Consider the following 72,089-nt stretch of genomic DNA (forward strand, 5'->3'; position numbering starts at 1 on the left):
ATACTGGTAGCCACACAAAATATTGACACTTTTGGCCCAATTTGGAAATTTCCACTTAGGGGTGCACTCACTTTTGTTGCCAAGACATTAATGGCTGTGTGTTGAGTTATTTTGAAGGGACAGCAAATTTACACTGTTATACAGGCTGTACACTCACTACTTTACATTGTAGCAAAGTGCAATTTCTTCAGTGTTGTCACATGAAAAGATATAATACAATATTTACAAAAATGTAAGGAGTGTATTCACTTTTGTGAGATATTATATATATATATATATATATATATATATATATATATATATATATATATAAGCCAGCATAAAGGAAGTCACTCACAGGGTCTTGCAAAAAGATAAAGCATTTATTTGACGTTTCGGGTGTTACCCCTTTCTCAAAAAACAGGACAGTGTAAAACAGTATACTCACCCTCCTTAAATAACCCTGCACAGCAAACAATTAGTGTGAAATGCACCCTGGTAACCCAGAAGTAAACCCACGTCACATGACACAAGGTCACGCCCCGTTGGCATGGCAACCAGACACTCAGCAGTGCAAACTGAGTGACAGTTAAAAACAACAGCAAAACAGATTGATAGGAGCGATGTTAAAACAGGAGCAATATTAAAATACAGGCATGGGTAAATACAAGCATGGGTACATACAAACAAGCAGTAGTATAATATAATGTAGGTACCGTTAATCACCGAAATCACTCAGCGCATATACATGCAAACATTCAAAGGGTATACCTAGCCAAAACGATATAATAAATTAGGTACGGATAATGTACATCTGTGGAGCCCAGGGATTCAACTACCCAAATAACAAAAAAGTATTCTTAGCGCAGTCTAACATGACTCCCCATGTGTAGTACACAATAAGCTATGCATGCAGGTGGTATACACATATAGTAAACGGCATATAACAAGGCATAGAAACTAAGTCACCCCACATCACAGGTCAAACCTGCAGAGTTATTAATTATCACACACTCCATGCCACAGTATATATTCCTTACAGATACTTTAAAGGAAAAAAAAAATCTACAAAAATAATCACATAGTTGCAGGCAGTCCCTTACATGGTGTACTAATGATAAGTATGAACCGAAAACAGGAACAGCATCAAATAGAATAAAGGTTCATCAAGGAGTATTAGCTCCTAAAGACAACAGTGCCAGGGTTACCAGGGTGCCAGGGTGCATTCCACACTAATTGTTTGCTGTGCAGGGGTATTTAAGGGGGGTGAGTATACTGTTTTACACTGTGATGTTTTTTGAGAAAGGGATAACACCCGAAACGTCAAAATATATGCTTTATCTTTTTGCAAGACCCTGTGAGTGACTTCCTTTATGCTGGCTTGTTTAAACTCTTGAAGTTCACCCGGGGTAAGGAGAGCTTAATGAAGTGCTGCTACACTTTCTACATATATATATATATATATATATATATATATATATATATATATATATATATATATATATATATATATATATATATATATATATATGTGTGTGTATACAAAACACAGGAATGGGCTGCACTCACAGACTCAACTGGGTACACATCCTAAGCCACTGTTAACTCCACAGCCCTGAACACTAACAGACAGCTGCACAGTTCCCAGCAACCCAGGAAGTTAACCCCTGAACTGCCTGGGTGACAGGCCCGCAGGGAAGCATTACAAACATTATAAACACAACACACAGAAAACATGGCACTCACCAGCAGATACTCAGTAATGTTTAAAAGCAAAACTTTGGGAAGTCAGTTACATTTGGCGCCAAAGGACCACGTCAAGTTCTCCCCCTTCCTGGGACCCTAAACCAGCACCCACACAATGCATACTTTCAAACAAACCAGCTGGGAACCTCCCAGGGTGACACAGGCTTTTGTAATCTCCCCTATGTAAATACAAAACACAGGAATGGACCGCACTAACAGACTGGACTGGGTACACATCCTAAGCCACTCTTAACTCCACAGCCCTGAACACTAACAGACAGCTGCACAGTTCCCAGCAACCCAGGCAGTTAACTCTTGAACAGCCTGAGTGACAGGCCCACAGGGAAGCATTGCAAACATTATAAAAACAACACACATAAAACCTGGCATTCACTAGCAGATACTCAGTAATGTTTAAAAGCAAAACTGGGGGAATTATTTACATAGGGGAGATTAAAAAAGCCTGTGTCACCCTGGGAGGTTTCCAGTTGGTTTGTTTAAAAATATGCATTTTGTTGGTGCTTGTTTTGGGTCCCAGGAAGGGGGAGACCATGACATGGTCCTGGGCTTGATCTTTTGGTGCCAAATGTAACTGACTTCCCCCAGTTTTGCTTTTAAATATTACTGAGTATCTGCTGATGAGTGCCAGATTTTATGTATGTTGTGTTTATAATGTTTGTAAAGCTTCTCTGCGGGCCTGTCACCCAGGTTGTTCAGGGGTTAACTGCCTGGGTTGCTGGGAACTGTGCAGCTGTCTGTTAGTGTTCAGGGCTGTGGAGTTAACAGTGGCTTAGGATGTGTACCCAGTTGAGTCTGTGTGTGTGGTCCATTCCTGTGTTTTGTATTTACATAGGGGAGATTACAAAAGCCTGTGTTACCATGGGAGGTTCCTAGTTGGTTTGTTTGAAAGTATGAATTGTGTGGGTGCTGGTTTAGGGTCCCAGGAAGGGGGAGACCTTGACGTGGTCCTGGGCTTGATCCTTTGGCGCCAAATGTAACTGACTTCCCCCAGTTTTGCTTTTAAACATTACTGAGCATCTCCTGGTGAGTGCCAGGTTTTCTGTGTGTTGTGTTTATAATGTTTGTAATGCTTCCATACGGGCTTGTCACCCAGGCTGTTCAGGGTTTAACTGCCTGATTTGCTGGGAACTGTGCAGCTGTCTGTTAGTGTTCAGTGCTGTGGAGTTAAGAGTGGCTAAAGATGTGAACCCAGTCCAGTCTGTGAGTGCGGTCCATTCCTGTGTTTTGTATTTACATAGGGGAGATTACAAAAGCCTGTGTCACCCTGGGAGGTTCACAGTTGGTTTGTTTTAAAGTATGCATTTTGTGGGCGCTGGTTTAGGGTCCCAGGAAGGGGGAGACCTTGGCGTGGTCCTGGGCTTGATCCTTTGGTGCCAAATGTAACTGACTTCCCCCAGTTTTGCTTTTAAACATTACTGAGTATCTGCTGGTGAGTGCCAGATTTTCTGTGTGTTGTGTTTATAATGCTTGTAAAGCTTTCCTGCAGGCCTGTCACCCAGGCTGTTCAGGGGTTAACTCTCTGGGTTGCTGGAAACTGTGCAGCTGTCTGTTAGTGTTCAGGGCTGTGGAGTTAACAGTGGCTTAGGATGTGTACCCAGTCGAGTCTGTGAGTGCGGTCCATTCCTGTGTTTTGTATTTTCATAGGGGAGATTACAAAAGCCTGTCACCCTGGGAGGTTCCTAGTTGGTTTATTTGAAAGTATGCATTTTGGGGGTGCTGGTTTAGGGTCCCAGGAAGGGGGAGACCTTGATGTGGTCCTGGGCTTGATCCTTTGGCACTAAATCTAACTGACTTCCCCCAGTTTTGTTTTTAAACATTACTGAGTATATGCTGGTGAGTGCCAGGTTTTCTGTGTGTTGTGCAGGTTTTCTATAGCCCAGCTGTCTTTACTACCTATGCTTGTTTGCAGCGGTGGTTACTACTGCTGAATGTACTGCTTGTGCATTTATATTTTTATTTATATTATGCATTTTATTGTGGAATTTCAATAAATTTATATTTTTATGCTACACAGAGAGCCAGAACATCTTTTGTCTCTATTTTGTACATTTTCAGCGCGTTTAACTGTAGCGTTGTCTTCTGGGTATCTGTGTTCGTAATTGGGACGTGTGACGTCACCGCACGCTCCATTGTGCCGTAGGAACAGGAAGTGGGTAAAGCAGAGCGCATCGCTTGAATTTGTTCAATATATATATAGGTATAGATATATACTGTATTGTACCAAAATACCATTTTATATATATATATAATCATCAACCAAGGTAGCGCACTCCCACTCGCCAATAGTGCCTCCAAACCAGGGTGCATAAGCAAATAATAATAACAATCCAATAATATGCACTCCCTGGATTTAAGCACAGCACACTTTATTCAGCAGTGACGTTTTGGGGCATTCACCCCTTCCTCAGACAAGCCAAAATGTGATACAAACAGTGTATAAAAATATAACAAGCCCCTCCCCCATCCTCATTCAGCCAATCAAACAGGAGGAAGATCACATTATATCCTGTGCAAATGGTCACTGAATCAAATGTGTAAAAACAAATCAATCAATCTAATTATCTACATTATTTATGTGATACATTTCATGTGACCTATATAATAAGTGATCAATAAAACAAGTGTTATTTAAACATAGTGTTGTTTACAAATAGTGACATTAATCGAGTGGACATGGATCTATAGCCTAAATATAGATGAGCCTACATATAAAGAATCATCATATATATAAAATTCAGTCTATAGCTATAACTAGATGTATCAGCACCGTACTAAATAGCCATGTACAGTAGGTTAATATCATAAGGAGTAGTCAGAGCATGTGAATAATTATACCATCAGGGCATCGGTTGTTTGCTTCCGTTTGCATTCGCCATTATGCATCACGCTGAAACCAGCGTGGGATGATGGGCGTGGTCATTATTAGTATCGGTCTCGCCCCCTTCAAGTGTCACCTCAGTCTAGCCAATCAGGAAGTTGCATCAGGCAATACCATGGCAACTGATCTCACCGGAACAAAGCCAATTACAGCAGAACATCCTGTTACGTTTAGCACCGAATTTCTGTATAGCAACGTTTATCGCTACATTGGCGATTCCATAACCTGTCAATTACACAAATTCCCTCAACAGAACACAGAGTGCCCTACAAAGAATGCTTGAACTGTCTAGTCCCACAGCAAACAGAGCCTGACTCGTCAAAGATCGTTACGCTATCACACGCTATCATACACTCATATTGGGCTTAATTGAAGTAGCCCAGGTTACACATTATATAGCAACCTCATACCCTCATACCATTAATATATACAAATAAAAAGATAAATCCTAGCCACAGATGGCATCAGGCGTATTCATAACAACCAAATAGTACAAAACTGAGAGAGTGAGCGCTAAAAAGTTAAAAAGGCTGATTAAAAGGTATATAATTTAATAAACAATATAACATTTAAAAAACATTTAAAAAACAGTTTATATCGAACAGTATTAAAAGAATATTAAAAGAAGCATGGATCCATGTTAAGTCTAAACAGCTGAGAACTTACAATTATAAATGGTGTATACACTAATATAAAAAAACAGTAAAACCTAAGTAAGGTCTGACACTCAAAAATACAGTAAACCTTTTGTATGGTGTAACAATGGAAACAGATATATAAGACAAATAATGTGGTGGTATAAACAAATAGTCAAAAAATAGTCCAAAATAACAATCCAAATGTGAAACTAGTGGAGCTGGTGTGTGGTCTGTCTTACTTCAAAGTACCTTGATGGTGTGTTGTTTAGTAGTGAACAGTGCTCCAACAATGTGGTCAAAAATACAAAATACAAAAATAGAAAAATACAAAAATATGAAAGTAACTGTGGCCAAGTGTGTTTCCAAAAAGCAAAACATGTTGTGGTAGTGTGGACCAAAAAGAAAAGCAGATCAGTGCTTAAAAAATATATAAAAATAAAAATCACAATGCAAAAATATCCTAAAAAACTGTAATAAAACACAAACAAACAATAGTGCAAAACCGTTTGTACATAGTTAAGAATGATTGAAAATAAGCTCACCAGTATGTCAACACGTTTCGGCCTTTAACAGGCCTTTTTCAAGAATATACTGTAATGTACTGACTGGGAGCTTTTATAGGGATAATATATTTTTAGGCCTATAAAAGTACTATTTGCTCCCCATATTTCTATAGTGCTTAGGGACTATGTAACCAAAGCTTACTACAGTTGCTTCTCTCAGCTATGATATGTGTGTTGCAGTTCATCTCTAATATCTTGCAGCTTATTTTGCTAGTTTTACTAAGACTATTTTTTTACGAATCTAAGGCAGGTGTCCTTCACATATTTGTACCTTACAGCTGCACTTTGTCACAGATATACTGCATATACTGACAGCATATCTATATACTCTAGACTCTCAGCTGTGTTTTACCTATTAGGTAGTCATTCTTTGGCACCCATAAGTCGGTTTATTAGCGGCAGCTGTTAGTATGTTATGTTAACTATAAGGCCCATAAGTGGCCTATCAGGTTTTATATTACTTTGGGTAATTGAAGAAATCCTCTAAGCTCCCTAGTATTACTCATTACTTCTAGGACATGCCTTTTTATTAGATATACGAAACCTGATGTATGTATATGGGCGTGTTGCCATTACATTGTGAGATTTTGTTTATGTATGCCATTGCTATCTCAATAAAAAAGACTTTAAAAAAAAAAAATTAAAATCCAGTTCCAACCATTGTTAAATAGTTTAAAGAGCTTCAAGGGGTTTCAGATTCAAAGCCTATCAAATCCATTAGAAAAATGTTACAGAATCTGGTTATTGACTGGTTTTCCAGTGACTTTGCTCCACGTAAATTCCAAGGGGGATATTTATCAAGCTGTCAACCACAAATACGCCTGAATTCCGCAGTGTAATTGTTGTAAACTTGATCCGACCGCCATAAACTAAATTAAGCTATTAACCCCTAAACCTAACAACCCGCTAACTTTAAAATAAAATTACAACATACCTATCTTCAAATAAATTTAAATGTACCTGTAAAATAAAAAAAATAAACTATTTTTAAACTATTAATTAACCTACCCTAACTATTATCCTACAATTAAATTAAACTTGCAATTAAATTAACTAAATTACATATTACAAACCCCTAACCCTACTCAAACTATTTAAATTTACTATTAAACCTTATTAAAAATTACTAAATTACAAAAAAAAAAAAAAACGCTAAGTTACAAAAAATAAAAAACTCTAAATTACGGGGAAAAAACACATTATCAAAAATAAAAAAGAATTACACCTAATCTAATAGCCCTATCAAAATAAAAAAGCCCTATTGGCTGATTGGAACCGCCAATAGGATTTTAGCAGCTCTAATCCTATTGCCTTATTGGAACCTTTCAGCCAATAGGAAGGCAAGGGACGCCATATTGGATTACATCGCTTGCATCCAAGTTCCAGTTTACGGTGGAGACCGTATGTAGAGGAGCTCCGCGCCGAATGTCTTCAGGATGGACCCGCTCCGCGCCAGATGGATGAAGATAGAAGATGCCGTCTGGATGAAGACTTCTTGCCGCCTGGATGAGGACTTCGCCAGCTGGATGGAGATGGAAGAGGCCGCCCGGATGAAGACTTCTTGCCGGCTGGATGGATCCTTCAAGCGGGACTTCAATAACTGTAAGTGGATCGTCGGGGGTTAGTGTTAGGTTTATTTAAGGTTTTTTTGGGTGGGTTTTATTTTTAGATTAGGGTCTGGGCATGTAAAAGAGCTAAATGCCCTTTTAAGGGCAATGCCCATACAAATGCCCTTTTTAGGGCAATGGGGAGCTTAGGTTATTTTAGATAGGTTTTTTATTTGGGGGGTTGGTTGGGTGGTCGGTTTCACTGTTGGGGGTGTTTGTATTTTTTTTTTACAGGTAAAAGAGCTGAATTCTTTGGGGCAATGCCCCACAAAAGGCCCTTTTAAGGACCATTGGCAGTTTATTCTAGGCTAGGTTTTTTTTATTTTGGGGGGGCTTTTTATTTTGATAGGGCTATTAGATTAGGTGTAATTATTTTTTATTTTTGATAATGTGGTTTATTTGTTTTTGCAATTTAGTGTTTTTTAATTTTTGTAACAGCGTTTATTTTTTTGTAATTTAGTAATTTTTAATAAGGTTATTAAATAGTATATTTAAATAATTTGAGTAGGGTTAGGGTTTTTTAATATGTAATTTAGTTAATTTAATTGCTAGTTTAATTTAATTGCAGGATAATAGTTAGTGTAGGTTAATTAATAGTTTAAATTATTTTATTTTAATTCTACAGGTAAGTTTAAATTTATTTGATGATAGGGATGTTGTAATTTTAATTTAAAGTTAGCGGGTTGTTAGGTTTAGGGGTTAATAGCTTAATTTAGTTTATGGTGATGTGGGGGTCAGCGGAGCAGCGGGATAGGGGTTAATAACTTTATTTAGGTTATGGCGGGGTACAGGAGCAGCTGGATAGGGGTTAATAACTTTATTTTGGTTGTGGCGGGGTAAAAAGCGGAATAGACACAAGATCAATGACTGCTAGTTAACAACAGTCCGATGCTCATCGCCCCATACTTGGTGTGCGTCTTTTTTCCGGCTTTTTTTTATAAATATGGAGATTGTATTCAGGTCTGCGGCTGTGATGTTATACAAGCGTATTGGTGCCGGTGAATGCAGCACAGTTGACTGCTTGATAAATATCCCTCCAACACTTCACAGAGGACATTTTCACAAAAGTATTCCAATCAGTAAACACATTTATATTTTTTTGCATAATTATTGTTCTTTTCTATGTTATCATCTTTGATTGGACTTGAAAACCCATACACAGCTTTTTTTTTCCAATGTTAAACTTGAACTATCTTTTCCATCTTTGCGAAAAGTTCTCTCCAGTTTGCTTGTAGAACATTGGAAAACCACATCTTCACTGCAAAGGTGGTTTGTGGAATAAATATTGATTAGGTATGGCAAAGACAAACACTGTGAGAGACTTCAAGAATGCCTGGGTTAAGTGTAAAGCTGTAACAACCTGGCAGCTAGGTTTTCCCTATTCCTGGCTACTATGGGGTGTCAGGTTGTGCTGTGAGAGTCAGGCAAGCTAGGATTGGTAACAGGTGGGCAGAAAAGGTACAGAATACACAATGAAGAATAGAAGTCAGGTTAGGCAGTGAAGAACCAAAAGACAAAGGACCAGATTACAAGTGGTGCGGTATATAACGCTCCCACGCTAAATCCGCTAGAAGTATGCTTTTTTTGCACAAATCCGATCACATATTCTCAAGTGCGCTAACCCAACATGAAAAAATTTATATTTCACATCCTAAAGTTCTTCACATAGCAGAATATATTCTATTTATTCATAAATACATATTTCTACATATATCTGATGATATTTTAATACAATATATATATATATATATATACAGGTGGCCCTCGGTTTACGCCGGTTCAATTTGCGCTGTTTCAGAATAACAACCTTTTTTTCAGTCATGTGACTGCTATTGAAAGCTTTGAAAAGCAGAGCACTAATTAAAATAGCCAGTAGGTGGAGCTGTCTGATTGTGTTGCAGCAAAGTTATGCAATCTTAGCAGTCTTAAATTAATCTGTGTACACAGAACAGACCTTAGCTATCGAGCAACAAGATCTAGCAGCCACTTCCCTATTATCTTCCTGCCCAGCTGCTTGAGGTGAGGGCGCCTAACTGCCTATTAATCACTCCAGATTGAAATGCATACAATAGGTGTAGACCCAATATTATCTAACATGCTAACAATGCAGAGAACTGTTTGCAGAAAAATGCAAGTAAAAAAATGTTTTTGTTCATTAAACTTAGTTTGATGATACAGTCTGTTGTGTGATTATTTAATTAGGTTTATAATGCTGTTTAGCATTTAAAGTCTTCATTTCAAAGCTTTAAAAATAATGTATTAGGTGTTACTTATGTCCATTTTGAGAGGGGCCTGGAACCCAACTCCCTCACTTCCCTTTGACTTACATTATAAACTGGGTTTCAATTTACAACTTTTTTGATTTACAACTATTCCTTCTGGAACCTAACCCCAGAGTAAACTGAGGGCTTAAATAAAAAGAGAGAACCTGAGAACGAACAATAGCATAATAGCTTATTCTATGGCTAGTTACCACCCAAGAAGCAGCCTCTTTTTGCTCAACATGTGCCTTTCACAGAGAAGAACTTTCCTGAAGCATATCAGTCTGATCCTGACTTCACAGTACAGTCCAGCCCCGAAATGCCAGGCAATCCCTCTCTGAATGAGAGAAACAGCAAAACCCCAGACGTACGTTTCGGCCTATTGTGGGCCTCGTCAGTGAGGTTCAGCCATATCCCTCTAGGCAAACTGAGGGCTACCTGTATATATATATATATATATATATATATAGTTATATAGTTATATATGATTTATTTACAATAAAGGGTATGGGGGGGGATAGAGTGTTTGTAAACAGGAGACCAATATATTATTACATATAAGGTCAATCTTATTATATTGAAATTGGATTACCTGCCACAGGTATAGAGCATAGAACAGAACACAACTAACAAACCGCTAGATTTAGAGTTTTGTCAGTAAAAACCTGCGGCTCTAACGCTCCTTTTTTTTTCAGCGTACCCTTAAGACAACACTGGTATTACGAGTTTTCTGAATTGCTGCGTTAGCCTTAGAAAAGTGAGCGTTGAGCCAAATTTAGCGCCACTTCAACCCTCAATACCAGCGTTGCTTACGGTAGCGGTAAGCTGGAAAAACGTGCTTGTGCACGATATCCCCATAGGAAACAATGGGGCTGAGCTGGCTGAAAAAAAACCTAACACCTGCAAAAAATCAGCTTTTAGCTCCTAACGCAGCTCCATTGTTTCCTATGGGGAAACACTTTCTAAGTCTACACCTAACACCCTAACATGAACCCTGAGTCTAAACACCCCTAACCTTACACTTATTAACCCCTAATCTGCCGCCCCCGCTATTGCTGACACCTACATTTTATTATTAACCCCTAATCTGCAGCTCCGGACACCGCCGCCACCTACATTATCCCTATGAACCCCTAATCTGCTGTCCCTAACATCGCCGACACCTACATTATATTTATTAACCCCTAATCTGCCCCCCCCAATGTCGCCGCCACCTACCTACACTTATTAACCCCTAATCTGCCGACCGGACATCGCCGCCACTATAATAAATGTATTAACCCCTAAACCTAAGTCTAACCCTAACACCCCCCCTAAGTTAAATATAATTTAAATAAATCTAAATAAATTTACTATAATTAAATAAATTATTCCTATTTAAAACTAAATCCTTACCTATAAAATAAAGCCTAATATAGCTACAATATAACTAAAAGTTACATTGTAGCTATTTTAGGATTTATATTGATTTTACAGGCAACTTTGTATTTATTTTAACTAGGTACAATAGCTATTAAATAGTTAATAACTATTTAAGAGCTACCTAGTTAAAATAATTATAAAATTACCTGTAAAATAAATCCTAACCTAAGTTACAAATACACCTAACACTACACTATCAATAAATAATTTAAATAAATTACCTACAATTATCTAAACTAAAATACAATTAAATAAATTAACTATAGTACAAAAAAACCCACTAAATTACAAAAAATAAAAAAATATTACAAGAATTTTAATCTAATGACACCTAATCTCAGCCCCCTAATAAAATAAAAAAGCCCCCCAAAATAATAAAATTCCCTACCCTATACTAAATTACAAAGTAATCAGCTCTTTTACCAGCCCTTAAAACGGCTTTTTGTGGGGCATTGCCCCAAAGTAATCAGCTCTTTTACCTGTAAAATAAAATACAAGACCCCCCCATATTACAACCCACCACACACCCCTACTCTAAAACCCACCCGATCCCCCCTTAAATAAACCTCACACTACCCCATTGAAGATACACCTACCTTGAGCCGTCTTCACCCAACCGGGCCGAACTCTTCATCCGATGCGGGCACAAGTGGTCCTCCAGCCGGGCAGAAGTCTTCATCCGGATCGGAAGACATCTTCATCCGAGCGGCTCCATCTTGAAGACCTCCGGCGTGGAACATCCAGCTCTACCGACAACTACCCGACAAATGACTGGTCCTTTAAATTACTTCATCCAAGATGGCATCCCTCGACTTCCGATTGGCTTATAGGATTCTATCATTCAATCGGAATTAAGGTAGGAAAATTCTGATTGGTTGATTTAATCAGCCAATCGGATTGAAGTTCAATCTGATTGGCTGATTGGATCAGCCAATAGAATGTGAGGTCAATTCTATTGGCTGATCCAATCAGCCAATCGGATTGAACTTCAATCCGATTGGCTGATTAAATCAGCCAATCAGATTTTTCCTACCTTAATTCCAATTTTTAAATTTAAATTGTAACAGCCAGCAGCAACAAAATGATTATAAATAAAGCCCTTTCAATCCGAGGGCTATAATTAAGTTATCCTTATTTTTTACTGATATACTGCTTGGCTTGTTTCTAAAGTGAGTTTACAAATAAATTGTTATTTACAACATGGGTTAGTGAATTAAAACAAAGGAGAGACAAAGCTTCTCCATTAAGACCCCTGACGTGCGTTTCACAAAAAAAGTTTCCTCAGAGGAACCCCACCCCCAGTATATCAGTAAAAATAAGGATAACTTAATTATAGCCCTTGGATTGAAAGGGCTTTATTTATAATCATTTTGTTGCTGCTGGCTGTTACAATTTAAAAAATTCTACCCTGAGCTATCTCTAGGGCAGAGCTTTAAATTGATACACAGATAAGAGCATACTATATACAATTGTATACCCTATGACAATTACTTTGTTAGTTATAGTTATATATGAGTAAAGATACATATAGGAATATATATTTATAAATACATAGAACATATTTCCCCACATGTAGAACATTGGAATGTGAAATATAATATTTGCAGTAAATATACAATATAAGACTTTATTAAAAATGAATATTGCATAAATATACTTTTACATGTTTTAAGCTACTTGACTTCAAAGGGCTCCAATGAACATATATATGTATGTATGTATATATATATATATATATATATATATATATATATATATATATATATATATGAAAAAAAAGGACAAGGGGGTCTGAAACTGCCTAAGATAATAAATGTTCTCTTTATCACTTGTGTGGGGTTCACTAAATGCTGTTATTCTGAGTATCCCACTATCTCCTTAGTGAGAAAATTTGTAGAGATCTAGGAAAGTGTTTGTGTTAGAATAGCGCTTCCAGTTGGAGAAATCCACATGAGCATTAAAACAAAAACATAAAGGGTGTTAATGTAGACAGAGTAATCACCATATTCATATGAATGTTACAGCTGCTTGCCCTGACGTCACTTCTGGTCACTTCCGGTTACACGTCAGTCACGCTACAGTTTGAACAGAGTGAAAAACCGGCAACCAAGTTTGTTTTAGATACAGATCATTTTAGCTGATCTAGCATTCAGTTTTATTGGATTTCATTTTTTTCTACACACTCTCATATATATCTCAGATATTTGGGAGGCATTTACTGTGGAATCACACCATCTTCTCTACCCCAACGTTTGGAAAGGACTACAGGAGATACCCATACCAGCAGAGGAGTTTCCTGTTAATTTACATCTACATAAACACCTTGTATGTTTTTGTTTCAATGCTTATGTGGATTTCTCCAACTGGAAGTGCTATTTGAACACAAACACTTTCCCATATGTCTGGTAATACATATATACGAATATAAATACATAAATACATATGTACAAACATATAAACACACACATATATATATATATATATATATATATATATACAGTTTCCCAAAAAAATTGAGTACACACCTCAAATTTTTGTAAATATTTTATTATATCTTTTCATGTGACAAAACTGAAGAAATTACACTTTGCAACAATGTAAAATAAATAAATAAATAAATCACCAGCCAAGCAATCTGCAGACCTTAGTTCAACTCCAAGGGCATGACCGAGTCCCCCTCACAGACCCCTGTTGTGGCCTAATGGGGTTTATCTGAGAATTTTGCATGAAATGCACACAGTAGAATAGGGGCATGTAGATTATTAGCTGGTATCAAGATCATTCAGTTATGGGTTAGCCTTTCCTATTGACCAAGTGTTTCAGACCATGGCCCTGGCCTTTGGAGTCAACGATTTTGGAGATTTCATATTCATGTTGACCATCAATTAGCCCTGGACATGGAAAGTTTACAGTTTTGGAGTATCTGTTCAAGATTGCCTGATTCATGAGGGACACATGGAATACAGGATAAATCTGAACAGAAGAAGGAAGCTGGAGACCATAAGACACTGGCCCAACATAATAAAGGACCAAAAACTGACCAATAAAAAGAGGGTTGCTTCAATTTTATATTTTTGGTGGACAAATGTGCATTTTGTGCATCTCGTTTCTCAATTTAGATTTTAAAGTAATGTGAAGCTCAATTTTTTTTCTTTCATGATTCAGATAGAACATGCAATTGTAAGCAACTTTTTAATTTACTCATTATCAATTTTTCTTCATTCTCTTGGTATCTTTATTTTAAAAAGCTGGAATGTAAGCTTACAAGCCTGCCCATCTTTGTTTCAGCACCCTGTGTAGCACTTACTCATTGATGCCTACAATTAGCCACCAATCAGCAAGTGCTACCCAGATGTTGGACCAAAGATGGGCCGGCTTTTAAACTTACATTTCTGCTTTTTCAAATAAAGATACCAAGAGAATTAAGGAAAATTGATAATAGTAGCAAATTAAAAAGCTGCTTAAAATTGCATGCTCTTTCTGAATCATGTAAGAAAAAAAATTTGGGTTTCATATCCCTTTAACATGGACTGGTTAGCGCACATGAGTCTTAAGGCATGTTATTGAAATATTACATATAAAATATTAATACAAATTAAAATAAATTAATACAAGTAAATAAACATATTAACAAATTAATAAACATAATAAAATATTCTAAATTATCCATAGAATATATCTATATATTTTACGGTATGTTTACGCATTTTTAATGATTTATATTATTTTTTATTAATTATTATGACTTTACTGTCCCTTTAAATGTGATCGGGTTTACACACATTTAAATCAGCAAGCGCTATTTAGGGGGCTGAACCAAAAATGGCCTTACTCCTAGGCTTAGATTCCTGTTTTTTTCAAATAAAGATAGCAAGAGAACAAAGAAAAATTGATAATAGGAGTAAAATAGAAGTTGCTTAAAATCTGAATCATGAAAGAAAAACAATGGCCTAGATTACGAGTTGTGCATTAGCCTTAAAAAGCAGCGTTAAGGGGTCCTAACGCTGCTTTTTAACGCCTGCTGGTATTACGAGTCCTGCAGGTACAGGTGTACTGCTCACTTTTATGGCCAGACTCGGAAATACCGCAAATCCACTTACGTCAATTGCATATCCTATATTTTCAATGCACCGGTATTACGAGTCTACCAAAAAGTGAGCGGTAGACCCTCTCTTGTCAAGACTGGTACCGCATTTAAAAGTCAGTAGTTAAGAGTTTTACACTACAACGCCGTAGCATAAAACTCTTAACTAAAGTGCTAAAAAATACACTAACACCCATAAACTACCTATTAACCCCTAAACCGAGGCCCCCCCACATCGCAAACACTAAAATAAAATTTTTTACCCCTAATCTGCCGAACCGGACATCACCGCCACTATAATAAACATATTAACCCCTAAACCGCCACACTCCCGCATCACAAACACTAGTTAAATATTATTAACCCCTAATCTGACATCCATAACATCACCGCCACCTACCTACATTTATTAACCCCTAATTTGCCACCCCCAACGTCGCCGTTACTATAATAAAGTTATTAACCTCTAAACCTAAGTCTAACCCTAACACTCCCTAACTTAAATATAATTTAAATAAATCTAAATAAAATTACTACAATTAACTAAATAATTCCTATTTAAAACTAAATACTTACCTATAAAATAAACCATAAGCGAGCTACAATATAACTAATAGTTACATTGTAGCTAGCTTAGGGTTTATTTTTATTTTACAGGCAACTTTGTATTTTTTTAACTAGGTACAATAGTTATTAAATAGTTATTAACTATTTAATAACTTCCTAGTTAAAATAAATACAAATATACATGTAAAATAAAACCTAACTTAAGTTACAATTACACCTAACACTACACTATAATTAAATTAATTACATAAATGAAATACAATTAATTACAATTAAATAAAATTATCTAAAGTACGAAAACCCCCCACTAAATTACAGAAAATAATAAAGAATTTACAAGATTTTTAAACTAATTACACCTACTCTAATCCCCCTAACAAAATACAAAAGCCCCCAAAAATAAAAAAAGATAGAATTCTATCAGCCAATCAGGATTAAGGTAGAAAATCCTATTGCATTCAGCCAATAGGATTGAAGTTCAATCCTATTGACTGATCCAATCAGCCAATTGGATTGAGCTGGCATTCTATTGGCTGTTCCAATCAGCCAATAGAATGCCAGTTCAATCCTATTGGCTGATTGCATCAGCCAATACGATTTGTTCTACCTTAATTCCGATTGGCTGATGGAATTCTATCAGCCAATCAGAATTGAAGGGATGCTATCTTGGATGACATCATTTAAAGGAACCTTCATTGAGTCATTGGCTGTCGGATGAAGAGGATGCTCCGCGTCGGATGTCTTGAAGATGGACCCGCTCCGTGCCGGATGGATGACCACTTCTGCTCGGTTGGATGAAGACTTCTGCCCGTCTGGAGGACCACTTCTGCCGGATACGTTGAGGACTTCTGCCCGTTTGGGTGACGACTTCTCACGGTAGGGTGATCTTCTAGGGGTTAGTGTTAGTTTTTTTAAGGGAGTATTGGGTGGGTTTTAGAGTAGGGTTGGTTGTGTGGGTGGTGGGTTTTAATGTTGGGGGGGTATTTGTACTTTTTTTTACAGGTAAAAGAGCTGATTTTTGGGGGGCAATGCTCCGCAAAAGGCCCTTTTAAGGGCTATTTGTAATTTAGTGTAGGGTAGGGCTTTTTTATTTTGGGGGCTTTTTTATTTTGTTAGGGGGATTAGAGTAGTTTTAAAAATCTTGTAAATTCTTTATTATTTTCTGTAATTTAGTGTTTGTTTTTTCATACTTTAGATAATTTTATTTAATTGTAATTAATTGTAATTAATTGTATTTAATTTATTTAATTAATTTAATTATAGTGTAGTGTTAGGTGTAATTGTAACTTAGGTTAGGTTTTATTTTACAGGTATATTTGTATTTATTTTAACTAGGAAGTTATTAAATAGTTAATAACTATTTAATAACTATAGTACCTAGTTAAAATAAATACAACGTTGTCTGTAAAATAAAAATGAACCCTAAGCTATCTTAGGGTTTATTTTATAGGTAAGTGTTTAGTTTTAAATAGGAATTATTTAGTTAATTGTAGTCATTTTATTTAGATTTATTTAAATTATATTTAAGTTAGGGGGTGTTAGGGTTAGGGTTAGACTTAGGTTTAGGGGTTAATAACTTTATTATAGTGGCGGCGACGTTGGGGGCGGCAGATTAGGGGTTAATAAATGTAGGTAGGTTTCGGCGACATAGGGGGCAGCAGATTAGGGGTTAATAAATAAAATGTAGGTGTCTGCGATGTTGGGGGCGGCAGATTAGGGGTTCATAAGTATAATGTAGGTGGCGGCGGTGTCCGGAGCAGGCAGATTAGGGGTTAATAATATAATGCAGGTGTCGGTGATGTCGGGGGTGGCAAATTAGAGATTAATAAGTGTAATATTTGGGGTGTTTTGACTCGGGGTTCATGTTAGGGTGATAGGTGTAGATAAAATGTGTTTTCCCATAGGAATCAATGGGACTGCGCTAGGAGCTTTACGCTGCTTTTTTGCAGCCAGCTCTCCCCCATTGATTCCAATGGGGAAATTGTGCACAAGCACGTTTTACTTGCTTACCGCTAACGTAAGCAGCGCTGGTATTGAGGTGAGATGTGAAGCAAAATTTTGCTCTTCGCTCACTTTTTTGCGGCTAACGCCGGGTTTGTAAAAGCCTGTAATACCAGCGTTGTCTGTAAGTGAGCAGTGAGCATAAACTGCTCGTTAGCACCGCACAGCTTTTAACGCAAAGCTCGTAATCTAGGCGAATGAGTTTAGTATCATTTTAAATCATCTGGCTGACTCAAGATAGAGAGCATTTTTTATGATTGGTTAAGATGATAAGGGTTTTACTGATGCCCTCCAAAAAATTTCATCTTTCAGACAGGGGCAAAACTACAGGGGGTGCAGAGATCGCAAATGTGACTGTGCCCCCAAGGGTGGGGGCCCAGCTTAAATTTTTCTTTAAATTAATAAAAAAACATTGACCTGCCACTGCCTGCACTGATATCATGTGAGTGTGACATGATGCTTCACTAGTGTCTCTGACTACATTTTACCCATTGGTGTTTATGTGTGTATGTATGTATGTGACTGTGAGTGTATTTATGCATGTATGTGTGTGTGTGTGTGTGTGTATGTTTGTGGAACCAACAAATTACTGACCTTATTACTACAGCATGGGGAGGCTGGGGTAAACAGTGTCACTATACAGTACAACTATATACAGTACGGGGGGCTGGACCATGTCACAGACTACTGTGGTCACTTTATAAAGTACTGGGGCGGGTAGGGTCAAGCCAGCCATCTCACCGGCAGATTACAGACTGTGTCACTGACTCACTATATACAGTACTGGTGGGTTAAATAGTGTCACTATATACAGTAATAGGGGGTCAGACCATCTCACAGACTGTGGGCACAGGGTACCTCCTTTTGCAGACATGTAATCTTATTCACATTTTTTTTCTGTGTTAAATGTAAAAAAAATAAAAAAATATATGTATCAAATTCACTTTTTTTTGGGGGGGGGGGGGGGCGGCCCTTCTTAGATTCTTGCACCTGGGCCCTGTGGTTTCTAGTTACGCCTCTGCATTCAGAGAGAGCAAGTTTGATTGCCAGGAGTTTTCAGTTACCTACATCAAATTAATCTCTGCAACAGTAAGTTTTTTAAAATGAAGACTACCAGGTCAGGAAATAAAGGGAGGACATGGCCCTTGTTGCATCCTGAACAGAAAACGGTGGAAGAACATATTCAAGATATTCTAAAAAGAGGTTTTATTCAGCTCTCTTCCTCACCTGCTGGAGCATTTTGTTGAAAAGAAAGATGGTGGACTGCAGCCTTTTGTCAGTTACAGAGGATTAAACCAGATGACAATCAAGAAATTATATCCCCTTTCATTTAATTGTAGAGCTATTTCATTATCTCAGGGGAGAAACTATCTTCACCAAGCATAATCTGTGAGGGGCATATACTTTGATCAGAATAAAAGAGGGTAATGAATGGAAGAGGCCTTTAACACCATATGGCTACTATGAATATAAGGTGATGCCATTTGGCCTCTGTAATGCTCCAGCTGTTTTTCATAATTTCATGGATGTAATATTCCCAGACTAAAGAAACAGATTTGTTATTGTCTCTTTTGGATGACATTCTTATCTACTCTACATCTTATTCAGAACACTTTAAACGTATCCTTCAATGCCTTTGTGAAAACAACCTTTATGCTATATTGGAGACGTGTTTAATAAAATCCACATACCTTTCTTGGGATATATTATTAGTTAAGAAGGTATTTAAATTGATACAAAGTACTCCACTGATGAGATCAATAGAGTAGTCTTAAGATCTTCTGTGGGGGTAAGACCTCAGACTTCTTCTTACAAAATATATCAGCATACTCAACATACTCCTTAGTAGGTGGAGCCTAAACAATGGCTACAAGCTCACAGAAAACTACAAGCTGATTAACACATATCTGTAGACAAGAATATCCCAGGAAATCAGATCACCAGAAGCCCAATTAAAAAAAAAAATTACTGCTGTAACTAGGGTCCCCAAAGGATGACTGGTGAGGCAGGAGTTGCGATGAGAGAAAGGATTATCTGTTCCACATGAAGAACACTGACTTGAATAGTGACTGGAGTGGTCTCATATTCCACAATACCAGTACCCAGAGGATGGACAGAGAGTAGTACGTAGAGGTCTTTGCTTCAAGACATAGGGTATTTGATGTTTCACAGCAAAGTCAAAATTGATAAACACTTCTGACACTCTCACAAGAGCCAGTGGATGACTTGATAAGTAACTTCACAATAATTTTTTTGTCCTGCAGGATTTTTGTTTCTGGACAAACTAAGATCCTCCAGTACAAGCTAGAGCCTCCCTTTTAGTGGAAAAGTGGAGCAAGTAGAAGGCAAATTACTCTTAAATGCTGAAATATGCCAGAGACCAAGAAAGTGTCCTCTCTGCTTTTCAGTTTCAGACAGTCAGAGATTACTGACCTCCATGGACACTTCTGGTACTGGCTGGGCTTTAGACTCAGGTTCAAGTGGAGGTAGGAAACAAGGTACCAGGCTGATATTGAGATGAGATACCCTGTAAACTTTCTCCTGCTTCAGTTGTATTTTGTGGAAGCCGACATCAAGATGTACACATTGGTTGATGAATTCCACAAGGGATTCTGGCAAATAATTATATACAAGCTCACCTTTAATGTGGTCAGAGAGACCTTTATGAACAGCTGCATGGAGTGCCCCAGCGTTCCAATCTCTTTAAGCTGCTACCATGCAAACTTCTATTTCATATTGGACAACAGTTCAGTTACCCTAATGAATGTAGAAAAGGGTGTATTCTGTTACCAAGGCCCTGTCGGCTTTCCCTTAAATAGTCTGCAGAGAGTAAAGAAACCTGTCAGTGTCTTTAAGGAGAGAATGATTCTTTTTCTAGAAGTGGAGAAACTGATGCAAATGTGTGTCCTTTCAGGAGAGAAATCACAAAAGTCACCATGGCATCAGCCATGGAAAAAAATTACAGGTTTTTTACAAAGATACAGGTGATGGACATTAAGAAACTTTTCAGGTAGGGGTAGTTTTTGCCCCTTAGGCGATACCTTTTCCAAAAACCAGAATAGCAGCTGAAGCTGAGTCAGTTGCCGGGGTGATGCAGGATGATCCTGTAGCAGGGACTTGCACTAATCAATTGTCCCTGAAACATAATGGCTTTCACAAACTCAGTGGTGGCCTGTTTATACTGTAACAACCCCACCACTAAGTTTCCCTTCTGCTAATACTACCTGTAGTATCAGGTGATGGGGGTGAGGGTTCAGGCAAGCTAGGACTGGCTACAGGCAGGCAGGCAGGCAAAACATTTTACAGACTCAGCAATCAAGAAAAATTAGTCAGGTCAGGCAAGGGCAAAACACGATTAGGCAGTGAAGTACCAAAATGCAAAAAGAAGAGTATTAGATCCAAGCCAAAGAAGTCAGAAACAAAGTCTTAAGAACAGCAACACAGAATTCAGCACACCCAGTACGCAAGTCCTATAAATGGGCAGGGAATAAAGGAAAAGTCTGTATTTTAATAGTCTGAGGTTTATTGCAAAATAAGCCACAGCTTAAGGTCAATGGTGCCAGAGAGTAAAGAACAAGCAGTTTGCAGCTCAAGTTCTCCACTGGCTTATAGGAAAAGCAGTAGCCCAGCAACCTACATATCGCCGTTCAACCCCTAGGACATGACAAAAGCTATCCTACAAACTAATTAAGCTTACACTTTATAGGAAATATGGGCATACTGGGGCCATCAGAATCTATGTTTCTGTATAAAACATTAGAAAATCCACTTATCGTGTTTTTTAGTGGCTTTACATAATATTAACATGGATATTTAAAATTGAAAGAATTTGAAAGAGGTTTTCTAAACCATCACAAAACTATTTTCTAGCAGCTTTTCAAATGTTTTTTTGACTTTTCATATTCAACAGCATTGAATTCTCGAATATCAATTTTGTTTTGGAATAGTTTATCTGTTATCTGTTGGCAAGGCTATTTTTAAATTTGAAAGATTTAGTGCGGGATCAGTTTACATATTGATAAATAGACATGCACATTCACAGTCGACAAAATAAAATAAATAAAAATAAAAGCCATTTTTTTCTGGTTGGTTGCTTTTGTCCAAAAATAATAATAATAAAAAAAACCTTCATGTGATGGAAATATTTTGTTGATGCGTTTATGCAGTTTAAACTATTACCCTAAAGACAGGGGGACTGATATTTAAAACTTTGCTGGCATGGAGAGAAATGACGCAAATCTTTGGGGGGGGGGGGTTTAAGACCTTGCATTGTATTGTAGGAGTCTCTGTTTTACATAATGCTACATAGCAGCATACATATTTCTCAAGATAAAACTTGCGTTTCTAAAAAAAAAATTTAAGGACCTCTCCATAGTGACGAGTCTTCTTAGAATATCTCACCTAAACGTCAAGGTTTTGAATATCAGGCCCAGAAAAAGCTGTTCTGCAGATAGGAAAGGCTTTAAATTTAAAATACAACAATGTTATTTTTTGACTCCATTTCATAGCCATCCAGAAATGTTTTGTTTTTAATAAAAAAATAATCCAGAAGTTATTTTTTATTCTATTACATAAAAATCCAGCAATGTTCTTTTGAGTTGTTTGATTCCTGTGTCAGCCAATAAAGTTTATTAATGAAAAAAGGTGGCAGCACTACAGGCAGTGGTGGAATTCAACCTGTTCTCACCAGTTCTTAAGAACCTGTTCCTAAAATTTAGAAAGTATATAGAACCTGTTCTTAAAATGTAGAAACTATGTAGGTTCCGTATTATAGAGAAGTTAGAAATTTTAAAATCCCACCAGAACTTGTTCCTGAAATTTTGAAATCCCACCACTGATTAAAGGTATATGGTATATGACAATGTGCAGGACTAGGTAGAGGTCAAATGTTTATGTGTATGTACTGATGGTACATATCTCTGAAGTATTTGATGCTCAAGTTTCATTTGAATAGTATAACTCAGAACTAACTACATGAAGAACTCCACTACTTGCGTGGATCTTTTGTGCTCCATTAGCTTAGCGCTCATGCAATATTCAATATGAATTTTACTGCCAGACAATCACTTGACAGTAAGAAATAACTTTGGACTTGTATGTAATATGAGAGCAAAAAGAAAAGCAATATTGATTGCACGCAAGCAATGTTAATGCATTACAAAGCTAATATTTTTGCGTTCCACTTTTAGTCTAGAACTTTTTAGGGAATTCAATTTTATTTTTATGTCCTTTTAGCCCACTGGTTTAGAGGCTTCTCCTGATGCTGGAAGAGCGTGTTTATTTAGAAGAATGTGTGCCGTTTAGCATCTACATTTTATTGTATTACACTCACCAACTCTTCTTGACTTGAGGTGGTAAACCATATGAGTTTAATACAGTTCATGAACAGCATATGATAAGAAAGAAACCAAAAAATAACCAAGAGAAAGAGAAAATGTTTTCTGGAAAATTCTGCATATGTATATTGCATTGTATAGTTTTACAAACAAATTTACAAGTACATAATAAATATATATTTAGAACACTTATTTGTAAAGACAACAAAATTAATTTATTTTATCTGTACAGAAATGGGAGTACATTTTTATAGATCTGTATGTTTTAAGAGGAGTACTCATATTCTTCAGCACTTCGACGTCCAAAATCCATCCATCCCATGTAGTCTCGGTCATTTATCCGATGGGTGGGATCAATGATAGGTCTGTTTGGAAGTACAGAATATCTTCCAGATGCACCTGCTAATATATATAACAAGTATTGACACGTGCAAGCATTCGAATAACTAACGTATAATTAGATGTAACAAAAATAGAAATGTAAAATGTGGTACTGAAATGATAACAATTTATATTATCAGAAAATAATAAAAGTAGTAGTGATAGTAATAAATAATAATACAGATACATCCATATCTTTATAACATATTAAGATTTATTTAGATTATCTCTCCTGACACTTCACCATTTGTGTTGCTCTATCATCCTTATCTCTATCTTTCTGTTGCTATTATATATATATATATATATATATATATATATATATATATATATATATATATTATCCATGTCTGTCTTCCTATCTACATTTGGCTATCAGTCTATCTATATGTCTGTCTGTCTTCTATCTATCTATATATTTATCTATATATCTATCCGTCTGGCTTTCTTTCTATCTGGCTTTCTATCTATCTATCTCTATCTATCTTGCTTTCTATCTATCTATCTATCTCTATCTATCTATCTATCTATCTATCTATCTAGCTTTCTATCTGTCTGTCTGTCTATCTAAAAATTTAATTTATACTTCTTACCAGTGACTAGTGACCCTTTTATGAAACCAGAGCAAAGTACAAAATAACAGAGTTTAATTTCCATTTAGCAGCACCTAAACTGGCAATTTCCTGACTTGTGTACATTTCAGTAACTTATACCATGTAGTCTAATATTAATTAGCAAGGCTGATCTTCCTTAAACATTTTCACCTGCTGCCCTATCTGCCAGTCCCTTCACTGGATTCCTGTAGCCTCCAGAATAAAATACAAAATTCAGACCCTAACATTTCAGGCCCTCTATAACACTGCTCTTTTGTGTTGTGATTGGAAAGGCGAGACCTGAAAATCATAAATTTTAAATATTTTTATCACAGAGGTAATGATTTTATTGGAATATAAACATATTAAATAATGGTGTTCCATTAATTAGCATTTTATTGAAAATAATTTAATGCACAGGATAACAATCCTATGAAATTCTTTAAAGAAGAAGAACCACTTACTGATAATCTGAGAACTATATAATGATTAGAAAACATCAGTATGGATGGGAAATTACCTGTTTGCTGTTTCCTTCACATAATTTTAACCTGAAATGCCCTGGTAATTTGAGTTAAAGGGATTGCAAAGTCAAATTTTAAGAATCAGAATCACTTCTATTTTCAAATATGCTTTGTTCTCTTGGTATTCATTGTTGAAAATGAATATGCACATATCTTACACTAGTGGGAGCTAGCGGGTGATTGGTGCCTGCATACATTTGTCTCTTGTGATTGGCTAACTATAGGTTAGCTGCCAGTTTTGCAATGCTATCCCTTCAGCAAAGTATAAAGAGAGAATGAAGCATATCTGGTATTAAAAGGAAAATTGAATGTTTGTTAAAATTGTATGTTCTATCCAAATCATGATTTAAATTGTTGGGGTTTCCTGTCACTTTAAATAATTTTTTCATAGACAAATGTCTTCTATTTTTTTTTTGAGTGATTTCACCACACTGCTACAGATAATGTTAAAACAATTGTAAGATGTCATTCAAGATTTGGATCAGCACATCAAACTATCAAACTGTGCTATTTTTAGTTGTAGAGATTTAGGTAAATCAGGAATATTTCTTAGTTTTCAGGAAAAGTAAATTATAGAAAAAGAATCAAAGTAAATACTTGTGTAGGTTTGATTTTAATGTTGCTTTTACAAATGTCTTGTTTTATGAAGGTTCCTATGATGCATACTAGTATAATTGGGTTTTTTATGCAGAAATCAAAACTGTGATATAAAACCTTGTAGCTCATTAAAACAAGTAAATCTCTCAACCAAAGCTAAAAAGATATTTAGTTTAAAGAATATTATGTTGCACTGAAAATCTTTTTTGAACATGTAGAGCGCATATGATATGTGCTTTGCTAATAGATCACGTATTTAAAGATTATTTGAAGCTTATCTTTATCTTTTGTTAGATTAAAAAGTTATTTGATTTTTGTTGTGTTTAAACAAACATTCCAGTCCTTAATAAAGATTTATTTTTCAGGCTTTCATAGTGTTGTACTTGACCAAAAATGATCAATAAAAAGAGATCAAAGCCACATTTAAAAATACATGTTTCAGATAGAATATGCAATTTTAAGAGACTTTTCCATTTGCTTTTGTTATCAAATTTACTTCATTATCTTGGTAGCCTTTGTTGAAAAGCATACCTAAGTAGGATCGGAAGCAGCTTTTGTCTGCTAGTAACTAACTGGTGATTAGTGGTACACAAATATGCCTTTTGTCATTGGCTTACCAGATGTGCTTAGCTAGGTCCGGTAGTGCATTATTGCATAGTTTTACACAAACAATAGTGCAATAATAAAATGCTCTAACGTAATTAAAGCATTTTCTTGTTGCAAGGTTATGTTTCTTTAATGAAGCTTAGATAACAAGGCATTCTAAAGGACCATTAAAGGGGCAGTAAAGTAAAAATTAAACATTCATAATTCACATAGAGCGTACAATTTTAAACAACTTTCCAATTTACTTCCATTATTAAATTTGTTTTGTTCTCTTGATATGCTTTAATAGGTGAGCTCAGAAGCTTGCACGTGTGGTTAGCCATTTGGCAGCAGTGTTTGCAACTATCTATAATATTGCTAAAAACCTGAGTCAGGCTGATAGTTGCTTAGGAATGGGCCGTGTCTTAACAATCTATCAGCTAGATAACGAGTTGTGCGTTAGGGTAATCAGCCAATAGGATTGAGCTCGCATTCTATTGGCTGATTACTTTGGGGCAATGCCCCGCAAAAGGCCCTTTTAAGGGCTATTGGTAGTTTGGTTTAGGATAGGTTGTTTTGTTTTTTTTTGGGGGGGGGGGGGCTTTTTTTATTTTAATAGGGCTATTAGATTAGGTGTAATTAGTTTAAATTTCTGTAATTTGTTTATTATTTTCTGTAATTTAATGTTTGTTTTTTTTGTACTTTAGCTAATTTAATTTAATTTATCTAATTGTATTTAATGTAGGGCATTTATTTAATTGTAGTATAGTGTTAGGTGTTAGTGTAACTTAGGTTAGATTTTATTTTACAGGTAAATTTGTATTTATTTTAGCTAGGTAGTTAGTAAATAGTTAATAACTATTTAATAACTATTCTACCTAGTTAAAATAAATACAAACTTGCCTGTAAAATTAAAATAAATCCTAAGGTGGCTACAATGTAACTATTAGTTATATTGTAGCTAGCTTAGGGTTTATTTTATAGGTAAGTATTTAGTTTTGAATTGGAATAATTTAGTTAATGATAGGAATATTTATTTAGATTTATTTAAATTATATTTAAGTTAGGGGGTGTTAGGTTTAGGGTTAGACTTAGGTTTAGGGGTTAATAACTTTAATATAGTGGCGGCGACGTTGGGGCGGCAGATTAGGGGTTAATAAATGTAGGTAGGTGGCGGCGATGTTAGGGCCGGCAGATTAGGGGTTAATAATATTTAACTAATGTTTGCGAGGCGGGAGTGTGTCGGTTTAGGGGTTAATATGTTTATTATAGTGGCGGCGACGTTGGGGGCGGCAGATTAGGGGTTAATTAGTGTAGGTAGGTGACAGCGACATTGGGGGCAGCAAATTAGGGGTTAATAAATATAATGTAGGTGTCGGCGTTGTTGGGGGCAGCAGATTAGGGGTTCATAAGTATAATGTAGGTGGCGACGGTGTCCGGAGCGGCAGATTAGGGGTTACTAATATAATGCAGGAGTCTGTGATGTCGGGGGCGGCAGATTACTGTTAATAGGTGTAAGATTAGGGGTGTTTAGACTCGGGGATCATGTTAGGGTGTTAGGTGTAGACATAAATTTTATTTTCCCATAGGAATCAATGGGGCTGCGTTAGGGAGTTTTACGCTGCATTTTTGCAGGTGTTAGACTTTTTTTCAGCTGGCTCTCCCCGTTGATACCTATGGGGAAATCATGCACAAGCATATTACATCAGCTCACCACTGACTTAAGCAGCGCTGGTATTGGAGTGCGGTAATGAGCAAAATTTTGCTCAACGTTCACTTCTTGTCTTTTAACGATGGGTTTCTGAAAACTCGTCATACCAGCGCTGCAGGTAAGTGAGCGGTGAGAGAAACTGCTCGTTAGCACCGCATAGCCTCTAACACAAAACTCGTAATCTAGGTGTATGGCAGTAGTGTTTGCAACTATGTATAACTTTGATATAAACACTGTTGCAAACACTGCTGCTAAATGACTAAAGATATGTGCACGCTCCTGGGCCCACCTAGGATTACTCTTTAGCAAGCACATTTGGTAATAGAAATATATTGGGAAGTTGTTTAAAACTGCATGCTGTATCCAATCCATTTTAGTTTATTTGTTACTTTACTGTCCCTTTAGACATGGTGGAAATGCTTAATCAACCAATGCATAATAAAAAATACCATGCAATAGCACTAATATGAATTTAAAATGAGCAGTAGATTTCCAAATGTTCTTCAATATCCCCCATCTCCTTTAGCATGTGACTGCTATCAGCGAACCTCAGGCTCATATATGTATACAATGTGAACTCTTGCACATGCTCAGTAGTAGCTGGTGCTTCTGAAAGTGTTCATATAAAAATACTGTGCAAAATTTGATAATGGAAGTGAATTGGAATTTTTTGTTTTTTGTTTTTAAATGTCATGCTCTATCTGAATCATAAAAGTTGAATTTTTCCTGTAGTGTCCCTTTAAACAATATTTGGAAGCTTCAAGGTTAGGTTTCAAATGTTTCTTCTTTTTGGATTTATTTTTTTACATTAATAATTGCTGTATTTCATATGATTGATAACACTCCACAGAGAAACATAACAGTATTATTTTTAACTTAATTTCTTCTTAAGGAGACACAAAACTCTTAGCACTCAGTCTTGATTATCAAATAATACTCAACATTAGATAAATAAAAGCTAATATTAACCAGGCATAATTTTAATCTGTTAATTGACCTCACAATAATGAAAAGGTAAATCAGTCCTGCATGGAGGTTTGCTCAAGTATTTTAGAATGGGAAAATCAAAATGACTGTAAAATTACTTTAATAGTTCTCTTTGACAGAATATAATTATGTATTTGAAATAGATTATCTGGTTTATAAAATATATTAGATAAAGATAAGACATAAAAATAATGCTGAAGCTTTCTATTAATCACCCAAAATAAAAGTCTAGTGAATAAAATATATGTAAGTGTCTATGGATGGTTTAGTAATATTATATTACTGTCATAATTAAAAATAATGTATGAGATAACACTAATCTAGAATTGATGTGCTAATTGTCTTCTTTCAAAATAAATATCAGGCATTTAACTAGCTGTCTGAGATAAAGTGCTTAAAGGGACAGTCTAGTCCAAAATAAACTTTCATGATTCAGATAGAGAATGTAATTTTAAACAATTTTCCAATTTACTTTTATCACCAATTTTGCTTTGTTCTCTTGGTATTCTTAGTTGAATGCTAAACCTAGGAGGTTTATATGCTAATTTTTAACTTTGCAGAGGCTTAGATACAAGGTAATCACCGAGGTAAAAAGTGTATTAATATAACTGTGTTGGTTGTGCAAAACTAGGGAATGTTCAATAAAAGGATTATCTATCTTTTTAAACAATAAAAAATCTGGTGTAGACTGTCCCTTTAAAGGGACATGAAACCCAAAATGTTTCTTCCATGGCTCAAATAGAGAATACCATGTTAAAAACATTTCCAATTTACTTCCATTATCAAATTTGTTAAGTTTTCATGTTATTCTTTGTTGAAGAGATATCTCAATAGGTAGGGTATACATGCCTGGAGCACTACATGACAGGAAATAGTGTTTTTGTTATTAAATAACATTGTTGCAAAACTGCTGCCATATTGTGCACTCTGCTGAGGTTACCTTTCTGCTTTTCAACTAAGGATAACAAGAAAACGAAGAAAATGTTCACTAGAGTTCAATAAATTAAAATAAAGTTCACTAAATTAAAAACTAGGATTGCATTTATTTATTAATTTATTATTAACCTGCTACTAACTTTACTAAAATACTGAGTTATAGGAACAAATGCAAAATGGAATGTAAGCATATGCCTAAAACAATACTATTTGTAAGAAATTGAAATAGAGAGCCAGATAGGCCTGCTAGTATTACTGACAACAGACAATGTTATATCATAGTTATCATATATTCCATAAAGACAAACATAAACCTCTGTTTAACAAAATATGACGCACTATTTAAAGAGTTTCTGATTTTTTTTGGCCAGAACCTAAGATTACATCTATCATTAGAAGGGTTAGGTAAAAAAAAAAAAATAATTTCAAAATAAAAGAATGAAAAATAGCAGTTTCTAGTACTACTTTCTGCCATACTTACCTCTACAGGAGTGCGGAGAAGAGAGCAATATTACTGAGCAGATGGCATACATCAAAACATTTAAATTTTTGCTGCTCAGGATTGTGTATGGGGCAGAAGCTTGAAGATTGGGCAAAATCTGGGTTGTCTAAAGGTAGCTTGGTCAGGGGCAAGGCTTGGTTGGTCCCAGGTTTTAGTGGGTGGAGAGGAGATTGGGTAATTCCAGGTATCAGTGGATTTGGCTTGGATGTTCTGAGGTTCCTCTAAGAGAAACCAGAATATAGAATTGTGGGCATGAAAAAATAAGGCACAGTGTGGCATAGCTGACAATTAAGAAGAAAGTTATGAATTTTATTACAGGACAGGAGACTCCTATATTGCTTTACTTTCTTTACTACTACCAAAGCAGCCATTAAATGTCAGGGTATTTTGTTGGATTCTGTACCTTTAATTATTTTCAACCAATGAGATTCTTACACCTCCTTTAAAGCACCTGCTCATTAGGCAATCCTTGCTTAGTATTTAGTTATTCCTGTATGAGTAACACTGAGCCCCATATGCTCTTGGAATTCAAGTTATATTTAATCTACTTTTCTTCGTATCACCTACAGGTCATTTGTGTGTGCCTAACAACTTTACTTGCAGCTGCATGAAACCGGAGCTCTTATAAACTCTCCCATTCAAGCACTTTAACAAACACACCGGACTCTGCAACAGCTGACAAGCAGAACCAACATTCTATCTATGAGAACTCTGCTACTACCTTCAAGTAGTAACCATATCTCTTATGGGCATCCTGACCTCGGATCACTAAAAGGTACTGCATAATGAACCACTGTATTATAAATAGATACCTGATCTTTTCTGATATTCTATTCTAAAGTTGCCCCGTAAGGAATCCAGCCCTCCATTGACGTCACACGCTCCTGTCTATCAAGCGTGCATGCTCAAAGGAAAACTCCTCCCAATGTTGACTTTTGTATTCGTAGCAGCAGTTCCTAGACACTTGCAGCAGGTTGGGACTTCAAATGTGAGTAGTTACGATTGTTATCGATACCTTTAAGTTCTTCTTGTAATCCAACTATGCTTTTGGACTGCTCATGTGCAAAGACTTTGCTTTAATAAGACGCTCATCAGAGTTTCATGAATATTGACACTGCTCTCACTACAGGGTTTTCTGTGTTATTATTGACCTGGTATCCATTATAGGGTTAATACCCTATCTCTCACTACCATATTAAGACACTATTATTCCTGATGACACTTTCACTTTAGTATTTATTATATATAATAGTGTTACATTCCAGCATTTATTCCTTTGGGGAATTACAAGTTAAGATAATTCTTTATATTTCTGAGCTTCACATAACCTCTCATTACATTAAAAGTATAACAGAACATAAACAGTTAACATTCCAGAGAGAAAAAATGCCAGACATATTGAACCAATGAGAGCATTTTCTTAACGAATGTAGAAAAGAAAAAACAATCAGCTTGCTCATATCCACCATAAAGGGACCAATGACCCTCACTTATTCCTCTTTCTTTTGCTGCTACCAGAAAGATAAGTATTTTATCTCGATTATTTGTATTGCCATTTGTGTTGTGTTTTATTGCTCCTAGTTTTATTTTTTCCCGTTTTGTCTGCATAAGTCTTTTGTGCTCTCTGCGCTACCTTTTCAAATATTTTTTTTTATTTTTGTTTCAAATTTTTGAGGTCTCTTTAGCTTTCTCTTACCTTCCGTTTTTGTTTCACTTTGTTTCCTTGTGTTACCTTGAGCCGTTTGCACTCCAGCTCTCTTCCATTCTCTTGTCACTGATAAAACTCCGGTGGCCATTTGACTTTGTTCCCACCCTATGACATTATTTTCCCGCCCCTTTTTACCTCATAACTCCGTTATAGCTCCCTGCACACTCCAGCTCTCTTCCATTCTCTTGTCACTGATAAAACTCTGGTGGCCATTTGACTTTGTTCCCACCCTATGACATTATTTTCCCGCCCCTTTTTACCTCACAACTCCGTTATAGCTCCCTGCACACTCCAGCTGTCTTCCATTCTCTTGTCACTGATAAAACTCCGGTGGCCATTTGACTTTGTTCCCACCCTATGACATTATTTTCCCGCCCCTTTTTACCTCACAACTCCGTTATAGCTCCCTGCACACTCCAGCTCTCTTCCATTCTCTTGTCACTGATAAAACTCCGGTGGCCATTTGACTTTGTTCCCACCCTATGACATTATTTTCCCGCCCCTTTTTACCTCACAACTCCGTTATAGCTCCCTGCACACTACAGCTGTCTTCTCTCATTGCAACATTGTACATTTTCACAGAAATGTTTTCCTGTGGTTTTTGTTACTTAGTTTAATTACATATATTTTTTCAAGGGAAAATATTTTATCTGTTTTCATTTTTTTTCTGGCATGTCTTCCCTTTATGATAGCCCCCTTACAGGAAAAGCTGTACAAGCTATGATTGATTCCTCTATGTCTAATATGTTTAACCATTTTAATTCACAAATGGGAGTTTTATTAGAGGCTATTTAAGCTTCTCCTCCTAAAAAGTCTTGTAAAAGAAAATTATCTCCTGTTTCTAAAACATCCAGAAAAGTTTGTCATATTAAAAGTCTGCACACATCAGACTCCTCTTTTCCCAAAGGTGTGGGAACTAAAAATAATCAACCTTCTCCCTCAGGCTCAGAGGGAAAACTTATGAGCCATAAAAGAAAATTTCAAAAATATCTAGATACTGCTGTTTCTGAAAGTGACAATGATTTTTCCTCTGAAGATCATTTCAGTCAGTCTGACTCTGATAATTACTCAGAAAACAAACAATTTATTTCAGATAATGATTCTCACTCAGATTAATTCCCTGCTCCCAAAATACGCAAAACATTTTTTCTAACTCTAAATCCAATTCCATTAAACCTTATAATTTTCTGTCAAAATTGGGATTCCTAGATTTAACCCTGACGAGCTTCAACATCCTTGCTCATCAGAATGGTTCCCTACTAAAGATGTTTCTGAATTTGTGGAACATTGGATTAGACAGCCCCTCAAAAGAGAAGTTAGGAATAAAATGTGGGCGGAATGCCCTTGCCCCAATTTGCCTAATAACACTGCTATTACTCCAGAAGTGGACCCTAAAATTGTTACATTTATTTCCACTCCAGGATTTAATGTAAAAAAGGTTCTTGACAGATCATGGAAGATTTGTCAGGATAAGCTCCTGGATTCCATTGGCCCCCTCACAAAAATTCTAGAACTTTCTGATGAAGCTTTAGAAAATAATTCTGCCCTAGACCCGGCTTTAGTCAGTCAATAGCTTCAGGGAGCCTTATGTCACATTGGTAACATTAACTCTGCTATTTCTATCGAAAGAAGGAAATATATTCTCAGGAAAATTGACCCAAAACTCACGGATATGGCTCTTTCTGAATCTGGTCCCTCTGCTAATGGCTTATTAAAGAACTTAACAATTATGTGAGCACTTTTTCCTTCCTCAACAAGGCTAAGACATCTATGAATTTTTTTTTTAAATCCTAATCGTGTTTTTGACAGGGCCGGGAAAGGCAGGGGTCACTTTCCTGGCAGATCATATAACCCATACAGAACCCAATTTCAATATCAATACCAATACCAATCCCAATACAACAATCAGAGACACTTTCTTGAAAACTATTCCTCAACATACCCTCAGTTCTTTGCATCCCGTTCCAGACCGTCACAGTCTAGAGGTTTAAGATCACAAACCCACTCAAGAACACCTTCAAGTAAGTCTGCCTTTATCTCACAAAAATATTTCTCCATCAAGAATAGGGGGAAGACTTTCTCTTTTTGTAAAAAATTGGGAGGTTGTTTTCTCAGATCCTTGGGTTCTAAATACTATTCAGGGATTTCAAATAGAATTTTCTTCCTTTCCTATTCAAATTGTCTTACCTCATCCCATTCATTTTTCCCTTCAAGACAAACAACTCTTGCATTCAGAAGTAAACAATCTTATTCAAAAACAGTCCATAGAGCTATCTCCCTGTGCTTCCGAAGGCTTTCTAAGCATTCTCTTTTTAGTAAAAAGAAAAAAGGCAAATTTTGTCCCGTCATAAACTTGCGTTCCTTAAATTTTTATGTAACTTATCATCATTTCAAAATGGAGGGTATTTACCTTCTCAGAGATTGCCTTCAGGACAGGGACTGGCTAGTTCGCTTAGACCTTACAGATGTATACCTGACAGTCCCTATAGCTCAGGAATTTCGAAAATGTTGAAAATTTCAATGGAACAATCTTTTTTGGCAGTTCACATGCCTTCCCTTCGATTTATCTTCTGCCCCTTGGGTATTTACCAAAATAAGGAAACCAGTTGTTTCCTGGCTCCGCCTTTGCAGAGTCAGACTCATTATATACCTGGACGACATCTTGATAATGAACCAAGATCGTCATTCCCTCCTCAAACAACTTCAACTCACAGTCAATCACCTTTCCAATTTAGGTTTTCTCATCAATTGGGAGAAATCAGAACTCATTCCTTCCCAATCTCTTACTTTCCTAGGTTTTCTGATAAACACAAAATCCTCTACCCTCAGGCTCCAAAAGACAAAATAAAAAATATAAGGAAGGGAATTTCTCATACTTTATTCAAAAATCTTATTTTATCTTTATTTTCCTTCTTCTCCCAATCTTTGTGTAGTTTTATATCTGTTTTATAGAATATCTCAAAAGAACTAATCCTTTTCGTTCTCCTTTATCATCTGATCAACTTCTTTTATCCTTTGTTCCTCCTCACAAGCCCATTACTTCTACGTTCATTGCCCGCTGGGTTAAGTGGATTATGAAAGAAGCTGGTGTGGACTCCATATTTTCTGCCCACTCTGTCCGAGATTCTGCAGCTTCTAAAGCCTTTGTAAATTAATCTTCTTTTCAGGATATACTAAATGCCGCAGATTGGTCCTCTGACTCCACATTTCGTCAGTTTTATTTCAAACCCATTTCTCATCCTTCTTCTTCCTTTTTGCCTCAGTTTTAAACTAACAAAATAGAAGTCTCCTGTTCTGTAATAGAAACAAGGAGACGAGTATTTTCCCTCCCATAATGAAAGTTTTTTCCCTCCCTCAGAATATATTATTAATATCTCTTTATATATTACTAATTATTGTGTTTATTCACCTAGCTCCAACAGTCTAAGATATCTCCACACTCCAGAAATCTACATTCTTCTAAAGGATCCTCCTCTCCTTCATTTGGGTTATTTACATTTCAAGTTTCATCTCATGCATCATCCATCTTCCATCGAAATGGTTTTTCTTCATCTTCCTCGATCAACTTTGGATTGAAATGTTTCTTTAGTTTCATCTTTATGTTGGGACTGTTCCTGTTTGTTCTGTTTTTCAATTAATTTTTCCTGTTTCATCTCAGCTGCAAATCCGAAGGTGGAATAATTGGGGGTCATTGTTCCCTTTTTGGTGAATATGAGCAAGCTGATTGGTTCTTCTTTTCTACATTTGCTAAGAAAATGCTCTCATTGGTTCAATATGTCTGGCATTTTTTCTCTCTGTAATGTTAACTGTTTATGTTCTGTTATACTTTTAATGGCTGCATTGGTAGTAGTAAAGAAAGTAAAGCAAAATACTTGTCTCCTTGTCCTTAATAAAATCTAGATTATACCTACACTTTAGCTAGGATAATCACAATTGTAGAACAAATATTTTAGTAAGGGTTGGTGGCAATTGTAATGATAATGGTGGTAATGCTCTATATTTGTGAGATTTCCTCGAATTATTGTTTTGTGAACTGCAAAGATATAGGGCACAATTTTTTTCTAATAAAGAGAGAATGCAATTTTTTGCAACCTTACTATTTGGTTTAGATTATCTTTCTATGCAATGATATTTTCAGTTTTTGCTCCTACATGATCATATTTGTATGCTAAGGATATTGCTACAAAATATCTACTATCAACATATCTGCTGTAAAACAGCATAACACAATAATCTGCCATTAAAATTATGGTAAACTTCACATGTTTTAAAATCAGGTCCGGGATCTAAGCAATATTTTTGATGGACTTTAATTGATCACTTCCAATGAAGATGCTGCACCGTAACTTACTTTTTAATCTAACATGCCATTCTAGTACCCCGAACTCCAGCTGCCCACTTCAAAACTCATATTTTTTTGTCAGCTAATGGTTTGAACTATTATCCAATCAGCGCTCTAGCCATATGGCACTGTTTTGTAGCTAGAGATCAGTTGAAACCATTAGCTCACAAACAAAATATGAATTTTGAAGTGAGCAACCAGAGTGTGGGGTAGTAGAATGGCACGGCTAGATTAAAAAGTAAATTAGAGAGCAAATTCATTAGAAGTGATCCATTAAAGCCCCTATAAAATATTGCTTAGATTCCAGACCTGATTTTAAAACTTGTAAAATTTACCATCACTTAAAGTTGACAATGTAACTACTAAACAAGTTGGGTATTTCATGATTTGTTTGCTAAAATCTATGTCAAAATAATGTGGTTCCATTCGGATTTAATTTTTCTGTAAATAAAATCTAATATCTCATGGCATAAAAATGGAAGGATTTAAGACCTTAATTCATCAATTCTACCAGTTAAGATAATATTTAATCTGTAACAGCACATCTTTAATGGATGAAGAAGAAAAATGTTTTGAGACCTTTGATGTTTTACATTCAATTTATGCATTCAAAGGAGCAACATACTAATAATATTTTGAATGAAAAAAAGTTTCAAGGGACAGTCTACTTTAAAATTATTATTGTTTAAAGACATAGATAATGCCTTTATTACCCATTCCCCTGTTTTGCATAACCAACACTGTTATATTAATATCATTTTTAACTTATGATTACTAATTATTATTATAATTATTGGTTCACAAGAACCACCACAAGTTGTCTAAAATGCAATATTGTAAAAAGCTAAAAATAAAAGCACTGAGATAAGGGGCAGTTAGCAGGGGCTTAGATACAGGTAATCATCTGTATCTAAGCCCCTGCTACCTGCCCCTTATCTCAGTGCTTTTTTTTAACTTTTTAAAATCTTGCATTTTAGACAACTTGTGGTGGTTCTTGTGAACCCATAATTATTCTTCAGCAGAGTGAGCACAATGTTATCTATATGGTACACTATCAATGTCTGGCTCTAGTGCAAGATTTTAAAAAGCTAAAAAAAATCAATGAGATAAGGAGCAGCCTGCAGGGACTTAGGTTATAAAGTATTTTAACATAACAATGTTGGTTACGCAAAGCTGGTATATGGGTAGTAAAGGCTTTATCTATCTTTTTAAACAAGAAGAACATCAAGTTGACTGTCCTTTTAAGTAAAATATTAAATTAAATTAGCAGGAGATACATACAGATGTGGCAGAAAGTATTGGTACCCTTCTGCTTTTTTTAAGAAACCACACAATTTTCTCTGAACTAAGTAAAAATTTACAAAAGTATTCGGTATCCACCATTCTTTATTTCAAATGTAATAGAACAGAAACTTCACCTTTGATTTGTGACTTCACATATTACTTTATTTAGTAAAACAAGGGCACAGACAAAAATATTGTTACTCTTAACCTAATATTTCACAGCACAGCCTTTAGAAACAATACCTGCGATTAAGTGCTTTCTGTTGATCTGAATAAGATTGCTACACTTTTTGACTGAGATTTTGGTCCACTCTTCTTGAGCAAACTATTCCAGATCTCTTAGTTTTGATGGGTGTCTTTTCCGAACTGCAAGTTTCAGCTATTTCCACAGATGTTTGATGGGATTCAGATCTGGACACATAGAAGGCCACTTGGGTTTGTTTTGGGTTATTGTTGTGCTGGAGGACCCACAACACAGCTTTCTGACACTGAGCATTATGTTTCATTCCAGAATGCCCTGATAGTCTTCTGATTGAAATGTGCCCTGCACAGATTCTAGGCATCTGGTGCCAGAGGCAGCAAAGCAACACCAAAACATCACTGAGTCTCCTCCATGTTTCATGATAGGGATGGCATTCTTTTCTTTGAAAGCTTCTTTTTTCCTTCTGTAAACATTGAGTTGTTCCGATTTGCCAAAAAGCTCTACTTTTGTTTTGTCTGTCCACAAGACATTCTCCCAGAGGGACTGTGGCTTGTCAATGTGCATTTTGGCAAACTCAAATGAGGCTTTTTTGTGTTTCTTTCTTAAAATTGGAGTCTTCCTAGGGTTTTTACCATACAGCCCATTTTCATTAAGACAGCGACAGAGGGTAAGACTTGATACTGTTGCATCTTGAGCTTAAACATCGGCTTGTATCTGTTTTGACGTTGTCCTTGGTTGCTTTTCCACCATTCGAACAATCTTTCTCATCATTCTTGGGCCAGTTTTCCTCTTGGGACCACGTACAGTAATGTTGGCTACAGTCCCATGTGCTTTAAACTTCTCAATAATATTGGCAACATTGCTCACATGAAAATTAAACTCTTTATAAATGGTCTTGAAGCCTTTATGTTGACCATGTTTGGCTATAACCTCCTTTCTAACCTCCTCAGTCAACTCTCTGGTTTTCCTTATATTTTCCATGTTCAGTGTGATACACACAGTGACACACAACAGCAGAGTCAGAACTGTTTTCCATTTAAACTGGTTGAATGAATGAATGATTATAAGATTAAAGACACTTGTGATACTAATTAAAAAAGAATAATCTGCTTGAAGTATTACTACAAAGCAATGTATTATTGTAACTTCTAAAGGGTATCAATAGTATTGTCCAGGTCATTTTAGAATGTCTTTATAGAATAAGCAAGACATTGCTCCATACATTGTGCACAATTACACAATGTATGGGTGACAAAATATATTTAATTACAACAATTTTCAGTGTGAATGGTGCGTTATTTGATTAAAACGCAAGAGCACCAATCTTTTAAAATGCAAGGGTACCAATAATTTCAACCTCATCTGTATCTGTGGACTGTTGATATCTAAAAATAATATAATATTCCTAAAACAAATAAACCCATTTGAAAAGGACATCAAACACCACTTGCTTTTATCTAAAAACTGCTTTTTTTCCATGCTCCCTAAAAAGTGAAAATCTGTTACAAATTGCTTCACATTTTCCTATACCAGCTATTTGTTTGCAACATTTGCGGGTTACAGATTTTACTTTCTTTACATCTCTAGGGAGTGTAGGACAAAGCACAGTTTCACATAAAAGCATGTGGTGTTTAATGTCCTTATAAGGAAAAGCTTTGGATTTGCTGGAGTCATAATGGAACCAATATAAATTCATGGAAGAGTATTTTTTGTGGGAAGTAGAAAATTGAGTATGCAGTTGTATCTAAGTTTGTTTCAAACACATTTATAACAAAACAAGTTAGGCTATCTAATGCATTTATGGTTAATCATTTTACTTTTTAGGAAATAACGTGAAAGGTGTGTTTTGCAGATATACTCTGTTATTGATTCATTTAATTCTGAACATGGATCAGCTGGAAGAAAGTTAAAAACTAGTCTTGATACAATGTTGGGACCACCTATATTGATAAATAAAGTAATTTAAATTGAATACTGTAAGTTGGAAATGTAGAAGATTAAATTATTTCATAACTTGAAGACTTGTCTTGGAAAATGTATCTATCTTGGAACTGACCACATCCTGGAAGTGAGACATACTACTGCCCAATTTTGAAATGGTCAACCTTCCCTTCAAATTGAAAAGTTGTTGGAAATGGGAAATAGTCCATTCAGATTTATCCAGAAAACGGCTTTAGATGATCAACTTCCTGTTCTGTTAACTGATCTGCCCTTCTGCTTATCTATCTATCTATCTATCTATCTATCTATCTATCTATCTATCTATCTATCTATCTATCTATCTATCTATCATATCATCAAGTACATGTGTTGATATAAATTAATGCAAATTGCCAATCATGTTTTTACTGGGATATGGTAGTCTAACCTTACCTTTTTTGGTTTGCTGGAGATATTTAGCCAGCATAACTCCAAAGTTATTTTTTTGTTCTCCATTTCCATCAATGCGCTGAAAGGGCCTTAGCTGACCAGAAGGGGAGGCACGAGCATGTCTGGGATGTTGTAATAATCTCTGCTCTCCCATGTCAGGTACGCTTGGATCTTCATGCAATGAGCCAGAGGTCTGCTGTCCTATTGAGCTCGTAGAGAGCACAGCGAGTAATACGCAGATGCATATCCAACTGTACATATCTAATGGAAAAATACTACTGTTAAAATACTAGATATTTGCAAAGGCTCCTGCATTTTTGTTTTAAACTATTAGAATAAATTGTAAAGTAAGTTATAAACCAAATTACTTCAGTCCAATAGTTGAATGCAGTCTGTATGTTCATCTTTAAGTCTATACATAATCATGTGAGTATACACTGACTAAGAAGGGGGTGAAGGAAACTTGGTAGAAATAGCTGATTTGGAGACAAAGTTGGCTATTCTGTAGTCCGAGTCAGTGAAAGTCAATTCTTGACATACAGTAACTTGACTATGTCCTAATACGCAACTTATTCAGTCTAGCTGGCTTTAAAGTCAGGGATTTCAGATTGCAGACTTAATTATAGCAGTTATAAAAGGAATGGTCAAGAATATCTGTTTCTAACCATTTTGCATCTAAAACTTGCTATAATTAGGTTTTTAAGCCAACAGGTGACAAGTACAGAAAAATAAATTATTGATATTAGATTTAAATGTATAACAAATTTCACTGGCGGTCAAGGTATTTGATTTTAAGCCAATTTAACAGTATTGCAATTGATTTTAAATTAAAGACATAAGACTTTGCATTGTTAACTTAAAAACATGCAATTCAATTGGTCAAATCCAGTTGTTTCAAAACATGGGTAAATTCCGCTCAATTTTTAAACAGATGGTATTTTAAGAATAAGCCAACCTTATAGGTTAGAGCAGTGGAGTTTGACTAACCTCAGCTGTTTACAGCCAAAATGTTGACCAAGCAGTCAATTTACATAGCAGACCCTCCTGGGTATTTACTTTGCTGCATTTATTAATTTTATTTGCTAAATGTTTTTTAAAATATGTTTTTCATAGTATATAAATGTAAATCATAAAATATAAAAAAACAACAACACATAATATAAGGGTATCTCTAAATCCCTATGGTTTTGACAACATAGAAATGTATAATATAATTGTATATAATATAAGGGTATCTATAAATCCCTATGGTTTTGACAACATATACTTGGATCTCTCTAATTTATAACTTATGTATGAAGCTCCCAATCTGTTATCGCAAATATTTTATTAAATTTGTATGTTGCAGAAAACACCTTGGTTTAACCCAGACGGTTCCAATAATCCCAAACATTGAATTAATTTTATTCAGATACTTTTTACTGGTTATTATCTCAAAATATATTGCCATCAGTTCAAGAGACAGCGCCATACTCATCTACAGATTGTAAGCTCTTAAACTCTTCAGAGCATGTACTTTAGCTTGCAATAATTGGTTTTGTTAAGTCCTTTTATGTATCTGTGGTTTTTTTGCCATGAAAAAAATATATAATTATGTATCAAATCTCATGTAGCCAACATTACTGAATTTAGCTGTGGTTTACAAATAAATCATTATAATTTAAATAATCATTAAAAGAGAACCATTTTTATAATATAATACCATATGAAACATTTTTTTTTTCAAGTCTGTATTGCAGGAAGTAGAAAGAATGAGCTATTCAATATATTATTATGCAAGAAAAACTGGTGTAATATATATATATATATATATATATATATATATATATATATATATATATATATATATATATATATATATATATATACATATATATATATATATATATATATATATTTATATGTATATATATATATATATATATATATATATATAAGGCTCCTACCACATTCATAATATGTTCTCTATATATATTATGTGTGTATTTTCTGCATACACCATTGTCACAAAAAAATCTTTAGTCAACAAGAAAAAAAGTTGTCTAAGATAATTTATCATTAGAAACACATTAAATCTTTAGTAGAATACATCATGTTTCTGGAATTCAGATTTAATGAGAAACCATTATCTTTATGAACAGGAAAAAGAGAGATTAGCATACTAAGCCATGGAAATGTAATGTGGCAGAATGTAACACATATTTAGCACAGGTTTAGATACAAATGTTTCTTGCAGACACAATTTGGAGTAATTCTTTCATTAAATTCTCTAATATTTAAACCTAAAGTGCCTTTTTTTTTTTTTTTTTTAGAACATGCAGCATTAGTATATTATAGTTTAGTTATGTAATTAAAGGTGTACACACCTTCAGCATTCAATATATTCACTTTAGTTTAATAAAGAGAACCTATAATTCAAATTGTGTGTGTGTGCAGTTTAAGAGAGTTTCTGTTGATGTGAGACTGAATATAAGTAAAAATTATACTTTCATCTCTTCCACTAATTACAACAGTTCTAGCAACTCCAATTTCAATGAAAAATAACAATACTTAACTATAGTCAATACTTTTTATAGGCTACCTATCTCATATATACTAGCCAGAAGACACCCAATAATCATATACTGTCATTGTGTGGTGTATGTGTTAGAGAGAGAAAGAGAGAGAGAGAGAGAGAGAGAGAGAGAGAGAGAGAGAGAGAGAGAGAGAATGAGCATGTGTATATGTATAATGTCTGTGTGTGAGTGAGTGTATTTGTTTGTGTAATGTGTGTGTTTGTGAGAGAGAGTTTGTGTGTGAGAGAGTGTGAATGTGTCTGTATGTGTTTATGTGCATCCACTTTAATGAAAGGTCTGCTTTTTGCCCAGGTATATTATAAAATATATTGAGGACCACTCATGTATTATAATACAGGAAATGCAATGCACTCAGTCACAAAATATAGAAAAATATAGATTGACAGAGTAAGTGTTCTGCTGTTTTGTGTAGAAATAACTAACACTCATTTAGTCTATGAAGGTAAACTGAATATATCACCTAACAATGCATTTAATAAAAGTTGTTCAAAATAATATTACATCTTCTTTCCCACAGTTAAATGATATAATTCACTCTGTAAACTCTGATACATATTTTAAGGTGTTGCATAGAATATTGATGTTAACTTACATTACACAGTGTGAGATTGCATCGTATTATTGTATGAACTACTCAAACCCCATATATTCTTTGGAATGCAGCACCCATATATTTAAATTATATTTTACACTTCATATAGATTATTACATCAGGCTAATAAATATAAGCATGTAATCTTAGCAGAACTATTAAATACCACGACATCCCTCTCCAGCTGATAGACAGATATACACATTGCTCATGCATAGCTCTGTGAATGGATAAAGGACACTGCTTACCTTACAGAATTGTGCTGCTTTCCAAACCAGAAGCAGAGGTTGTCTGGGTTCAGGGCACTGCAGTTACTGTGCTCCAGATGCTGCGCTGCCCCTTATATACTTCCACTCACTGTCATCTGTTTGCACAGGGCTGACGCAAACGAGGGATCGCCACATGCTCTTCTGGATGCTATCAGGTCATAACAAATTCATTGCACTCCAGGCGAAATGGACTCCAAAGCTATTTCTTGAAATTGGCACACAGACTCATCTATACCCACATCCTCTTGAGTCTATTGCTTTTAGTTTTTAGCGCATGAAGATCTTGGTGATCTCGGTGCTATATAGATAGACAAAACAGTGAGGGATAAGATAGCGGATGATAGATAGATAGATAGATAGATAGATAGATTAGATAGATAGATGATAGATAGATATAGATAGATAGATTGATAGATGATAGATGATAGATAGGTTATATAGATAGATGATAGATTATATAGATAGATAACCGATAATAGATAGATAGATAGATAGATAGATGATAGATGGAATATAGATTAGATTACAGATAGATAGATAGATAGATAGATAATGGATATGATAGATTGATAGATAATAGATAGATGATAGATAAATTATAGACAGACAGACAGACAGACAGACATATAGATAGATAGATAGATAGATAGATACATAGATAATAGACAAACAGATAGATGTATAATAGATAGAGAGAGAAAGAGAGAGAGAGAGAGAGAGAGAAGATATAGACAAGATATATAGATAGATAGATGATAGATAGATAGATAGATAGATAGATAGATAGATAGATAGATAGATAGATAGATAAATGATAATAGACAGACAGACAGACAGATAGATAGATAGATAGATAGATGATAGATAGATATATAGATATATTGATTGATAGATAGATAGATAGATAGATAGATTAGATAGAGAGAGAGGGGGGTATAGACAAGATAGATAGATGATAGATAGATAGATAGATAGATAGATATAGAAAGGGAAGAAGAGGAAAAGAGATAAATGTGATACACAAACGGTGGAGTGCCAGGAGATATCTTCTGTTTCATCACATCTCTTCTGTTTTTTGTAAATGTCACTTTATTCTCTAATAGGCACCTTGCAGACGAATAAATTGGGAAAATCTAGTTTCATTCATTATCTGCAAATAGTGTATTTCTGTAGAAATTGCCTTACTGCTCAGATCAAAACATGTATATAACAACCGATTGTAGAGTGCATCCAGGAATTCCTTCTCTTTCTATATACAGTACAGATATATAGTCATAATAAAGATGAAATATTAGACGACAGATATACACGCTAATTTTCTTAAAATTGTTTCAGTTATTTAAAATATTACCTGAAAAATCAACATTAAAATAAACCACATTATGTTAATGTTATTATTTTAAAGCAATATTATTTATAATGATAATAATAACACATCAATAAAACATTAATTCCCATTAATATTTAATTAAATATTCATTGTTATACAATATTATATTTGCATATCAATGTCCAATTCATAAAATCTGTTTTGTATATTTTGATTACAGTCTCAAAAATTAAAATCCTACTTAATTGTTTGTATGAAATGTTCTCCATATAATTTTTAAAACATTATTGAAATGTGTTGTAGATCCTAACGGTTTGAATGCAATGTTTAAACCTATTCTGAAAGCTATAAGACTATCATTTTTTGTCACGTGTTTTACTCTACACTCAAGCTAAAGTTTGATTGAATACTGCCGTATTGCTTTGAAAAATGAGTGATTATACAACTATAGAGATAGCAGTCATTCTTTAAAGTTAGTTCTACCACTCTGTGGAAATAGAGTTTTGCCACTATTGTTCTCTAAGCTGATGTATAGAGTGTTTTTTGTAAATGTCACTTTATTCTCTAATAGGCACCTTGCAGACGAATAAATTGGGAAAATCTAGTTTCATTCATTATCTGCAAATAGTGTATTTCTGTAGAAATTGCCTTACTGCTCAGATCAAAACATGTATATAACAACCGATTGTAGAGTGCATCCAGGAATTCCTTCTCTTTCTATATACAGTACAGATATATAGTCATAATAAAGATGAAATATTAGACGACAGATATACACGCTAATTTTCTTAAAATTGTTTCAGTTATTTAAAATATTACCTGAAAAATCAACATTAAAATAAACCACATTATGTTAATGTTATTATTTTAAAGCAATATTATTTATAATGATAATAATAACACATCAATAAAACATTAATTCCCATTAATATTTAATTAAATATTCATTGTTATACAATATTATATTTGCATATCAATGTCCAATTCATAAAATCTGTTTTGTATATTTTGATTACAGTCTCAAAAATTAAAATCCTACTTAATTGTTTGTATGAAATGTTCTCCATATAATTTTTAAAACATTATTGAAATGTGTTGTAGATCCTAACGGTTTGAATGCAATGTTTAAACCTATTCTGAAAGCTATAAGACTATCATTTTTTGTCACGTGTTTTACTCTACACTCAAGCTAAAGTTTGATTGAATACTGCCGTATTGCTTTGAAAAATGAGTGATTATACAACTATAGAGATAGCAGTCATTCTTTAAAGTTAGTTCTACCACTCTGTGGAAATAGAGTTTTGCCACTATTGTTCTCTAAGCTGATGTATAGAGTGTTTTTTTAAAGTATTACAGTCCAGAGCTCATTGCTCAATACAAATATTTTCCTATATTTAATAATGTATCTCCCCCCACCCCAGGTAATATGATTTTATGTAAAACCACAATATTTTATTGTTACTAAAATATATTTATACACAATTTTTATTTTTTTAAACTTTGTTCACAAATAGCAAATATCTTACTGAGTACTGAGATAACAGTTTGCCTGTCTAGTAGCGAATTGGTCTTAAAATAATTATAGAATCAAATAAAAACAAACCAATCCGTTTAATTCAAATGTTCAATCTAAATTGTCTATCACCTTAAACTGAAGAGACTTATGTTTATGTGCCATGTGCACAGATACAATATCATCACTGCTAACAAATTATTTATAAGTGTACTGATGGGAGTATAAATAAATAGTGATTGTGAATAATAGCACTGAAACCCCCTGCAGATACAAATACTGGGAGATTCAGGTCACTTCGTATTATATTCTGCAAATCTTTTTCCACTTGCTCAGTATGAATTGCAGGACTAATTGTAGGAAACACAATATGTTAGTGTGTTCTTTTTATTCAACAGTCCAACTAAAATAATACATAGTAACTATGAAAATATGAAAATTAGTTTTCTACCCAGCATTACATTCCTGGACATAATGAATGGAACTTAAAGAGAATAAACAAAATCCCTGAACATACTGAATGGAACTTTTAGAGAATAAACCTATTTTATTAAAAGATTAACCAGAATACATCGATTGCTGTACAATTTTTTAAAATAGTATGATGGATAGCAATTTAGCAGTATTGAGGATAAAAGCATGGCAATATAATGTTAACACACTAGTTTCATCTGGGAACAGTTTAAAGGACACTATTCACTTAGATGCACCTCCCTCTGATAATGGGTGCCTTCATTATGTAACCTGATTACACTGTAGGTATCTGAAGGAGAGTTGCTGCCCATGTGCAAAGACATCAGCACCGGAACACAGAGAGAGATAGTTTTCAACATGGCAGCACCCATGACTAGAGGGAGGTGAGGAATATCCTCAATACTTTGTTTATAAAATATATTTAAAGAGACACTAAACCCAATTTTTTTTCTTTCATGATTCAGATAGAGCAAGCAATTTTAAGCAACTTTCTAATTTACTCCTATTATCAATTTCTCTTCCTTCCTTTGCTATCTTTATATAAAAAGCAGGAATGTGATGCATAGGAGCCGGACCATTTTGGTTGAGAACCTGGGTTATGCTTGCTTATTGGTGGGTAAATGTAAGCCTTCAATAAGCAAGCGCTAGCCATGGTGCTGAACCTAAAATGGGCTGGCTGCTAAGATTTACATTCCTGCTTTTAAAATAAAGATAGCAAGAGAACAAAGAAAAATTGATAATAGGAGTAAATTAGAAAGTTGCTTAAAATTTCATGTTCTATCTGAATCATGAAAAAAAATGGGTTCAGTGTCCCTTTAAGGTTTAATGTCCCTTTAAATATCAATTTTAGGGAAAGCAAGTTATTCACAAGAAGGTTAAAATATAGAGGATTTTCACTAAACTTAAAAACATAATGTGATGTAGCACACAAACAATTAAAGGGACATAATACCCATATACTAAAGCACTTGAAAGTGATGAAGCATAAGTGTAAAAAGCTGACATGAAAATATCACTTGAACATTTCTATGCAAAAAAGGAAGATATTTTACCTCACAATCTTTTCAGCTCACCAGGGTAAGTGCTCTGGGGATGGTTATACTTCATCCGCTGTCCAGCTGCAAGTTGAAAAAACAAACAAAAAAACAATAGCCAATCAGCAGTGCTGAGGTCATGCTTTGTGTAATGCTTTGCTGTGATCTCATGAGATTTAACTGACATCTGGTGAGATTTCATAGTAAACATCCTTAAAGGGACAGTCTAGCCAAAATTAAACTTTCATGATTCAGTTAGGACATGCAATCTGAATCATGAAACAACTTGCCAATTTACTTTTATCATCAAATGTGCTTTGTTAAAAAAAAACAAAAAAAACTTAGGATCGGCTCATATGCTAATTTCAAAGTTATTGAAGGCCGACTCTTATTAGAGTGCATTTTGACAGTTTTTCACAGCTAGGTGTTAGTTCTTTTGTGCCATAACGATAACATTGGGCTCACTCCTGTGGAGTCAACACTGATTAGCTAAAATGCAAGTCTTTCAAAAGGACTGAGATAAGGGGGCAGTCTGCAGAAGCATAGATACAAGCTAATCACAGAGATAAAAAGTATATTAAAATAACAGTGTTGGTTATGTAAAACCGGGGAATGGGTAATAAAGGAATTATCTATCTTTTTAAACAATAACAATTCTGGAGTGTACTGTCCCATTAAAATGAATAGAAAAATAACATGATTGTGCCTGCATATGCCAGATGCACACTCCCTTGCATGCACTGGGACTAGCTTTTTTATAGGCTTCTTAATGTTTCTTTACAGTGGGGTGTGAATACTTAGGAAAAATATCTTGCTTTTTTACATAGAGATGTTAGGTGAGATTTTCTAGTCAGCTTTTTAAAGCTAGGCAGCATCACTTTCAAGTGCTTCAATATTTGGGTATCATTAACTAAAGGCTAGATTACAAGTGGAGCGCTAAATTATCATGTGCCCAAAAACGGGCATAACAGATCTCTGGTTAATTTTATAAATGTGCCCCAAATGCACACAACATTTGGGGCACATTTACACATATGTGCCCCAAATAATAAAAAACAAAAAATAACCATAGCAGCGTCTTAATTGTTTAATAAAATTACCTCACTAGGTAGTATTTTGGGGCTAAACTTGGAGGGAGTGGAGTGTTAGAAAAAACGGCACTGAAAAGTGCCTTTAGATTGCAGACTATGGGAATTGTTTGTTCCCAGTAAATATATATGTATATGCTTATATACATATATATCTAGGTGTTAATATGTGTATATACACATATTAACACATAAATTATTATTATTATTCTTTATTTATAAAGTGCCAACAGATTCCGCAGCGCTGCCCATGGGTACAAGGATAAAAGTACAACGGAGAAACAATACAATAAAAGACAAAATTTTACAGACAAATACAGGGGGAATTGAGGGCCCTATTCCTGTGGGAATTTACAATCTAGATGGTTGAGGGGATGGGAAACAGGAGGTGGGGACTGTAAAGGTGAGAATTATATTAGTGAGGAGATATAGGGCAACTGTTAGTTAAGTGATGTTAGTTTGTTAATAAGTCGGTGGATAAACTTCCCTGAACAAAAAGGTCTTTAGGGAACGTTTAAAGGAGGAGCGGTTAGGGGCAAGTCTGACAGCACGAGGAAGTGCGTTCCAGAGGGTTGGTGCCACACGAGAGAAGTCCTGTAGTCTAGCATGAGAGGAGATGATGGTAAAGGACGCAAGAAGCAAGTCATTGCTGGATCTTAGGGGGCGGGCAGGAGTATATTTGTTGATGAGTGAGGACAGGTAGGGTGGGGCAGCATTGGTGAGGGCTTTGTAGGTCAGGGTGAGAATTTTTAATTTAACTCTGCTGTGAATGGGGAGCCAGTGAAGGGAATCACAGAGAGGTGTAGCAGAAACAGAGCGTCGAGAGAGGTGGATTAGCCTGGCAGGGGCATTTAGGATGTATTGAAGGGGAGAGAGGCGGGAGAGAGAGATGCAGTTAGTAAGTTATTACAGTAGTCAAGTCTGGAAATTACCCGGGAGTGGATTAGCTGTTTAGTGGTTTCAGCACTCAGAAATGGATGAATTTTGGAGATATTGCGTAGTTGATTGCGGCAGGATGAATAGAGCAATTGGATGTGGGGAATGAAGTACATATTTGAGTCAAGCATGACTCCGAGTCAGCGGACTTGGGGTGATGGGGAGATAGTGGTGCCGCCAACAATGATGGACAAATTAGAAACTAGAGTGGAGTTAGAGGGGGGATTAGAAGTAGTTCAGTCTTGGACATGTTTAATCTTAGGTGGTGAGAGGCCATCCAGGAGGAAATGCCAGATAAGCAGTCGCTGATGTGAGAATTGACAGAAGGAGAGAGTGCAGGTGTGGAAGGTAGATTTTGGGTATCATCAGCATAGAGGTGATAGTTGAAGCCATAGCTGTTGATAAGTTTACCCAGTAAAGAAGTGTAAATAGAGAAACATTATATATAAAATCATATACCAATATATTTATATTTGATGCCATCGCTGTGCTACTTACCCCATTCGCTACGCTTAGTTTCTGATGCCATCTCTGACGGCATCAGAACGAGTCTCCAATTGGAGCCTATTGAAGGGTGCTCTCGTGAGCACAATGCTTCCCAGCAATTGGTATTGGTGACAACTTGTAATACCAGCGCACATTAGCATGCACTGGTATTACACAGTGGAGCACAAATATTGCTTTCATGAAAGCAATATTTAGCACTTCACTTGTATTCTGGCCTTTAATTAATGCTAGATAGAATAATACATTTAAAGAAAAGATTAGTATGAGAATAACGTGTAGATGTAGTGTTTAAAGTTTCATTAGCTGTTTAAAGGGATGGTAAACTCAATATCGTTTGAATTTGTAATTTGGATTGTCATACTCTATATTAATGTCCTGTGCAATTTCCATCTAAACATGAAATAGCTGTTTACCTTTTATTTTTCATATACAGAATGTCTCCGTTCCGTAAATTTGCCAGCCCACCGTGACGTCACATTGATTTCCCCTGCCTGCGCCCAATCATCTCTCCAGTCGCTAGACAGGCTGTTAGCAATATAACAGTTAGCGCATGCGCAATTACGATCATTCCCGACGATACTACCAACCAATATAAAGCATTAAAATCCGGATAAGACTTTGCGCGTGCACAGTCCATTTCACGCATGCGTCTTATGTCAGTTTTCACACGGCACTCTCTGCACTCGAAAGTAAGGAATGTATTGTATACTTTTACTTTAGGATACATTCCTTACTTGGAGCAGTGCCAGTAAGTACATCACACTAATTTCTAGTGTCACTATGTTTGTTCTGAAAATATATTATATTCGATCTAAGTCATGAACGAGCACTACGGATGACGTAAGGAGAGGGAGGAGAGAGAAGTAAATAGAAAGTTTGGTTACGGACATGTAAGAGGGGCGGAGCGAGGCGAGGAGCTGTGTTGCAAACTTGAGAACAAAATAAGAGTAAGATTACTGATAATTTACATTTGAAAATGAAAAAGTAAAAATGCGGTTTGATATTACATAACATTAACAATGTAAATATGTCATTTACAAATAAAAGAGTTTACCATCACTTTAAATATTGACAAAATAAGTGTAAAGTTTTAGTGTCTGTAAAACAATGGGAGCAGCCATGTTGTAACTTAGGTTACCTTCTCTGCTGTGGTCAATCAGGAACAGTTTTAAATATGTCACTAGAGTGTGCAGCCAATGGCTGTGTGGAATATAACAGTGTTCTGCACTTCCAATTCTAACATGAACTGAAAAGCTCACAATTTAAGAATGGAATTACAGGAAAAGGGGACAAAATAAATAATGAAAGTAAATTGCATATATATATATATATATATATATATATACATATATATATATATATATATATATATATATATATATATATACAATTTATTATTGTATTTTACCATTTCAAAGTTTGTAAAGTCCCTTCTTTTGTGATTCAGATAGCCCATACCATTTTAATCAGCTTTTTAATTTACTTCCGTTATCAAATGTGCTTCATTCTCTTAGTATCCTCTGTTGAAGCAGCTGCAATGCACTACTGGGAGCTAGCTGAACACATCTCATGAACCAATAACATGAAGCATATATGTGTAGCCACCAATACATTGAAAAGTTTTTTTAAAATTGCATGCTCTATCTGAATCATGAAACAAAAAAATTGGGTTTCATGTCCCTTTAAGATTGATTTTGTTGGACTTTTTTATTATCTAAATTTGTAATTAGAATGGAAACGTTTTTGGCAATGATTTGTAAATTGTAAAACAGTTTATATAGATTTTTTTTTAAAGTAGATCAAATGTACAGTAGTTGCAGTACACAATTTAATTGGATACAGTGTACTCAATACTTATTTCATTAATTAAAAAGACATTTAAATTCTTGCCTTTATGTCAGAACTGTGAATGCATAGACATAAAGAACACATTTATTTATGGAATATATATTGAACCTACCCTTACCATTATATCTGTTTACTGAAATACAGTATAAGTGGATTTACTGTACATATAATGGAGACAGTTCACTTGTAGTAGCAGCTTTTAGTTGTCTCATTACTTATTCTTCAATATCGTTGTAACCATTTCTGTAACATCCCAGAATTGTACATCACACAGAAAAGACAAAGAACAACTTGGCTTAATGTAACTTGAAATCTATATACCGTTATGTTTTCCTGGCTTTTTGTAATCACTTCCTATCTGAAACATATACCAATAAGCGTAGTCACTGCTAGCTGTTAGACTCCTCTGAGAGAAAGATTAAATCCATTCTCCAAACATGACATTATCTTTTACACCACTCTGCAAGATCTATAATGTTGACATAGCAAGGAACAGGTTCCCTGATATATAATCCATTTAAATCCGATCCCATCTCACCTTTCCTTAAGTCAACTATCCCTACCAAACACCCCTGCCTATGTCTGTACATCGATTACTAACATCAATGTCACCAGGAGTTTATTTTTGGTCTATTAGCATTAGATTACAATTGTGTCTGTTATCCAATGTTACAGCTCAATGAGAGCAAACAAAACAAATGACTATATTTGTTTGCAATATAACTATATTTATCATAAAGTCTGCAGGTTGTGCATGTTTAGCCACAGGCTTGGGATAATTTAACATTTGCCATTTTATCAGCCATTAAAGGGATTACCTTGTGATTCGGACAGCGCATACAGTTTTATAAAAAGTTTTCTATTTACTTCTATTTTCAAATTTGCTTAGTTCACATGATATTCTTTGTTGAAGAGATAATTAGGTAGGTGTCAGGATCACTATATGGCAGGAAATAGTGCTACCATCTAGTGCTCTTGCAAATGGAAAACATTCTTGCAAAACTGCTGCCATATTGTGCTCCAGATATGGCAGGCTCCTAATCTTATGTTCCTGATTTTCAACAAAAGATTCCAAGAGAATTAAAATTTAATAATAGCAATACATTAGAAAGTTGTTTACAATCTCATGATCTATTTGAATAATGAAAGAAGCATATTTGGTTTCATATCCCTTTAAAGGGACATTAAACCAAACATTTTCTTTCATGATTCAGATAGAAAATACAATTTTAAACAATATTCCAATTTACTTGTATTATTTAATTTGCTTCATTATTTAGATATCTTTTGTTAAAGAAATAGCAATTCACATGGGTGAGCCAATCACATGAGGCATCTCTGTGCAGCTACAAATCAGAAGCTACTGAGCCTATCTAGATATGCTTTTCAGGAAAGAATATCAAGAGAAGGAAGCAAATTAGATAATAGAAGTAAATTAGAAAGTTGTTTAAAATAGTATTCTCCATCTGAATCACGAAAGAAAATTTTGGGGTTTAATGTCCCTTTAAGCATATTTTAAATACAGCTCAGTTTTTTAAATTAAACTTTAAAGGGGCATTAAACACTTTGAGATGGTAATATAAAATGATAAATTGTATATATAAAACAACTCTGCAATATACTTTCATTATTTATTTTGTCCTCCTTGCCTGTAATTCCATTCTGAAATTGTGAGCTTTTCAGTTCCTGTTAGAAATGGAAGTGCAGAACACTGTTAAATCCAGCACAGCCATTGGCTGCACACTCTAGTTACCTATTTATAACGGTCCTTAATTGGCTACAGCAGAGAAGGTAACACAAGTTACAACATGGCAGCTCCCAGTGTTTTATAGACACTAAAACTTTACACTTATTTTGTCACTTTTTAAACAACTAATGAAACTTTAAAAAATACATCTACATGTTAGTCATGGACTAATCTTTTCTTTGAATGCAGCATTCTATCTAGCATGTATTTAGTGTTTAATGTCCCTTTAAGTCATCTAGGGTGATGTTTGCATTTATATTCAGTTACAAAAAGAAAAAAATAAAGAACAAAAATGTATCATTCTAAATATTAAAGGGACAGTTATGTCAAAATTAAACATTAATAATTCTGATGACAACATGCCATTTTAAACATCTTTTGAAATTAATTCTAATTAGTTTTCTTCTTTTGGTATCCTTGACCTATATAGGCTCAAAGGCGCTCAGTACCGTGCACGTGTCTTTATCACTCTATGGCAGCAATGTTTGCAACAATGTATGGGACAAATAGTTTCGAGCACTGCTGACATAGAGCGATAAACACACGTGCACACCCCTGATTAACAAAGGGATACCAAGAGAATGAAGAAAATTTTATAACAGAAGTAAATTGAAAAAAAAATTAAAATTGTATATTCTATCTGAATCATGAAGTTCCCAATTAAACTTTAAAAAGCCTGGATTCCCCAAAATACACTCACCTATTACAAAAATATTGTTTATATTATGACGCTATCAAATTCTGTGGGGTGGTGAAAGTTAATTTGAGAAATTCCAGGCTTTCTAGCACGTGAAAGGGAGCTTCAACTCTGGCATTAATTTAATTTAATGTTTTTGCCATTGAATTTCTTAGTTTTTTGTTGACAAAACATATATGTGTGCATGATGTGTATATAGTATAGCTTGTGTTTGTGTAATATGTGTGCATGTTGTGTATGTAGTATAGCTTGTGTTTGTGTAATATGTGTGCATGATGTGTATATAGTATAGCTTGTGTTTGTGTAATATGTGTGCATGGTGTGTATATAGTATAGCTTGTATTTGTGTAATATGTGTGCATGATGTGTATGTAGTATAGCTTGTGTTTGTGTAATATGTGTGCATGATGTGTATATAGTATAGCTTGTGTTTGTGTAATATGTGTGCATGTTGTGTATGTAGTATAGCTTGTGTTTGTGTAATATGTGTGCATGATGTGTATGTAGTATAGTTTGTGTTTGTGTAATATGTGTGCATGTTGTGTATGTAGTATAGCTTGTGTTTGTGTAATATGTGTGCATGATGTGTATGTAGTATAGTTTGTGTTTGTGTAATATGTGTGCATGATGTGTATATAGTATAACTTGTGTTTGTGTAATATGCGTGCATGATGTGTATGTAGTATAGCTTGTGTTTGTGTAATATGTGTGCATGATGTGTATATAGTATAGCTTGTGTTTGTGTAATATGTGTGCATGATGTGTATATAGTATAGCTTGTGTTTGTTTAATATGTGTGCATGATGTGTATGTAGTATAGCTTGTGTTTGTGTAATATGTGTGCATGATGTGTATATAGTATAGCTTGTATTTGTGTAATATGTGTGCATGATGTGTATGTAGTATAGCTTGTATTTGTGTAATATGTGTGCATGATGTGTAAGTAGTATAGCTTGTGTTTGTGTAATATGTGTGCGTGATGTGTATATAGTATAGCTTGTGTTTGTGTAATATGGGTGATTGATGTGTATGTAGTATAACTTGTGTTTGTGTAATATGTGTGCATGATGTGTATATAGTATAGCTTGTATTTGGATAATATGTGTGCATGATGTGTATATAGTATAGCTTGTGTTTGTGTAATATGTGTGCATGATGTGTATATAGTATAGCTTGTGTTTGTGTAATATGTGTGCATGATGTGTATATAGTATAGCTTGTGTTTGTGTAATATGTGTGCATGATGTGTATATAGTATAGCTTGTGCTTGTGTAATATGTGTGCATGATGTGTATGTAGTGTAGCTTGTGTTTGTGTAATATGTGTGCATATAGTATAGCTTGTATTTGTGTAATATGTGTGCATGATGTGTACATAGTGTAGCTTGTGTTTGTGTAATATGTGTGCATATAGTATAGCTTGTATTTGTGTAATATGTGTGCATGATGTGTATGTAGTATAGCTTGTGTTTGTGTAATATGTGTGCATGATGTGTATATAGTATAGCTTGTGTTTGTGTAATATGTGTGCATGATGTGTATGTAGTATAGCTTGTGTTTGTGTAATATGTGTGCGTGATGTGTATATAGTATAGCTTGTGTTTGTGTAATATGTGTGCATGATGTGTATATAGTATAGCTTGTGTTTGTGTAATATATGTGCATGATGTGTATATAGTATAGCTTGTGTTTGTGTAATATGTGTGCATGATGTGTATATAGTATAGCTTGTGATTGTGTAATATGTGTGCATGATGTGTATATAGTATAGCTTGTGTTTGTGTAATATGTGTGCATGATGTGCACGTAGTATATAGCTTGTATTTGTGTAATATGTGTGCATAATGTGTATGTAGTATAGCTTGTGTTTGTGTAATATGTGTGCATGATGTGTATATAGTATAGCTTGTATTTGTGTAATATGTGTGCATGATGTGTACGTAGTATAGCTTGTGTTTGTGTAATATGGGTGATTGATGTGTATGTAGTATAACTTGTGTTTGTGTAATATGTGTGCATGATGTGTATATAGTATAGCTTGTATTTGGATAATATGTGTGCATGATGTGTATATAGTATAGCTTGTGTTTGTGTAATATGTGTGCATGATGTGTATATAGTATAGCTTGTGTTTGTGTAATATGTGTGCATGATGTGTATATAGTATAGCTTGTGCTTGTGTAATATGTGTGCATGATGTGTATGTAGTGTAGCTTGTGTTTGTGTAATATGTGTGCATGATGTGTACATAGTGTAGCTTGTGTTTGTGTAATATGTGTGCATATAGTATAGCTTGTATTTGTGTAATATGTGTGCATGATGTGTATGTAGTATAGCTTGTGTTTGTGTAATATGTGTGCATGATGTTTATATAATATAGCTTGTGTTTGTGTAATATGTGTGCATGATGTGTATATAGTATAGTTTGTGTTTGTGTAATATGTGTGCATGATGTGTATGTAGTATAGCTTGTGTTTGTGTAATATGTGTGCATGATGTGCATATAGTATAGCTTGTGTTTGTGTAATATGTGTGCATGATGTGTATATAGTATAGCTTGTGTTTGTGTAATATGTGTGCATGATGTGTATATAGTATAGCTTGTGTTTGTGTAATATGTGTGCATGATGTGTATATACTATAGCTTGTGATTGTGTAATATGTGTTCATGATGTGTATATAGTATAGCTTGTGTTTGTGTAATATGTGTGCATGATGTGCACGTAGTATATAGCTTGTATTTGTGTAATATGTGTGCATAATGTGTATGTAGTATAGCTTGTGTTTGTGTAATATGTGTGCATGATGTGTATATAGTATAGCTTGTATTTGTGTAATATGTGTGCATGATGTGTATGTAGTATAGCTTGTGTTTGTGTAATATGTGTGCATGATGTGTATGTAGTATAACTTGTGTTTGTGTAATATGTGTGCATGATGTGTATATAGTATAGCTTGTGTTTGTGTAATATGTGTGCATTATGTGTATGAAGTATAGCTTGTGATTGTGTAATATGTATGCATGATGTGTATATAGTATAGCTTGTGTTTGTGTAATATGTGTGCATGATGTGTATATAATATAGCTTGTGTTTGTGTAATATGTGTGCATGATGTGTATGTAGTATAGCTTGTGTTTGTGTAATATATGTGCATGATGTGTATATAATATAGCTTGTGTTTGTGTAATATGTGTGCATGATGTGTATGTAGTATAGCTTGTGTTTGTGTAATATGTGTGCATGATGTGTATATAATATAGCTTGTGTTTGTGTAATATGTGTGCATGATGTGTATGTAGTATAGCTTGTGTTTGTGTAATATGTGCGCATGATGTGTATGTAGTATAACTTGTGTTTGTGTAATATGTGTGCATGATGTGTATATAGTATAGCTTGTGTTTGTGTAATATGTGTGCATGATGTGTATATAGTATAGCTTGTGTTTGAGTAATATGTGTGCATGATGTGTATATAGTGTAACTTGTGTTTGAGTAATATGTGTGCATGATGTGTATATAGTATAACTTGTGTTTTTGTATTATGTGTGCATGATGTGTATGTAGTATAGCTTGTGTTTGTGTAATATGTGTGCATGATGTGTATATAGTATAGCTTGTGTTTGTGTAATATGTGTGCATGGTGTGTATATAGTATAGCTTGTATTTGTGTTATATGTGTGCATGATGTGTATGTAGTATAGCTTGTGTTTGTGTAATATGTGTGCATGATGTGTATATAGTATAGCTTGTGTTTGTGTAATATGTGTGCGTGTTGTGTATGTAGTATAGCTTGTGTTTGTGTAATATGTGTGCATGATGTGTATATAGTATAGCTTGTGTTTGTGTAATATGTGTGCATGATGTGTATGTAGTATAGCTTGTGTTTGTGTAATATGTGTGCATGATGTGTATATAGTATAGCTTGTATTTGTGTAATATGTGTGCATGTTGTGTATGTAGTATAGTTTGTGTTTGTGTAATATGTGTGCATGATGTGTATGTAGTATAGCTTGTGTTTGTGTAATATGTGTGCATATAGTATAGCTTGCAGTTGTGTAATATGTGTGCATGATGTGTATGTAGTATAGCTTGTGTTTGTGTAATATGTGTGCATGATGTTTATAAAATATAGCTTGTGTTTGTGTAATATGTGTGCATGATGTGTATATAGTATAGCTTGTGTTTGTGTAATATGTGTGCATGATGTGTATGTAGTATAGCTTGTGTTTGTGTAATATGTGTGCATGATGTGTATATAGTATAGCTTGTGTTTGTGTAATATGTGTGCATGATGTGTATATAGTATAGCTTGTGATTGTGTAATATGTGTGCATGATGTGTATATAGTATAGCTTGTGTTTGTGTAATATGTGTGCATGATGTGTACGTAGTATATAGCTTGTGTTTGTGTAATATGTGTGCATAATGTGTATGTAGTATAGCTTGTGTTTGTGTAATATGTGTGCATGATGTGTATATAGTATAGCTTGTATTTGTGTAATATGTGTGCATGATGTGTATGTAGTATAGCTTGTGTTTGTGTAATATGTGTGCATGATGTGTATGTAGTATAGCTTGTGTTTGTGTAATATGTGTGCATGATGTGTATATAGTATAGCTTGTGTTTGTGTAATATGTGTGCATGATGTGTATGAAGTATAGCTTGTGATTGTGTAATATGTATGCATGATGTGTATATAGTATAGCTTGTGTTTGTGTAATATGTGTGCATGATGTGTATGTAGTATAGCTTGTGTTTGTGTAATATGTGTGCATGATGTGTATGTAGTATAACTTGTGTTTGTGTAATATGTGTGCATGATGTGTATATAGTATAGCTTGTGTTTGTTTAATATGTGTGCATGATGTGTATATAGTATTGCTTGTGTTTGAGTAATATGTGTGCATGATGTGTATATAGTATAACTTGTGTTTGTGTAATATGTGTGCATGATGTGTATATAGTATAGCTTGTGTTTGTGTAATATGTGTGCATGATGTGTATATAGTATAGCTTGTGTTTGTGTAATATGTATGCATGATGTGTATATAGTATAGCTTGTGATTGTGTAATATGTGTGCATGATGTGTATATAATATAGCTTGTGTTTGTGTAATATGTGTGCATGATGTGTATGTAGTATAGCTTGTGTTTGTGTAATATGTGTGCATGATGTGTATATAGTATAGCTTGTGTTTGTGTAATATGTGTGCATGATGTGTATGTAGTATAGCTTGTGTTTGTGTAATATGTGTGCATGATGTGTATATAATATAGCTTGTGTTTGTGTAATATGTGTGCATGATGTGTATGTAGTATAGCTTGTGTTTGTGTAATATGTGTGCATGATGTGTATGTAGTATAACTTGTGTTTGTGTAATAAGTGTGCATGATGTGTATATAGCATAGCTTGTGTTTGTGTAATATGTGTGCATGATGTGTATATAGTATAGCTTGTGTTTGAGTAATATGTGTGCATGATGTGTATATAGTATAACTTGTGTTTGAGTAATATGTGTGCATGATGTGTATATAGTATAACTTGTGTTTTTGTATTATGTGTGCATGATGTGTATGTAGTATAGCTTGTGTTTGTGTAATATGTGTGCATGATGTGTATATAGTATAGCTTGTGTTTGTGTAATATGTGTGCATGGTGTGTATATAGTATAGCTTGTATTTGTGTTATATGTGTGCATGATGTGTATGTAGTATAGCTTGTGTTTGTGTAATATGTGTGCATGATGTGTATATAGTATAGCTTGTGTTTGTGTAATATGTGTGCATGTTGTGTATGTAGTATAGCTTGTGTTTGTGTAATATGTGTGCATGATGTGTATATAGTATAGCTTGTGTTTGTGTAATATGTGTGCATGATGTGTATATAGTATAGCTTGTGTTTGTGTAATATGTGTGCATGATGTGTACGTAGTATATAGCTTGTGTTTGTGTAATATGTGTGCATAATGTGTATGTAGTATAGCTTGTGTTTGTGTAATATGTGTGCATGATGTGTATATAGTATAGCTTGTATTTGTGTAATATGTGTGCATGATGTGTATGTAGTATAGCTTGTGTTTGTGTAATATGTGTGCATGATGTGTATGTAGTATAGCTTGTGTTTGTGTAATATGTGTGCATGATGTGTATATAGTATAGCTTGTGTTTGTGTAATATGTGTGCATGATGTGTATGAAGTATAGCTTGTGATTGTGTAATATGTATGCATGATGTGTATATAGTATAGCTTGTGTTTGTGTAATATGTGTGCATGATGTGTATGTAGTATAGCTTGTGTTTGTGTAATATGTGTGCATGATGTGTATGTAGTATAACTTGTGTTTGTGTAATATGTGTGCATGATGTGTATATAGTATAGCTTGTGTTTGTTTAATATGTGTGCATGATGTGTATATAGTATTGCTTGTGTTTGAGTAATATGTGTGCATGATGTGTATATAGTATAACTTGTGTTTGTGTAATATGTGTGCATGATGTGTATATAGTATAGCTTGTGTTTGTGTAATATGTGTGCATGATGTGTATATAGTATAGCTTGTGTTTGTGTAATATGTATGCATGATGTGTATATAGTATAGCTTGTGATTGTGTAATATGTGTGCATGATGTGTATATAATATAGCTTGTGTTTGTGTAATATGTGTGCATGATGTGTATGTAGTATAGCTTGTGTTTGTGTAATATGTGTGCATGATGTGTATATAATATAGCTTGTGTTTGTGTAATATGTGTGCATGATGTGTATGTAGTATAGCTTGTGTTTGTGTAATATGTGTGCATGATGTGTATATAATATAGCTTGTGTTTGTGTAATATGTGTGCATGATGTGTATGTAGTATAGCTTGTGTTTGTGTAATATGTGTGCATGATGTGTATGTAGTATAACTTGTGTTTGTGTAATAAGTGTGCATGATGTGTATATAGCATAGCTTGTGTTTGTGTAATATGTGTGCATGATGTGTATATAGTATAGCTTGTGTTTGAGTAATATGTGTGCATGATGTGTATATAGTATAACTTGTGTTTGAGTAATATGTGTGCATGATGTGTATATAGTATAACTTGTGTTTTTGTATTATGTGTGCATGATGTGTATGTAGTATAGCTTGTGTTTGTGTAATATGTGTGCATGATGTGTATATAGTATAGCTTGTGTTTGTGTAATATGTGTGCATGGTGTGTATATAGTATAGCTTGTATTTGTGTTATATGTGTGCATGATGTGTATGTAGTATAGCTTGTGTTTGTGTAATATGTGTGCATGATGTGTATATAGTATAGCTTGTGTTTGTGTAATATGTGTGCATGTTGTGTATGTAGTATAGCTTGTGTTTGTGTAATATGTGTGCATGATGTGTATATAGTATAGCTTGTGTTTGTGTAATATGTGTGCATGATGTGTATGTAGTATAGCTTGTGTTTGTGTAATATGTGTGCATGATGTGTATATAGTATAGCTTGTATTTGTGTAATATGTGTGCATGTTGTGTATGTAGTATAGTTTGTGTTTGTGTAATATGTGTGCATGATGTGTATATAGTATAGATTGTGTTTGTGTAATATGGGTGCATGATGTGTATGTAGTATAACTTGTGTTTGTGTAATATGTGTGCATGATGTGTATATAGTATAGCTTGTATTTGTGTAATATGTGTGCATGATGTATATATAGTATAGCTTGTGTTTGTGTAATATGTGTGCATGATGTGTATATAGTATAGCTTGTGTTTGTGTAATATGTGCGCATGATGTGTATATAGTATAGCTTGTGCTTGTGTAATATGTGTGCATGATGTGTATGTAGTGTAGCTTGTGTTTGTGTAATATGTGTGCATGATGTGTACATAGTGTAGCTTGTGTTTGTGTAATATGTGTGCATATAGTATAGCTTGCATTTGTGTAATATTTGTGCATGATGTGTATGTAGTATAGCTTGTGTTTGTGTAATATGTGTGCATGATGTTTATAAAATATAGCTTGTGTTTGTGTAATATGTGTGCATGATGTGTATATAGTATAGCTTGTGTTTGTGTAATATGTGTGCATGATGTGTATGTAGTATAGCTTGTGTTTGTGTAATATGTGTGCATGATGTGTATATAGTATAGCTTGTGTTTGTGTAATATGTGTGCATGATGTGTATATAGTATAGCTTGTGTTTGTGTAATATGTGTGCATGATGTGTACGTAGTATATAGCTTGTGTTTGTGTAATATGTGTGCATAATGTGTATGTAGTATAGCTTGTGTTTGTGTAATATGTGTGCATGATGTGTATATAGTATAGCTTGTATTTGTGTAATATGTGTGCATGATGTGTATGTAGTATAGCTTGTGTTTGTGTAATATGTGTGCATGATGTGTATGTAGTATAGCTTGTGTTTGTGTAATATGTGTGCATAATGTGTATGAAGTATAGCTTGTGATTGTGTAATATGTATGCATGATATGTATATAGTATAGCTTGTGTTTGTGTAATATGTGTGCATGATGTGTATGTAGTATAGCTTGTGTTTGTGTAATATGTGTGCATGATGTGTATGTAGTATAGCTTGTGTTTGTGTAATATGTGTGCATGATTTGTATGTAGTATAACTTGTGTTTGTGTAATATGTGTGCATGATGTGTATATAGTATAGCTTGTGTTTGTGTAATATGTGTGCATGATGTGTATATAGTATAGCTTGTGTTTGAGTAATATGTGTGCATGATGTGTATATAATATAACTTGTGTTTGTGTAATATGTGTGCATGATGTGTATATAGTATAGCTTGTGTTTGTGTAATATGTGTGCATGATGTGTATATAGTATAGCTTGTGTTTGTGTAATATGTGTGCATGATGTGTATATAGTATAGCTTGTGATTGTGTAATATGTGTGCATGATGTGTATATAGTATAGCTTGTGTTTGTGTAATATGTGTGCATGATGTGTACGTAGTATATAGCTTGTATTTGTGTAATATGTGTGCATAATGTGTATGTAGTATAGCTTGTGTTTGTGTAATATGTGTGCATGATGTGTATATAGTATAGCTTGTATTTGTGTAATATGTGTGCATGATGTGTATGTAGTATAGCTTGTGTTTGTGTAATATGTGTGCATGATGTGTATGTAGTATAGCTTGTGTTTGTGTAATATGTGTGCATGATGTGTATATAGTATAGCTTGTGTTTGTGTAATATGTGTGCATGATGTGTATGAAGTATAGCTTGTTATTGTGTAATATGTATGCATGATGTGTATATAGTATAGCTTGTGTTTGTGTAATATGTGTGCATGATGTGTATGTAGTATAGCTTGTGTTTGTGTAATATGTGTGCATGATGTGTATGTAGTATAGCTTGTGTTTGTGTAATATGTGTGCATGATATGTATGTAGTATAACTTGTGTTTGTGTAATATGTGTGCATGATGTGTATATAATATAGCTTGTGTTTGTGTAATAAGTGTGCATGATGTGTATGTAGTATAGCTTGTGTTTGTGTAATATGTGTGCATGATGTGTATATAATATAGCTTGTGTTTGTGTAATATGCGTGCATGATGTGTATATAATATAGCTTGTGTTTGTGTAATAAGTGTGCATGATGTGTATGTAGTATAGCTTGTGTTTGTGTAATATGTGTGCATGATGTGTATATAATATAGCTTGTGTTTGTGTAATATGTGTGCATGATGTGTATGTAGTATAGCTTGTGTTTTTGTAATATGTGTGCATGATGTGTATATAATATAGCTTGTGTTTGTGTAATATGTGTGCATGATGTGTATGTAGTATAGCTTGTGTTTGTGCAATATGTGTGCATGATGTGTATGTAGTATAACTTGTGTTTGTGTAATATGTGTGCATGATGTGCATATAGTATAGCTTGTGTTTGTGTAATATGTGTGCATTATGTGTATATAGTATAGCTTGTGTTTGAGTAATATGTGTGCATGATGTGTATATAGTATAACTTGTGTTTTTGTATTATGTGTGCATGATGTGTATGTAGTATAGCTTGTGTTTGTGTAATATGTGTGCATGATGTGTATATAGTATAACTTGTGTTTGTGTAATATGTGTGCATGATGTGTATGTAGTATAGCTTGTGTTTGTGTAATATATATGCATGATGTGTATATAGTTTAGCTTGTGTTTGTGTAATATGTATGCATGATGTGTATATAGTAATAGCTTGTGTTTGTGTAATATGTGTGCATGATGTGTAAGTAATATAACTTGTGTTTGTGTAATATGTGTGCATGATGTGTATGTAGTATAGCTTGTGTTTGTGTAATATGTGTGCATGATGTCTATGTAGTATAGCTTGTGTTTGTGTAATATGTGTGCATGATGTGTATGTAATATAGCTTGTGTTTGTGTAATATGTGTGCATGATGTGTATATAGTATAGCTTGTGTTTGTGTAATATGTGTGCATGATGTGCATATAGTATAGCTTGTGTTTGTGTAATATGTGTGCATGATGTGTATATAGTATAGCTTGTGTTTGTGTAATATGTGTGCATGATGTGTATGTAGTTTAGCTTGTGTTTGTGTAATATGTATGCATGATGTGTGTATAGTATAGCTTGTGTTTGTGTAATATGTGTGCATGATGTGTCTATACTATAGCTTGTGTTTGTGTAATATGTGTGCATGATGTGTATATAGTATAACTTGTGTTATTGTAATATGTGTGCATGATGTGTATGTAGTATAGCTTGTGTTTGTGTAATATGTGTGCATGATGTGTATATAGTATAACTTGTGTTTGTGTAATATGTGTGCATGATGTGTATGTAGTATAGCTTGTGTTTGTGTAATATATATGCATGATGTGTATATAGTGTAGCTTGTGTTTGTGTAATATGTGTGCATGATGTGTATGTAGTATAGCTTGTGTTTGTGTAATATGTGTGCATGATGTGTATGTAGTATAGCTTGTGTTTGTGTAATATGTGTGCATGATGTGTATGTAGTATAGCTTGTGTTTGTGTAATATGTGTGCATGATGTGTATGTAGTATAGCGTGTGTTTGTGTAATATGTGTGCATGATGTGTATATAGTATAGCTTGTGTTTGTGTAATATGTATGCATGATGTGTGTATAGTATAGCTTGTTTTTGTGTAATATCTGTGCATGATGTGTCTATAGTATAGCTTGTGTTTGTGTAATATGTGTGCATGATGTGTATATAGTATAGCTTGTGTTTGTGTAATATGTGTGCATGATGTGTATGTATTATAGCTTGTGTTTGTGTAATATGTGTGCATGATGTGTATATAGTATAGCTTGTGTTTGTGTAATATGTGTGCATGATGTGTATATAGTATAGCTTGTGTTTGTGTAATATGTGTGCATGATGTGTATGTATTATAGCTTGTGTTTGTGTAATATGTGTGCATGATGTGTATATAGTATAGCTTGTGTTTGTGTAATATGTGTGCATGATGTGTATATAGTATAGCTTGTGTTTGTGTAATATGTGTGCATGATTTGTATATAGTATAGCTTGTGTTTGTGTAATATGTGTGCATGATGTGTATGTAGTATAGCTTGTGTTTGTGTAATATGTGTGTGATGTGAAGCATTTCAGTGGTGTTTATGCAGAGTTTATGTATAGCACTTGGGGTGTGTATGTATATGGTTTATGTAGTATATGTGTAGTGTTTGTGTGTTGTGCGTAGTGCTTGTGAAATGTGTATGTAGTTTTGTGTATGCATGCATAGTGTTTGCACAGTCTGTGTAATGTTTGTGTAGTGTGCATTTTTGCAGTGAGTGTGTGTTTGTTTTTTGTTTGGTGTGTGTGATTAAATGTGTGATGTCAACAGAACTCCAGACATGGGGAATAAATTTACTTATATGATTCTTAATGGTAGATTTAACAAACAGCTGCTTTCTACCCCCAAAGTTTCCAGCTTGCCGGAAACATAAGGTAAGAAGCAGTGGTCATAAGACCGCTGCTCCTTAACTTGTCCGCCACTTTTTAGGCAGCGGACTGCAATCATCCCAATTCAGATCCGATCGGGATGATTGACACTCCCTGCTAGCGGCTGATTGGCTGTAAATGTGCAGCAGGCAGCATTACACAAGCAAGCGTATGCTGTCTGCATTTAGCAATGTCGGGCGGACATAATTCGCTACATCGAACCATGTCCGTCCGACAATTGATAAATTAACCCCTTACAGTCATATGTGCTGGCGATTTATAGGCCAGACTCAACTGTGTAGAGCTTGGAAATATCAATTGTTCTAGAGGTTAAATTCTAAATAATGTATATCATATTTTTGATTTGCATATATAAAATGGATGTGGAATCTCTACACTGTATTGTCTGTTTAAACATATTTTATCTTTACTTTTATCTTTATTTTTGCTGTGAAACTATCTTTTATGGATGTTGCTATTTATAGTAAATTCTGCAATTAGAGTATATTTTTGTTGTGTTCCAGAGCATCCTGCACTTTTTGTTTACAAAATTGGATACGCTATGAATTCATGACAGGCTACACTCTTGCGTGATTGGTTGTGCAAGAGAAGGGGATGGCATTACCCAAGACAAACAGAATTACTTTAGACACCATCCTGGAGTCATTTGATGATCATCAAACTACTTTAGAAGTAATTTGCACCTCATCAGTCATCATCAAGCTTTAAAGTTATCAGTTCAGGTAAAAAAAATCTGGGAGATGACTTCAGAATCATTAGCAGATTACCTTACTGATTACTTCACAAGCATGAACAGCCAGTGAATAACTCTAGTGTCATCTATTCTAAATATTTCGGCCTGTGGGCCTACTTCAGGATGGCTTCTGATGACTAGTCTGGAGTTAGCGAGTACTTCAGAATTACTCCAGGAAGATCATCCTTTTTGAGGATGGAACACACTCACTTGACAATCAGGGTCTGCTGCCCATTTATCGCAAATCCATGTGGACGGGTTCTCAAGTTGAGAACCTTGTCCACACAGCCATTAATTTATGGGGCTCATACAATAATATATTCACCTGAGAGCAATAGCTTTAATGGGACACTAAAGACAAAATGAAATGTTCAAGATTCAAAAAGAGCATGCAGCATTAATAAACTTTCCAATTTACTAGGGTTCCTTTGGGTTTGCCATGTTTCTTGTTTAGAGAGGGATTTCTTGGTATTTTGAGGCTGGGCTGACCTTGTTAGGTGGGATCAGACTGATATACTTCAGGAAAGTTCTTTTGTGAACAATTGGACTAAAAGAAGCTGCTCCTAGGTGGAAAAATATTGTAGAACAAACTACTTGAGCTGTTGTTCGTTGATCAAGGCAATCATCAGCACAAAGACCCAGTCATCTATTTCATTTACCATGTGCCAATAATTTTCAAAATATGCAGATCCACAGCACCATAGATTTTAGTTGATGTTTATTCACACATCTTCAAACAGGTACAAGTAGAAAGCAACGTTTCAGGAGCCATTCCCTTAATCATTGGCTCTCGAAACGTTGCTTTCTACTTGTACCTGTTTGTAGATGTGTGAATAAAGATCCCCTGAAATCTATGGTGCTGTGGATCTGCATAATTTGAAAGTTTGAGAAGCGTGCATTCACCTTGTGCTCACGAGCATGCTTACAGGTATTGACAGAATGTGTATGCTTGTGAAAAATATAATTTTACAGTGATTAATTTAAACAGACATATTTACAGACCAAAATGTTTCCAATTGTGGGTCAGATTACAAGTGACGCGCTAACTTTTACATGCGAGCGATATGGATTATCGTGGCTGTTTTTTTTGCGTAGAACGAGCGCTCGTTTAACAAGTTGAAAATAAATGTAAACACGTGAGCGCAATCGTGATTTACGCTAGAATGATTACCGCAACCTCATAACTCTGGTTAACTGTTTCGCAAAAAAAACAAGTGTCACAAAACACATTAAAATACCTTGTACAGTACTGTTAAACTCATAATAACACTATCTAATAAAAAATATATTTTTTAAAAAAAATGCACAAAAAGTTATAAGAGCTCAAAGATATAAGGTTTTAGGTATTAGCAAAAAAAGGCAGGCAAAGAGCTTTAACATATATATATGAATGTGAGTGAGTGTGTACATTTGTATTTATGTATTAATATATGTTTTTACAAACATATATACACATATAAACACATAAATACATATGTATACTTGTCTAGACATGTATATAATGGCTTTGGAGCTCTCTGAAGTCAAGTAGATGAGAACATGTAAAAGCATATTTTTGCAATATTCATATTAAATAAAGTGTTATACTGTGTATGTACTGTAAATATTTCACATTCCAATGTTCTTCATATAGCAGAATATGTTCTATATATTTTTAAATAGATTTTCCTATATATATATCTGTACATATATATATATATTTATATATACAGTATATATATATATTACTAAATAAAACATCATATATATATATATATATATATATATATATATATCTCGAAGTCCAAAAAAGTGCACTCACCAGGGTTTTTGCAATATATATATAACTGGAAATAAAAAGACAAAACAAAATTCTTTATTATTAATCTTCCAAATATGAATAAATTCTGTGTGACACACCAATAAAAGAAACATACGGCTAGATTTACAGTTCTGCGTTAGCCTTAAAAAGCAGCGTTAAAGGGTCCTAATGCTGCCTTTTAATGCCCTCTGGTATTTAGAGTATATTTAGAGCTGGTATTTACCGCTCACTTTCTTTCCGCGACTCGAGGCTACCGCAAATCCCCTTACGTCAATTGCGTATCCTATCTTTTCTATGGGATTTGCCTAACGCCGGTATTACGAGTCTTGGAAGAAGTGAGCGGTAGACCCTCTACCGACAAGACTCCAACTGCAAAAAAAAGTCAGTAGTTAAGAGTTTTATGGGCTAACGCCAGAACATAAAGCTCTTAACTACAGTGCTATAAAGTACACTAACACCCATAAACTACCTATGAACCCCTAAACCGAGGCCCCCCCACATCGCAAACCCTATAATAAAATTATTTAATCCCTAATCTGCCGACCGGACATCAAAGCCCCCTACATTATCCCTATGAACCCCTAATCTGCTGCCCCTAACATCGCCGACACCTATTTTATATTAAGTAACCCCTAATCTGCCTCCCCCAACCTCGCCACCACCTACCTACACTTATTAACCCCTAATCTGCAGACCGCACATCGCCGCCACTATAATAAATGTATTGACCCCTAAACCACCGCACTCCCGCCTCGCAAACACTATAATACATTTTATTAACCCCTAATCTACTCTCCCTAACATCGCCATCACCTACCTACAATTATTAACCCCTAATCTCCCGCCCCCAACGTCACTGCTACTATAATAAAGTTATTAACCCCTAAACCTAAGTCTAACCCTAACCCTAACACCCCCCTAAGTTAAATATAATTTAAATAAAACGAACTAAAATTACTATCATTAAATAAATTAATCCTATTTAAAACTAAATACTTACCTGTAAAATAAACCCTAATATAGCTACAATATAACTAATAGTTACATTGTAGCTATTTTCGGATTTACATTTATTTTACAGGCAACTTTGTATTTATTTTAACTAGGTACAATAGCTATTAAATCGTTAATAACTATTTAATAGCTACCTAGTTAAAATAATTACAAAATTACCTGTAAAATAAATCCTAACCTTAGTTACAAATGCACCTAACACTACACTATCAAAAAATGCATTAAATAAATTACCTACAATTATCTTAACTAAAATACAATTCAATAAACTAAACTATAATACAAAAAAAAAACCCACTAAATTACAAAAAAAAATTTTTACAAGAATTTTAATCTAATTACACCTAATCTAAACCCCCTAATAAAAATAATAAAAAAAATAATAATAAAATTCCCTACCCTAAACTAAATTACAAAGTAATCAGCTCTTTTACCAGCCCTTAAAAGGGCTTTTTGCGGGGCATTGCCCCAAAGTAATCAGCTCTTTTTATTTTTTATTTTTTGTAATTTAGTGTTTGTTTTTTTTGTATTATAGTTTAGTTTATTGAATTGTATTTTAGTTTAGATAATTGTAGGTAATTTATTTAATTAATTTTTTGATAGTGTAGTGTAACTTAGGTTAGGATTTATTTTACAGGTAATTTTGTAATTATTTTAACTAGGTAGCTATTAAATATTTATTAACTATTTAATAGCTATTGTACCTAGTTAAAATAAATACTAAGTTGCCTGTAAAATAAATATAAATCCTAAAATAGCTACAATGTAACTATTAGTTATATTGTAGCTATATTAGGGTTTATTTTATAGGTAAGTATTTAGTTTTAAATAGGATTAATTTATTTAATGATAGTAATTTTAGTTCATTTTATTGAAATTATATTTAACTTAGGGGGGTGTTAGGGTTAGGGTTAGATTTAGGTTTATAGGTTAATAACTTTATCATAGTAGCGGCGATGTTGGGTGCGGCAGATTAGGTGTTAATAATTGTAGGTAGGTGGCGGCAATGTTAGGGAGGGCAGATTAGGGGTTAATAAAATTTATTATAGTGTTTGCGAGGCGGGAGTGTGGCTGTTTAGGGGTTAATACAATTATTATAGTGGCGGCGATGTCCGGTCAGCAGATTAGGTGTCAATAAGTGTAGGTAGGTGGCGGCAACGTTGGGGGGGACAGATTAGGGGTTAATAAATATAATATAGGTGTGGGCGATGTTAGAGACAGCAGATTAGGGGTTCATAGCTATAATGTAGGTTGCGGCGGTGTCCGGATCGGCAGATTAGGGGTTAATAGTATAATGCAGGTGTCAGCGATAGCGGGGGCGGCAGATTAGGGGTTAATACGTGTAAGTTTAGGGGTGTTTAGACTCGGGGTTCATGTTAGGGTGTTAGGTGTAGACTTAGAAAGTGTTTCCCCATAGGAAACAATGGGGCTGCGTTAGGAGCTGAACGCTGCTTTTTTGCATGTGTTAGGTTTTTTTTCAGCCAGCTCAGTCCCATTGTTTCCTATGGGGAAATCGTGCATGAGCACGTTTTTCCAGCTTACCGCTACTGTAAGCAACGCTGGTATTGAGGGTTGAAGTGGAGCTAAATTTGTCTCTCCACTTTTCTGAGGCTAACGCAGCCATTCAGACAACTCGTAATACCAGCGTTGTCTTAAGGGTGCACTGGAAAAAAAAGGCTCGTTAGCACCGCAGGTCTTTACAGACAAAACTCCAAATCTAGGCGATATATCCCTGTACAAAACAATCCTAAATACAATGTAACCACAACAGCATGTAGCTGAAAATCCTAGCCACAATGAAAAGGGCATATTGTGTTAATGTTAGAAGCTATACCGCCTCTTCAATGTAATTAGTACCATGCAACAATGCTGTGAAACCAAGATGGTGTTACCAATAAGACTAATGTCCAGAGCAATCTTCCAGGGAAGTGACCGCGGCTATTGCCGCACTCTAGGTCTGACAAGACTGGAATTAAGTCCTTAGTTTAAGGCACGTATGCAATTCTTAGCACCTCTCTCCTATGAATGACACTCATAGGAGAGAGGTGCTAAGCATTCTAAAACTGCTTGCTACAGTTGGTACCATAAGTGAAGGCTGATACGTAGCTGGTCGCAGCACTTGCTGTGGACACTTTGAGGCTT

General features: G+C 34.7%; 1 protein-coding gene across 1 annotated transcript; it reads right to left on the bottom strand.

The window, feature by feature from the left end:
* Positions 1-23,368: 23,368 nt before the first annotated feature.
* CCK (cholecystokinin) lies at positions 23,369-40,090 on the bottom strand. Its single transcript, XM_053713036.1, has 2 exons — positions 39,829-40,090; positions 23,369-23,502 (listed from the first exon to the last, which is right to left on the bottom strand). The coding sequence occupies exons 1-2, from the start codon at positions 40,082-40,084 to the stop codon at positions 23,369-23,371; spliced, it is 390 nt and encodes a 129-aa protein (XP_053569011.1). The 5' UTR covers positions 40,085-40,090.
* Positions 40,091-72,089: the final 31,999 nt, after the last annotated feature.

This window comes from Bombina bombina, chromosome 5 (assembly GCF_027579735.1).
Source record: "Bombina bombina isolate aBomBom1 chromosome 5, aBomBom1.pri, whole genome shotgun sequence".
NCBI classification, from domain to species: domain Eukaryota; kingdom Metazoa; phylum Chordata; class Amphibia; order Anura; family Bombinatoridae; genus Bombina; species Bombina bombina.

Coding starts and splice junctions, on each gene's coding strand:
- CCK (XM_053713036.1), bottom strand. CDS start 40,084: ATGTACAGTTGGATATGCATCTGCGTATTACTCGCTGTGCTCTCTACG. Junction 23,503..39,828: donor TCTCCAGCAAACCAAAAAAG/GTAAGGTTAGAC, acceptor ATATATTAGCAG/GTGCATCTGGAAGATATTCT.